The sequence below is a fragment of the Nannospalax galili genome, unplaced genomic scaffold (genome assembly GCF_000622305.1).
Source record: "Nannospalax galili isolate Female #2095 unplaced genomic scaffold, S.galili_v1.0 scaffold18, whole genome shotgun sequence".
Classification (NCBI taxonomy): domain Eukaryota; kingdom Metazoa; phylum Chordata; class Mammalia; order Rodentia; family Spalacidae; genus Nannospalax; species Nannospalax galili.
Genome location: NW_008346548.1, coordinates 2114164 through 2186252, shown reverse-complemented (window position 1 = coordinate 2186252; position 72089 = coordinate 2114164).

Sequence of the window (72089 nt, the reverse complement as noted above, 5' to 3'; positions counted from 1 at the left end):
TGTGTGTGTTTGTATGTAGGTGGGAGTGTATGTGCATGTGAAAGTCTAAGATTGGTGTTGGGAATCATTATCAAACTTCTTCCTTATCAATTGAGACGGACTCTCAAACAAACCTCGAGCTTGCCAATATGGCTAATCTTGCCAGCTATCTTGCTCTACAGTTGCCTGGTTTCTGCCATCCAAGACTGGAGTTACAGGCAGGCTGTTATGCCCTCCCAGCATTTACACGGGCTCTGGGGATCTAAACTCCTGTACTTGTGCTTGTGGGGCAAGCACTTTAGCCACTTAGCCATCCCCCAGCCCTAGTCACAATTGTTTTGCTTATTATCATCTCACTGAAATGTAAATTCTATGAAAGATAGAATTGTTCCCTCCTTGCACATTCTTATATACACAGGGTTAGAGTAGAGGTACCTGATAAGAATTTATTGAATGAGTAACTGAAGTACAATATTTGTGTTTGTCTATGAATAACGTCGTGATGGCTAATTTTGATTGTTAACCTGACATGATTGGCAGTCGTCAAGGAGACATACCTCTGGTTCTCTCTATGAGAGCATGTCCCAGGAGTTTTAACTGAGGTGAGATAAAGCACCTTCAAGTGGGCAATGCCTTCTAATAGGTAGCCCAGGTATGAGAAGATCTGAGGAAAAAGCAGTGCTGCCTGCCTGCCTTTTCTTCTGAGTGAGTGCATCCACCACAGTGGCCACCATCCTCCACTGACATCACACTCCAGTATCTTCATCCTTCAAAATACACTGAATACTAGTGATTCTAAGGTGCATCCTGACCTTAAATACCAGACTGAAGCTGCTGCAACATCAAGGTTTCTGGACTAAGTAATTACTGGGTTCTCTGCATCTCCAGCGTGCAGATAGTCATTGTTGTCTCACCGGTCCTATTGTGTAAAACAACTTAATAAATCCCATTTTATAATATATATACGGTCTATCAGTTCTGTTTCCCTAGAGAAACCTGCCTATTGTAGACATGAAGTATAAAGGACATCTCAACCTTAGGTGCATTTTCAAGAAGATTCTGAGGTCATGAATATAAGTCAACACTAAATAATCATAATTAAAAGAGGACAGGTCATCTGGTAGTCCAGATATTTTTAATTCCCACAGTAATCCACACAAGTGATCTTCCATTTTTGAAAAATCCATTTATCTAGAATGGATTTAGAATGGAATTAATTGACCAAGCATAGACTGAGAAACCACTAGAACAAATTTTTCATTTAAAAATAGGATGCAGAATGAGTGGCTACTGGGTTCTGACATGAAAAATTCACTCTAGTGGCTGGAACGATGGCTCGGTGGTTAAGAACACTGGTTGTTCTTGAAGAAGACTTTGGTTCAAATCCAAGCACCCACATGGCAGCTTACAACTGTCTGTAACTCCAGTTCCAGGAGATCCAACAGCCTCTTCTGTGGGCATTGCATGACACGGGTGCACTAACCTACATGCAGGCAATACACGCATACAGGTAAAATAAAAATAATAAATAAAATATCAAAAAATTCACTCTAAGTAAATGCAATCAATTGTAATCAATAAATCCAATATCTGACAATTCTCTATCAACATATCAGACTTTATACCGGTGGTCATTAATAACAAATATATTTTTTCCTTATAGACAAGAAACACCCATGGGTTTAAGTCTAGATTTACTCTGCATAAATTGAAGAAAAAATTATCCACATTATAGTCTTTTGAAAATAATACACTAATAACTTGTGAAGAGAGAATACTTTGGAATTTAGTAGGTTTTTTTTCCCTTCCTTCCTTGAGTATTTTCAAATTTTGAAATGATTTTGATGCTATTAAAGGAGAAAATCTGTGTTTCTTGTTAAGAGTTTAAACTAATAGCAGTCAGGTAGGAAAAACTTTTAGTAAGTGTATTAAGTGGGAGCTGTCTACTTACTATATTTTCATGTTAGTCTTACAGACTCAGGTGGTTGGCCTTGAAGAAGTTTAGTTAGTTGACTTGTTTAAGGTAATGAAAAGTTTGTCTTCCTGTTTTAAACTTCATAGGTTGGAAGAAGGAGAATTTGGTTCATAAGGAAGTATGTGGAATGTATTATGGCAAATGAGGGAAAGATGTTGGAGACTTGGAGCACAATTGTCTGGAAGGCTTTGTTTAGATATTCATCCTATTTATTCTGCAAATACAATGAGTCCATAGGTATTTCTAGTCCAGAAAAACTGAGCGTACTTTTATTTTCAGTGACAGCTTTGTCTTTTACCTGGTATAAAGAGGTGGTTGATTCCAATTCAATGACCTAGAAAGTGAATTTTCAGGTTGATGGTCCTGCTTCTCTGTCTCTCCTTTCCTGTAGCCACCTACTTCTTCAACCACTGGATCAAAATACTCAGAAGCACAGTGAGCAAACCCTGCCCTCCATTGCTCTGGTCTTAGTTCTGCCTTTGTCTGGGTCTCCTAATCCCTAGTTTCTGTAACTCAGACTTTTACTGCACTCTTTCCTAGACTCTCTGAATCTCTTAGAATTCAGTTAAATAGGCACAGATGACAGGAGTGAAGGTAGCCTTTAGTATAAGATGAGAGATAAAGAAGTGATGGAAGACCAGGCTAGACATAAAGAAAAGAACAGGAATTCTGTTGCAAAACTAGGCCAAATCAAAGACATTCCTGGCTTCTTTCTGCTCTCTCTATATCAGACTGCTTCTTAGCGAGGCATGAAAATCTCTGTATTAGCACAGGCCAATTGATTTTTATAAATATTAAACTTCAAGAATCATTGTACTAAGATAATAGCTCCTTGGGGGCAAGATTGTATCTTAAGTTTCTCTTATCTCTATCAAGTAATACACAGAGCATGTTCAACATACTTTTAAAATAGTGCTTTCAAACTACTATATATTATTTCTCTAACATACCATTATTCATTCAACACATAATTAACTGATTAGTACTGTGTTATTAGCAAGTTGATAATACTTTGGTGTTTCATGCATGCTGTGTGGAGGTTTTGAAAATTTGACATCGAGTTTCAAGGGGAAAATTAGACTTTCATTCCTTCATACAATCTTTTAAAAAGAGAAAAAAATTACAAATTTCAATCTCTAGTCAGAAATAGTATTTTCAGTGTTTTCCATGATAACCAAGATGAGTACAAACAACAGAGATAGAAATAGCTAAAAACACAGGCTCAGAAAATTTAATGTACGTTAAACTTCCAGTGGATACAGAATCCGGTATGGCCAGCTCTCAGGACTGCCCCTACATGCACATGAAATTCAGTAATCTCTTTTTGTTGATGTTCACATATACATATTCATGCTACTTTTCTCTAGGACCATTTTCTTTATTCATCTTTTCTTACTGAAAAGATTCATAAAATTTAAAGGTAAAGTTCTCATTTTCTTTCCTATGATGGAACTCTCAAGTGCAGGTATAATAAGACAAATAGTCATGAATACCAGATTGTAAAATGAAGTTTCTTTTACAGCAGAGAGATTATGACACCCATAAGCCTCATCATCTGAAGAAGTCAAGGAAGAAACCTTAAGGAGAAAAAACTGGAGTAAGGCACTAAAAGGTGAATCAGAGTTTGCCAGGTAGAAGAGTAAGAAGAGTCTAGATATTGTGCAAAGAAGATGGTGAAAAATGTGATTATGGCATTTTGAAAATGACATCAAAGACTAATTGTGAAAGGATCAACCTAATGTGTAGAAAATGGTGACAGATTAAGGCCAGAAAACAGGTTGAGGATTCCAACTTGAGTTTTTCTATATTTGAAACTATAGATAGATAATGGTAAATAATAGATTTGTAACCAGGAGACAGAAATGATCAAATTAAGTTTTTGAGCCAAAGTTCTCTATGGTAAAAAGTCTAGAGAGGAAAGAATCTGGTATCTAGGAGAAAAACACAGAACTTAAAGGATAACCCATTAAGTGCATCAGATTAGGGGCAGTGTAGGTGAAAGAGACATCCAGTGTAGAATGTCCAGGGTGTTGGGGTGAAAAGGAGAGTCTCAGGAGAAGACAGTGTCCAGATAGCACCAACATTTCTAGTCTAGGTAGACAGGTGTCATCATCAATTAGATCTAGAATGATGGTATTTAAAGTGAGGTAAATTGAGAGGAATGATTAATTCTACTTGTATATGCTAAATGTGAATTATAAGAGGAAATGTTAGTATAGAGGAAATAACTGACTACTTGGATCGGAATTTCTTAGTTTTACCTTCCAACCCTGAAATGATACCACCATCCACCCTTTGCTTAAGCCAGAAAAGTTTTAATCATTCCTGATTCCCCCATTTTCCCTTCTCATTACATGCCATCTCACAAAAAATCCTATTGCTTATATTCAAGCATACAGAATGGGCCTTTGCTTTCCATGGTTTTGCATTTCTAGCATCAAATCAACTGGATTGAAAACATTCAAGGAAAAAATATAAATGCTCTGAAAAAGCACAGACTATTGCCATTCTGTTTTAATGGTGTGCTATTTCTATTAGTTCTTTGAGAATTTCATACAATGCATTTTAATCATGGTCATACTTACCCTTACTTCTCCCCCTAGCCCCTCTCAGATACACCACCACCTCTCCACCCGCTCTGGACTTTGTGTCCTCTTTTTATTTTTATTTTTTTAAACACATTAAGTCCAATTTGTGCTGACCATAAACTCATGGATGTGGAACCATTCACTGGAACATGGTTAACCAACCAGGAACCACACCCATCAAGAAAACTGACAGTCCCTACCCTAGAAGCCATCAATTGTCAATAGCTCCTCAGTTATGGGTAAAGGCTCTCTCTTTCATGCTAGAATGTTGACTGGACTGATCTTGTGCAGATTTAGTGCAGGCAACCACAACTGCTGTGAGTTCAGGAGTTTAGCAGTCCTGTCGTGTCCAGAAGACACTGCTTCACTAAGGTCCAGCCAACCTCCGGCTCCTACAATCTTTCTACCTCCTCTTCCTTGGAGATCCCTAAATCTTGAGAGGTGATATAGATGCCCCATTTGTGGCTGAGCACTCCACTGACACTTATTTTCTGCACACTGATAAGGTGTGAATTTCTGTGTTAACCACCATCCAATGCACAAAAAATCTTTTCTGATGAGGTCTGAAAGCTGTACTAGTCTCTGGGTATAGAGATAAAAATTTAGAGGACAGTATGATACTATATCCATTTAGAAAAAGAATAGTAGATTCACCCCTGGGTCTTGGCCTGATTTATAGTACTAGGCATGCATCTTCCCCTGTGAAGCAGGCTTCAGATTCAGTTAGAAGGCAATTGGTTACCCCCATAACATTTGCACCTCTATCGCATCCATGGGCATATCTTGTCACCCTGGTCATTATTATAGTTCACAGCATTAACACCTGGGTAAGACTGTTTTCCCCCAGTAGCCAACATAGCAACTCTGGTACTTTAAAAAGCTAGCCAACAGGAAGGAAGCTTCCTGGTTGGTAGGAACTTGATTTCTCCTTATCTTGTAACAAAGTGTATAGTGTTTTCAGTAGTAGGGTCTTACTATCTAGTTCTAGTGAGCAGCCAAGAGAAATGGCAATGGTCTGTATTGTTGGGGGGTCTCCATAATACTCTCAAGGGGAGATACCCCTCTTATCATTTTTTAAAATATTTTATTTATCATTATTTTTTATTTTTTATTTTTTATATGTGTATGAGTGTATTGCCTACATGTGTGTAAGTGCAACCATGGTGTGCAATTCCTGAGGAAATCACAAGACAGAGTCAGATCCCCTGGAACTGGAGTTATAGATGGTTGTTAGCCATCATATGGGTGCTGGGAAATGAAGCTGGGTCTTTTGCAAGAGCAGTCAGTGCTCTAAGCCACTGAGCCATCTCTCCAGCCCCGCCTTACTTTTTAAGCAACACAGCATACAATTATTCACATAGCATTTATACTGTATTATCAGTAATCTAGAGATGGTTTAAAGTGTATGGGGGGATGTGCATGGAGTTGATGCAAGTATTTAGTATGAGGGACTTGAGCATCCATAGACTGGGTATCTGCCAGAAGTCTTAACACCAGTTTCCCATGGATATTGACGGATGGCTACATATCACATCAACTCATTTCTATCCACATCCATTAGCTGCCTTAGCTGCCAGCATCTCCAAGATGGTCTCTTAGTTAAATTTACTTTCTTCTTAATAGCAAAAAGTAAATCAGATTACATCAACCTTTTGCTTTAAATAATTCAGTGTTTTGCAAGTCTACCTAGAATAAATCTAAGACTCCAGGATCCTATACTTACTACTGTGCTTCTAAACTTGTTTGACACCACTGTCTGCTGTGTTCACTGTCATCCAGTTGCAAATGCTGTTCCCCTCACCTAGAACAACCATCCTCTGAAGACCCTGACAATGCTGTTTTCTCTTCACCACTCTATTTCTGCTCCAATGGCTCTCTTCTGAGCATCTACCCAAACACCCTAACCAACAAGAGGTCTCTTGTATGCTTGGTTTCATCTCGTTTGCTTCATGCATGGAGATCATTACAGCTTACAGATATTTTAAATAATTTTCATGTTTACTATACTTTTTCTGATTGTTTTCTCTGAAAGAGTGTAATCCTCATGCCCTTATGTATTCTTGAATTCCCTTCCAGGCTTGGAAAGGACCAAATGCTCACTAGATGTTTATGAAGGCAATGGGTTGTTGTGACAAGATGCAGGGATAGCCATTAGTACATTGACAACAGGTGAAGCCTCAGAAGTCAGAGAGATCCCAGAAAAGCATGTGGGTCAATAAGATTGTGGATGAAACTGTAGAAGTAGAACTCTTATATTTATGGTACAGAATAAAAACAAGAGCCATCTAAAAAGGGAGAGGCCATCAACGGCTTGAGAAATAAGAGAAGATGTCAGGGAAGAGAAGTAAAGCATACCACAAGCTCTGTTGGCTCCTTCGTACCCAGCACAATCTCATTTCACAGACACTCCAAAAATATATGTTCATCTATGGGATGAAAATAAGTGAATAAGGAGAATAGCCTCAACTAAATCAAATGGTCTGAGGAAACTGAGAAAGGTCAGGTTTTTATAAGTAAGAAGCCATTGGCCACCTCAACAGGGACATCGACTTTCTAACATAATTTGTCTCATGTATTTGTCCCTATTCTTACTCCCCTGCTGTAGTATATACTTAATGAGGTCAGGAAATCTTTCCTTGTGCATTGGTAAACCCCAAATTCCCAGAAATATTCCTGAAAAGTCGTGAGGATAAATATAAGGATTTGAGTGGGAATTTTAAGCCTTGATTTGGGGCTACTGATGCAGCTCAATTATTAGAGTGCTTTCCTAGTATGCACAAAACCCACTGTGGAGGTAGAGGCAGGAGAATCAGAAGTTCCAGGCAGTAAGGGCATCATCGATGTATTATCAAATCAGCACATTGTTCTCTCAGGAATTGGTTGGACATTACATGTTCTAAGACTTCTAAATCATCCTCCCAGATTTGCTGTATGATCTGGAGATAGGTTTAAATGTCAGCAGCCATTATTTACTGTTTAATCTGTTCAATGGAAGCCATACCTTTAAATCTTTTGATGCAACAATAGTAGCAAGGACCAAAGGGCCTGGTTTTGTCTTTGTCATTATGGCAATACATGCTGCTCACTGAAGCTCTCAGAGAGAAAATTCATTCCATAGGAATTCATTCAAGGCCACAAGAGCCTGAAATTTTTGGCAGATCCAAGGTTTACTCCCTGAAAGAAAGCTATGACTACTTTCCCAAATCAACAGGGATAACCTGACAACTAGCAGATTATTGCAAAATAGCATGTAGTATTTGTGACTTAGACTCTGCTTCCAAAGGTTCTAACTTCCTTCATTTTTTCCTCAAGCTTTCCTGGGAAACATAATTGTTTGTACTGCTTAAATTTGATAGAGAAATATGAAGATGACATTTTCATGTTTCTGATGCTTGAGCTCCATTTTTTTTGAATGAAGCATATTTTTCAACTGGTCTTTTTTATTAGCTCTAAAGTTGGGCAGAGGTTTGCATGAACTCTTATTTATATATTTCTTGGTGTTATAGAAATTACTACATGACAGCTAGACTAAGGTGGTTGGGATAGTGAGGAGGAGAGAGGGAATAGGAGCTAGATGGCAGGAGGATTAGAGAGCAAAAGAATTGGTCTTAGAAGGCATATGAAGAATTTAAGGCATATTTTCGGGAGGAGAAACGGCAGTGTACCTGCACATGAAGATTAGAAATTCCAAGAGTAAGGACTCACGTGTCTGATTTTCTTAACAGACATGTGTCATCTGACTGACTTTTGAGAAACTATCACTACAAGTGACATCAGAGCCCAAAGGACTGTGATATCCGGACATCAATTCATCATGTCTGCAGAGGAGAGAAGGCATATGTTCTGATTGCTCTGCACTGATTGGTCAACTGCTGTTTCCATAGCAATCCATGTACAGCTCAGACATTTTTTTCTCTCCCTCCCATTCTGTGGTACCTCTCCTGCATAGCAAAGAACATGAGGTTTATAAACAGACATACTCAATAAATGTAAAGTGCTGCTGCAGCCATTATTGCTGGGGCTGATGATTCTGATTGTATAATAGATACAGTCTGTATCACACTCCTAAACACTGGCAAGATAGCAAAAGCCTTATATTTCGTCCTACCACTGGGGAAAAACGCCATTTATCTAAATAAATTTTTAATACATACATAAATTTAGGAAAACAATCTGTGCTTTTTTCTGGAAAGCACGGATCCACTAAGATTTCTGTTTTTTAAATGTATATTTACGTTCCTCATGTAAAACAAGCTCATTTATTTAAGGTGTGGCTCTCCTTTGAATAATTCTTTTCTTTAATTGTGGGCACTGTGACTGGAAAACATAATAATCATTGTTCCTTAATAACTTGAATGAGGAAACTACTTTTATATTTTTGAAAACTTGTTTTCACTGTTTCCTTTGCTCAATGAACCAACACTTTTCTAGTCTTCGTCACAGTGAACTCTGCTACAGAGCAACTGGCTCCAGCTCTCCATCCACTCTGCTATTGAGAAGATACTTGGTTTATCTCTGGGGTGCCTATTCCTTTCCTACTCAGAGACTTTGTACTTGGCATGGTTAGCTCCAGCCCCAGCTCTAGGGGTGGGTATCAGGGCCTCATGTTCTCCTGGTGATTAAATCAATGTTAAGAGGCCCTGACCAACCTAGGACTCAGCACCAAAAGGAATTAATTCTAGACTGTTTGCATGAGCAACCACAAATGAGGCAAAATTTGTCCTTTAGTTCTGGACCTGCAATAATAAATTTGAAACATCTGGAGGAAACAAAAACACCTTCTTGCAAATCAGTTTGTGGAGAGGAAAAGAACAGAAAGAATAGTGGAATGGGAATCTAAACAGTAGTATCCTTATAGAGTGCTGTGACGGAAAGGAGTTGACCATGCAAAGTGCTGAAGCCATGTACTATATTTTCTATTATTAATGGCTTGATCATACTTAAATTAGGTTTTATCTTTGGTCCTTTAAGTTATATGGCCAAAACTCTTCTCCCACCTCTTCTCCAGTGTTAATTGGTTTTCTGTTACCTGTTCCTATAACTGAAAAACTCATCTATTTATCTGTTTATCTTTTCTTCTTTCTTGTTTCTCTCTTCCTCCTTCCTTCCTTCCTATCATCTATGTATTCTATCTATCTATCTATCTATCTATCTATCATCTATCTATCTGCCTATCTACCTGAGACATGCATATGCATAATTTACATAAATATAAAATAACTCAAAAATATTTATGTTCCAACTTTGTACTTTGTACTAAGTTCTTCTAGTTATGCAAACACATCTGAAATGTGGACGAAGTTAATATACAAATACAGTCATTGTTTTATTATATATGCTGTCAAAACTTAAAATATCTAATTTGTTCAAAACAAGCAGAAAATGAGGTTGAGTACTTTAAGTCAATAATCTTACTGTTTAATACCGGCTTGCTTATTTATTTATTTATTTATTTATTTATTTATTTATTTATTTACTTTTGGTCTTTTTGAGACAGGGTCTCCCTGTAGCCCAGCTGTCCTGGAACTCACTATGTAGACCAGGCTGGCCTTGAACTCACAGAGATCCACCTGCCTCTGCCTCCCGAGTGCTGGGATTAAAGGTGTGAGCCAGTACGCCTGGATATTTTTAATGTATTGGCTTATGATATGCATTTGTACCATATGCACATATGACAGGATCTCATATACATTAAATAATTATACAAAGAGAAAACTGGAAGGAGAAAGACAAATCTAGTAAGATCCACTTTCAGTTTGCCTTAGGACCATTAGTGACTTGATATTTTCATTTCTTACCTTTTGTATTGTATTTTATTTTTTAATATTTTATTTATTATTTTTATTTTTTGTGTGTAAGTGTATTGCCTATATACATGTAGGTGTACCCATGCTGTGCAATACCCACAGAGGTCAGAAGAGGGTGTCAGATTCTGTTCTAGTTTGTTTCTTCATTGCTGTGACAAAATACTCTGACCAATACCAACTTGGGGAGGAAAGGGTTTATTTGTCTTACATCCCCCAGGTCACAGTTCATCAGGGAGCCCAAGGTAGGAACTCAGGAGGATCACTGCTTACTGACTTGCTCCCCTGACCCCTGCTCAGCCTGCTTTCTTATGCAAGACAGGCCCACCTGCCCAGGAGTGGCACCACCCTGGTGGTGCTAGGCCCTCCCACATCACTCAACAATGAAGAAGATGCCCCAGAGACATGGCCACAATCCAGTCCAATGAAGGCAATTCCCCAATTGAGGCTCTCTCAACCCAGGTGTGTCAAGTTGACACTAAAGCTATCCAGCACAGATTCCCCTGGAACTGGAGTTATGGACAGTTGTTAACCGCAATATGGTTGCTGGGAATCGAACCTGGGTCCTCTAAAAGAGCAGCCAGTGCTCTTAATTGCTGAGCCATTCGCTAGACCCTTTTTTGTATTTTACAAAGTATATATAATAATAATCATTTATTAGTCATTTCTTTCATTACCCATACATTTGTAGAACCCTGTATGCTTCAAAGACTGATTTGGTGTTTTCAGAGACATATACTGAGAAAGGGGATCTAGAAGTATGAGGAAACACAAACACCCTCAGCAATGCTCTCTACCACCATCATCCTTGTAATTTCCGTGGAGCTGAAGCTGAGAAGTTGAAACTTATTCAACAGCCCACAGTACTGGCAGAGATTTTAAGTCTCAGGAGACAAGTATGTGAATCTTATCTCAATCCTTTCATTTTGGTTACAACACATTTTTCCCTATATGCTGCACAGAGTGGACACACAGATCTAAATTTGCATCTGGTTTCCATAGAAACTGCTTTTCGGGTTTTAACATTAGGCACCACCTGTTATTTTGTGGACAAACCTCCAAACATTACCACAGATTACAGAGGAGACAAAAGGCTGCGTACACCTGTCTCAAATAGCAATACCTTACAGTACTATTTTTCATGGATGGTTAGCCATGCACTCACACACCTAAACCATCCAGTACACCATCATAAACCTCTTTTCTCTATCTGCAAATATAGCAGCTGTATTTTTTTCCTTTAAAAATATTAAGTCGGTACTTTCACATATTCTGTCAGCAAGAAGCTCACAACCAGTCACAACTGCATATTATGAGATGCAGAATTCTACGACTATGCCATCTACTTCATCTGATATTTGATGATTGTGGAAATCACAACACAGTTAAAATCATCTCACACAGGCTTCCTGGTTTTCTACATTTACACAAGAACACACACATACAAAGTCTCACTTCTAAATATATCGAGTTATTTTAGAAATTGTGCAAACCCTTTTCTCTCATTCAATTTTAGCTTTTCCTACTTATAAGCAAACCAGCTGTTGGGGAAGACTTGGGGGTATTCCTTAATTAAAATAATGTCTCATTACTCTCACGTAAAGACTCTAAATTATAATAGGAAAAGTGTCCCTTTCCCCCAGAAAGACTTCATCTGCAAAAGGCAAAGAAATTTTCAGAAACTAGCTTACTTAAGTGTTTGATAGATGTGGTTAAACTCTTAAGGTAAAGGGCTCAATTTCATTTTGAAAAATAAATATAATTAGTTGTTCAAAATGGTGTATGGCATATGTTATAAAAGAATATGGCTCACAGTCTGACAGTCCACAGAAACAGAAATACTTGACCAAGTAAATTGAGCATTTGTCTCCTTACTGTTTAAACACTTAATTTTTTTCATTGGGTCTCTAACGCAGTCTCCTGTCAACTGAGCATCTGAATCAGGAAACCTGAACAGCAGATTGTGATCTGTCCCTCAGCTTTAGATGCCAACGCCCATGCTGCTTCTGTAAAGCCCTGGCTCCCCACCCCACCACGCCTTTTTCTTCTTTATTCTCTCCCCCCATTGTGAAGCAGTAGGTATAGAGCTAGCTTTGAAGACAAGAAGGCCTAGTTGTATGTCAGCTGTTGTGCACACATTAGCAGCTCGGTCAGTCTGAGCCTTATGTCTCTTTGCAAAGAGAGGTACTCATCCCTGTTTTACAAGGGAAAGTGAGGGGACACACAGGCAAGAATATATTTCTGAGTATGATACCTGGTCCACATGCATCAGTTTTAATTCTTTGATCTTTCTCCACTCAGAAGGTTTTCCAGCATCCTCCACTACAGGTTAAAGAAGTTTCCTCCTCAAACCTGTTAGAAACCAGTAATCTTCCCACACATTTGCTGGCTGGCCTTCATTCCTAGCTCTGTTTTCTTATTAACCAGAGCAGTGGCAGTAGGAGTGACGTCAAGGCTTCTGGGCAATCGAATGCATTTCCTCTCACAAAGTTACAGTCTGCTGGATTCACATCATGGCAAAACAGAATGAGGCTTCCAGATCCCTGAAAAGAAGCAATTGAAACTGGATTATAGGAAGCGGAATTTGCAAAGTCTTAGCTCAATGCTCAGCATACATCAAATGGTCAGTGAATATTATCTATTCTCAAAAATTATTTTTGGAATGAATATATAGCTAAATGGGTCAGTAAAACTACCACTGGATACTGAGTATTAAATGAACTGCTAATGATGATGACCATGAACATGAAACCAATTTCTGATTAAATAGGAATGTGCAGAGATAAATTTCAGATGAAACATGAAGGCTAGAACATTCCTTTCCTCAAGACAGAGTTGGAGGTTAAATTAAGCAGCGAAATAAGCCACAATGCAGACATTTCACTCTCAGCTGACATCAGCATATAATGACTCCCCCAAATCTTTCACCTTGGGTTTTAGAAATATTATTCTGGAACATAATAATCTCTCATGTGAAAGAGATGAAGTCGTTATGAACTTTTCATGCTAGCTGCAAGACTCTGTCAACTTTACCATTAAGACAGGGGAAAAAATAGAACAAAAGATCTTATATTGCTGATCTGAAAGCTACAAAACAGAAGGTTGCTCATGCCAAATCCTCCCACTGCAGTCTGAGGGAATTCTGGCAATGGGTGCGATGCTTTGATTAAAATAAGAATATTTTAGAAGTCAGAAGCATCATAAAGGTCATGTAACTCAAGAACTCCTGTTTTTGAGACAGGGTCCCATCTGGCTTAGGCTGGCCTTGAACTTACTGGATAGCAAAGACTAGCCTTGAATTCCTGATTCTGCTTCTACCTCCTGAGTGCTGGGATTACAGGCATGTGCCATCTTGAACAGGCTTTAGTTCAGGAAGCTTTAAGCTCGGGTATGTGGGATAAATTTGAGGTAAGTGTCTGAGTCTGCTGAAATTACATAGCAAAGTATATATGTCTGTATTTGTAGGAGGAGAAAGAACATTGGGACACTAGGAAAATGAAGTGGGATCCAGTGGGATCAAGGAAAATGAAGTGGGATCATTACATAAGGAATGACATCTAATGCAAGAACAAACTACCAACTCTTTGTTATACTTTCCTTGAGTGTTAGCTCACACACTGTTAGTGTATGTTCATTAATAGTGATAGGGTGAATATGATCAAAATACATTTTATGAAATTCTCAATTGAAAATATTGCTTTAAGATAGTGATGGAAATAAAGGGAAGTAACAACAAGAATCCAACCCTCGGCCTATGGAAATGGCTTGGTGGGTAAAGTACTTGGCACACAAGTGTGAGGAGCTGAGTTTATACCCCCAGAACCTGTGTAAAAGCCCCATGAGGTAGCATTGTCTGTAATCTCAGTGTGTCTATGGTAAGACCAGATGTAGAGACAAAAGAATCCCTGGAAGATCATGGGGCAGCCAGTCTGATCTACTCAGAGGTAAACAACAAGAGACCCTGTATCTCAAATACGGTGGAAGGGAGACGAGGACAGACACCTGAAGTTGTCTTCTGACCTCTATACAGTGCTATGGCATACACATCTCTCTCTTTCTCTCTCTCTCTCTCTCTCTCTCTCAATTTTCCCTTTTATATTAAGAGCCCACCATTAGATATCTGAGCCTAAGAAATGGATTGCTTCTGCTTTTGTTCTATCTGGATATTCCATTTCTCAGATATTTTGATTTTGGACAAATATAATGTAGCTTGGCAGAGGATGTCTGCAAACATGTGGACACTTCTTTCTAGTTAGAGGGTCTGCAGCTTTTATCAGGCTCTCACAGGAAGCTCAAGCCAATGGGAATTAAGAACTATCCAGATAGATGACTAACATACTGCGTGGACATGAGAAGTGGAGTGTTGAGGCATTAGGAGTTTTAATCTGGAATAACTGGCAGAATCAGGACTAGAAAATAGTTCTATCCATTCCCAATTCACTATTTTTTGCCATAAACCTTGGTAGAATCCAAGGACTCAGGGGCCTGAGTCAGTGTTGCTCAACTTACAGTCAGGAGGCAGAAGTCATTCCACGATGTGTGTCTCTGCTTCTCTTAACTTCAATTTCAGAAAGAATATGTTAAAAGCAGGGAAGTGCAGTAACCATACAATAGAGTCAAGACAGCAATGACCCACTGAATCCTAGATGGGTAAGTATGCAGATACAGAGATCTTATTCTATTAATCATAAAATGTTCTATAGACATAAAAACGAATGCATTTCATGACCAACAAGATGCTTACGCAGGAGCTATCACACTACACATCACAGAGTATGCAGTCGCTGCCTGTGCATCTTAGCTGTACCATGAATTGGCCTTGGCAACAAAACTTTTCTGGCAGATTTGTGTCTCCATCTCCACTGGCTTTCCCATTTTCATCACTAATGATATTGACCTGTGAGACTGCGTCTGAGAATGTTCCAGAGGAAGCCACTTATCACGGTGACAGAACCTTTTCACTAAAGTAGCATGGGTGGTTTCTGATCTGTGCTTTTAATTTCCTCTTCTCTGTCTGTTCCCTCTGTATCTCATCTACTCCTTTTGCCAGCATCACCTTTTTTGCTTGAATTCATCTTCCTTCACAGGTTAAGGGAGTATCTAAATGGGATGACTAAATCATAAAATTTGGCAAAGAACTTCATAAACTTCTCACCAGCATGTCCAAAAAGAAAAAAGACTCTCTGGGATTTAAGAATATGAGACATGCCATCCTCAAGTCAAACAAATGGACCATTTTGTGCAGTGTTGGCTGCTATCTATGTAATCAAATTTGATGGGCAAAGTATTCTGAGCATCATCAATTTCCTCCCAACAACCCATTTCATCAGTACTAACATATGTTTATTGAGTACCTACTATATGCCTGACACTATGTAACATTCTTTACTTGCATTTTCACATTTAATTAACATAATGAAATATCACAAGTATCATTAGTATCTAACCTATTCAAAGAGTTCAAATAGGTAGGAAAAGATTAAGCTAAATTCTGACTCTGTTCAATTTGTCTCATAGCATTGGTCACTACGCATATCACACATATACATTTAAAACACATATATTAACCACATCTTGGTGTGATGAAACTCCATATTATAACAATAGCATACACTGCTTCTATGCATCAAAAAAGGTAATTTTAAATTTAATAATTTAATTGATTTGTTAACAATTTGGTGAATGAGTCCTGTATTAGGCTTTTTGTTGTTTAGACAAAATATCTGACGTAAATAACTTAGGGAAGGAAATATTTATTTTGTCTAAAGGTTTCAGAAGTTTTATACCATCACAGGAGGGAAGGCGTGGTGGAACAAAGTCATGGTGGAACAAAATGAGTGTTCCCATTGTGGTGGGCAAGAAGCATCAAGAGAATGACTATGCTTGGAGCTTTGTCCTCCTCCCTTTCATTGTATCTGTTTCCAGCCTATGGGGTGGTACACCCATATTCAGGGAAGGTTTCCTCCCTTAGTGCTGTCTTGAAATGTGCTCACAGACACATCTATTGCTGTGCTTTTCTTATCCCCTAAGTGATTCTCAGTCTAATCAAGTTGATTAACTATCACAAGTCCAAATCATTTTATTACACCACATCTGAAATCTAATAAATTAGGGACCCGGTAAAAGAAAAATGAAGGTGATGTCTTCTCAAAGGACCAATATAAGATCACTTTCTGTAAAAAATTTCACAAGATCAGTGAAGCTGAGCATAGAAATTGAAAAAAGATACTCTCATCATGGAAATTCCAAACAATAGGGGTAAAAGCTAGATCATCAAAGTTTCTAGAGAAGAAAACATCACATAGAAAAAAGAATTCTCAACAGCCACAGAGAAGAATCTAGAAGATAATTGAAATCTGCCTTTCAAGCTTTTAGTGAAACTCGTTGGATGCATAAGCTAATTCTTTACCAAGCTCTCTCCACATCAAGTGTGGGAAAAACATGAAAGCTTTCATCATGATCTACTAAATCCGCTCTCTAGAGAAACCGAAGCTGAAACCAAGAGCGAGAGAGACAAGGAATTCAGAGGCTCCGGGTGCCGGAGTGCAGAGCAGCTGCGAAGGAAAAGCTGGAGGAGGTAGAGGAAAAAGCGTGATTGGTTAGAAAGACAGGAGACTCTCAAGAGGACTGAGAACTGCTGGGCTATCTGACAGGTCTAAGCATGGGACTATTTTATTCTGTTTTGGTAGAGCTGAGGATTTAACCCAAGGTCCAATGTATGCAAATCAGATGTTCCTCCGTTATGATATGCCACAGCACGGACCCTGTGGATGACTGAGGTGTTTAACAGCTGCAAAAGGTGGGAAGACTTAGTTAGTGGACTTTTTAGCATAAACAAGCTATGTGAGGCAATCGATACCTTCAGAAAGACAAAAAACAAACAACAAAAAACCCCCAGTGGTTTATGGATCAAATTGTTATAATAGGTCACTAGTCAACTAAAAACAAACTGTACTCGTATTTCTAGTATAATAGTAGAACATGAAGTATGTATTAACATAGGAAAAATGTAAGATTTGAATGATAAAGCATCCATGAACTAAAAGAAGGCTTGAGTAAAGGACAGCTGGAATGTTCCTGAGATTAGATTTTATAAAGTGACAAATTCCCCATTCTTCTAAAGTTTCCAAAATCAAATATGTGACAACTGCATTTAGTGTGCCTTTTTGCAGATATAAAAGTTTATCATAGAGTTTCAGTGATTCTGGCATCAGCCCCAACATATCCATGATTATAGATCTAATTAAATGTCTCATAATTAAGCAATTTAAAAGCAGTTGGGGCATAATAAATTAGCAAAAACCAATGAATAGCTAATGCGAATACAGAGAAACAGACACTCTCATATGCTGCCGGTTGGACTGGAAAGTGTCACAACTTGGTGAGGTCTATCAAAATCCCATCATATCACCGGTAGGCTTTGTAATCCCATTCAGTGACACTATTGCCCCAAACACCATGTACAGGAATATTTGTAACATGATGCTTTATTATAGCAAAAGACAGAAAGTGACATAAATCTGATGGGAAATGATTTCCAAGAAGCATTCCTCCAGCACCAATATAAAGCATATAGAAATATATGTATATCTACTATTATTTATGGGAAAAGTAAACAATTATGAGTTCATGTATTTCCAAATCTATATACATGCTGTGCTAGTTAGTTTTTATCAACTAATGCAAACTGAGGACACCTGGGAAGGGGGAGTCTCAACTGAGGAATTGATTCCATTGGATTGGCATTGGCCATGTCTGTGAGGCATTTTGCTAATTGCTAATTGATGTAGGAGGGCCCAGCCCATGTGGGGAGGGCCATCCCTAGGTAGATGGGTCTGGGGTGTATAAGAAATGTAGATAAGGAATTGGAGAGCTGGCTCAGTGATTAAGAACACTGACTACTCTTGCAGAGCACCCGGGTTTGGTTCCCAGCATCCACATGGTAGCTAACAATCAGCTGTAACTCCAGTTCCATGGGAATCCAACACCCTCTTCTGACCTCTATGGGCTTTGCATGACATGGGTGCACTTACATATATGCAGAAAATACAGTCATACACATAAAATAGAAATAATAAAATATATTTTTTTAAAAATGAAAGAAAGGTAGCTGAGCAAGCCAGGGGAAGCAAGCCAGTAAGCAGCATTCCTCCATGGTCTCTGCTTCAGCTCCTTCCTTGGCTCTCTTGATGATGGACTACAGCCTGTAGGTCAAGTAAACCCTTTCCTCCCCCAAGTTGCTTTAGGTCATTGTTTCATCACAACAACAGAAGTGTAATGAGAACACATGCTACACATACACATACTATTAGTATATGTTGGCATTTATAACATTATTATGTAATATAATACTAATAATGTGAATTAAAATGTGATGACAACTCATTAGTTGTATATGTATAGTTATATAGCTTTATGTCTATAGATAGTTTTATATATGTATATATACATATACATACATATATATATAAAACTATGGGTGCTGATAACATTGGATTCTCCATCAAAAGGAATAGATAAATTGCTAAATTATTGGGTGTCAAGCTTAGGATAATGACTTTTCATGTATACCATTTTGTGGCTTTTGAATTTTGAACCACGCAGCTATGAATAACTCAAAAAAATTTTTTGAGACAGGGTCTCACTATGCAGCCATTACTGGCCTGGTACTCCCTATGTAGGTCAGGCTGGCTACTACACCTGGATTAACTCAGAAATTTTAATCTTAAAATGAAATGAGTCAGAGTATAATGTACTTTTCATAAGTGGTTTTAAGACTGAGTTGGCAATTCTTTAATATCCCTGTTAAATATTGCCAGTAGGAAGCATGACCTGGCACAGATACTAGGCAGTGTTAATGTCTCACCTTCTATGGCAGCTTGAATGTAATTTTGTTATAGAATTTGTCACATTGTGTTATCGTTATCCATCTATACTTTGGTCTTCTTTACTCTACTAACAGAGCGTCTATGGGGCGAGAGCAAATAGACATTCATAGATTCATTTATGCATTCATTCACTAAGTGCTAAACAAAGTGTTTATTCAACCATGTATTGTTGGTTCCTGGCCTGGCAACTGACATACAGAATTTTAATGTACCACTTTTGAACAAATGCATGAATGAATGAATAAGGTAAATTTAGCAATTTATCATAGGACTCAAAATGACAGCTTCTTAAAATCAGTAGTCAATATTCCCGAGGACTTCCAGAAATACTAACTTTTCTTTCCTCAATAGGGAAGCTGTAGTTATGTTGAATATACATCCCAGTAAGAAAACTATTAATCTGCTTGGAGAAAGATTAAACATGTTCATTCAGATGCAAAGGAAATGTTAACATTCTTTCAAATACTATTTTATTATTTTCTTCCTGGTAAGTTTGCATATTTGCAAATGCTCGAATTACACCTAATAGAATGGACAGACCTAAGCAATTAATATTTAATCTGCAAAATGTTTTGTAATTATAGGCATCTTATATCCCTTGGGAATAACCTATCTCTCAATATCCTTAGGAGAGTAAAGGGCTAGAGATAAGAAAATAAAATCAGTGTGAACAAATGAATGCCATACTGTTTGTCAGTAGTATAACTGTATTCTGAGACCACTGATTCATCCATTTCCTCCCTCAAATTAAAAACTGCATCTATGCTGTAGGTGGAGAAGTCATAGGTAATGTAGATAATCTCTGACCCAAAGAACTCTAAGAGGGGAGGGGAGACATGGTATTAGATGTATGGAGTGAGAGCTAGCTGACAGATACGCTGTGTGGCAATGGTTATTTTGCTTAAAAATCATAACCCTGAGTATCTTCTCAAAGACTACCTGGGAACCATGAGAGAAGCTTGTTAAGATCCAGAATTTCTGAGTTAGTCAATTCTGAAAGCTTTTTTTCCACACCTCCTCATTAGCCTCGGCAACATCTTTTTGCATTTCAATTACTTTACACCTGTCTGCTCACTTCATTCCCTTCTGAGTGCTTCCCAAAAGGACCTGTATTATCTTCTGATCCCCAGGTCTTAGCTTAATGCTAAGTACTTCGTAATAATACTCCATAAATACACACACCAAACAACACAGTTATTGTTCTCAGTGTGATATTATAGGGAGGGGTTCTAGCTTAGTTTCACCCCTGAGCAGCAGATCCAACCAGCCTATACAATAAGAAGTCAGGGGTCCGGGCACTCTTCTCAGAGATGGGCGGCCATAGCATTTTTGTTTCAAAAGTTCCATGACTTTATATAAGTGTCAGCACTGGCAGGAAAGAGGCTGGGTGGTAACAGCTCAAACAGTAATAAAATATAACACAAAACCACTACTGTGGATTAAACTACTGCTGTGCACCTGGAACTACACTAAGAAATATCTGAAGGAGTTCTGGAATGCCACCTCAAAAAATGCTATTTCACTAGCCAGGTGTGGTGTCACACACCTATAAATCCTCACATTCTGTAGATGAAAGCAGGATCACAAGTTCAAGGTCACCCTGAGCTACGAATAAGATCCTGTCTCAAGGAAATAAAATAAACAATATGACAAAAAAGCCATTTCAGAAGGCAGATGGTGGACACTTAGGAACAGCAAATGCATGGGGGGAGGAACTTTCTTTGATTTTCCCTTCCTTACCTTCCTAAAGACAGATCCTCCAGAAGGAGCTCAACTGCCATGAAGCCCTCCTCTAGGAAGGCTTCAGAGAAGAGAGTAAAGGTCAGTATCAGCATACTGTAGCAGGATGTCCCTCGTCTTCAGATACATTTGTATCAAAAGGGACAGCTCCAGAAAGATGGGCATAATTTCACCTGAATCCTAATGCTTTTAGTAGCAAGAGCTATTTATACAAGTCTACTCAATAAATTTTAAATCTCGATAAAATTTGAAAAAAAAAAGCCATCTGAATTTGATATCTGTAAACTATTGTGAATAAGCTCTTAAGGAAGCTGCTCAAAATTTTCAGTGATTCACCATATCAGTTCTTCTCCCTTGCCCATATCCCCCTTTCCTCACCCTACGAAGAAGGAAAGATGCTTCTAGATCTCACTAGGTTTAGGGATAGTCACTTATCTTCCATGTAATGTTCCCATTCACAGAAAAAATTGTATTCCTTATCTTCTACTAATCTTTCTGTTTATAGACTCAATTATCAAATCCCCAGGGTAGAGGGAAAATGTTCCTTTCCCTACAGTATATTTCTATCTCATTTAGACTTCATACTATTCCTACAATGTGGAATCTCCTGTTCGTGTGTGGTGCAATGAGGTGAGTAAATTGAACAAGTTTAGAGAGCTTGTCTGACTAAGGAGTTTGGGATTTTTAATCATAATGTGATTTAACCTCTATATAATCACAGTCTTGAAAGGACAGCTATGTTTAATATCAACCTGAAAACTGAGATTTAGTCTGCAGATATATGTACTAAAGATAGATTAATAATATGAGTGATTTTTCAATCAGGAAATCTAATTTGTATAAGTATATAATATCTTCCCTTTCCCTTTCCAGGACTTTGAAAGGGCCTAAATATTTAACCATCAGTTCTTTGTGCCAAATTCACAGCATACTGAGATATAGTCGGCCTTGGTGGGCAAAGCTAGCTCTAGATCTGCAATCAAATGTATGAGTTCAATACTATTCTTTCCATTAAATGCATACAACTTTCATTTAAAATTACTATGTTTCATACAATACAGCTTTTCCTAAATAAACACTGATGCTGCTTTTGGGTCATCACAACATTTATGGATTATTCCTCTGTTCCCTCAGTCAAGTGTTATCAGGCCTGCCTAGCTTAGATGACATAAGACACCAAGGAAGTCATGATCCATGCCTTTCATAAGTTTATATTGTACAGTGGCTTGCATGAGCTTATAGTCAATATATGCACATTGAATGATCAGGGAGATTATTTTATAAAATGATAAGTACTCTTGGACCACAAATGTGGATCTCTCTGTAACTAAAACTTAAATGTCAATATATGCTATCATATATATGTGTATATATATATAGCTATATATCTATATAGATATATAGATATATACATATATATCATATAGGCATAGTCATTGGGGGGGAGGCTACAGCAGGTTGCTGACATCCATTGACTTAACTGCTAACTAAGCTCCCCTGCTGGGACTGTCTTCCATATATTGTAGTATATTCCATTTTCAGAACTTCAGTGTGGAAACATATTTTATTGCTATAACCTGCATTTTCTTAAAGTCCAATCATCACTCTGTTTTATAGAGGTCTTTTGGGTCATGACTTGTCATACAAATATTTTATATCCCTTATAATCTTATATCAATTTTAATTATGATGAATTGGTTTCTGTGTAGTTACTATTAATATTTAATTATAATAATTACTATAAAACAAATTAGAAAAAGATTTCTATTAAGAGATAAATCATGAAAGATACTAAAATGCATAATGATCAAAAAGAGGTTGGGAGAGAACAAAGGGGAAGAAAGAGAGAAAGTAGAGAAGAGGGGAAGAGAGAGAGAAAGAGACAGACAGACTAAACAATTGCTAAAATACAAAAGAACAGAATTCTATTTAATATCAAACATGATTGCCCCCAGAAAGACATAATTTCACCTGAATCCTAATGCTTTCAATTTTCAGTGATTCCTTTACCCCCTGAAGAGATAATGCTGCAGCGAACAATATTCTCTACATCTGCACCTCAAATCCTTTTCACTCTTACCCTGCATGGAGAAATCTAGTGTATACACACTACATTAAGCTGTTGGCCTATTCCAGGATGCCCTGAGCACTGCTTGCTTCTAATCCTGAAGCACACTCTCCCTGCTGCCTGAACATTCTCTCTCCCTTCACTGATAAAGCACTGGATCATGTTAGTTAAGGTAACATTTCTTTTTCAGAATGACTATGTTTCCTCTCCTTCCATTTATTATTGCCTATGTGGCAACATATGCATCAACATATAACATCTCATTATAGTGATTTCTTTATTGCTCTTCATAAACTCCAGGCTGGAGGCTAACAGGAGGGGTTGGCATATAATAAATGTTCAGTTGACATATGAGGAAAGACTATAGAATGTCTAATCTGGAAGTGGATATTACATTATTTAGAACTATTTGTTTTCTGGTATGAGAAACCAACTCAACTTTAGTTTAAGTCAAAAACACAGGAAGGGTATGGCTCCATAGAGGCAGAGGTCTAGCTCTCAGAGGATCTAAGAAAGGAGGAGAACTACACCCTTGAAGATAAGGAACTAAAAAGACACGAGGATGCATCCATTCTCTTTCCTTTCTGTCTCCCCCTTCCCCCAACTCATTTGTTTTTCTCGTCTTTCTCTGAAAACTCTGGCATTCATAGATGCATGTCATGGCTGTCTTCTGATCTTTGTATTTCAGTTCCCAAAGGGAATATCTGAAAAGGAATGTGACTGACTCAGGTAGAGTCCAGAACCACCCATTATCCAATCCCTTAAAGTCAGGAAGGGATCTATGTCTATTCCTGTGTGCTAACATAGGTGAATGGATCTTCAGAAAAGAGGGAGTGGGTCCAGAGTGGAACAGACACTCTAAATGTGGTCTACTACAGAATCACAACCTTGCCAAAGAATGCAGGGAACTGCCACAGACCAGGGAGCTTTGCTTGACAACCGGATTCTAAAGAACTCTTTTGACTATCAGAAAACAACAACAACAATAACAACAACAACAAAAGATGCATTTTCTTTTTCTTTTATCGTGAGGGTCTAGATCAGGCCTATCCTCAGCATCTATGTTCTGATTCAGATTACTATGAGGAAGGGTGCATCTTGGAGCAAAACTTTATAATTAATCTTTGGAAAATCTGCATTGTATGTCAAGTGATGCATTCTTCATTTTTTATGATCAATATTAAAAGAAGCCTAACTGATTTTTATAGTGTATTCAAAAATCAGCAAGCAATTGATTTTCTGGAGCACAGACTATGAGACAAAATTTTTAGAATAGGAAAATTCCAAAGATAGCTCCAAAAGCTGTTAAGAACTCTTAGTGTGTTTGGAAGAAAAAACTGAGACATGTTGAAAATTGTTGATTGGGAAAATGATCTAATTGGAACTACATTTAAGATAGCTATGACAGCGTACAAAGAATGAATTGTATTTGAAGATTTAGTTAGGAGGCTATTATAGTTGGAAAACAATTTTTAAGCCCACAACTAGCAGAAGGAATAGAAATAAGAATGATTGAGACTTACAAACTTTGTAAATAAAGTCTCATTTAAGAATTTGTGGAAATTGCTAGCAAATGGTGGCACTGAAGAGGTACAAGGACAAGAGTCAAGAGTTTGAGGACAACCAGGGCTACATGAGGACCTATTTCATAAAACCAAGCAAACAAGAATTTTGGAAAATTACAATCATTCCCTCAATAGACTATTGTTATTTTGTCTTTTTTTTTTTTCTGGAGCTGAGGACCGAACCCAGAACCTTGCGCTTGCTAGCCAAGTGCTCTACCACAGAGCTAAACCCCCAACCCTCAATAGACAGCTCACATTGTATTGTATAACCCTTATAGCTTATTCATAACTCTAGCATAAAAAATATCATAGAAAGACACTGAAGGAAATAAATAGAACTTTGAAACAAATTAGATGTGGAGGTGCAGGAGTCTGAGTTAAAGATAACGTGTAAGTTTCAAGGCTGAAGACTAAAAAGTGTCACCACAAGCAAAGGAGAAAGAAATTAGAAGTCAGAAAAGCAAGTGTTACAGTATCCAGAGATGGGGAGCAGATGAGGTTCCTAGTTTAAAAACCTTATCTCTGATATTGTTGTAGGATAGACAGTTATGTGGATATAGAGAGACATCTGTGTTTTTTGAGAGTCTACTACATCTAGGCAATTGATCTATTTTAACCCATTGCACAATCACTCAAACCCACCAGAAATCATTTTATCCATTTTATAGATGAAGCCCCTGAAATTTAGATGAAGCAAACTTCTCCAGGTCAAGCAGTTCACTAGCCAACACAGATTTGAATCTAGGCCTGCTGGCCTGCAATCTGCCTTCTATGACTGCCCCAGGGTACCTCCCTGCAGGCAGCCAGAGGCCCAGGCTAGGGCTTACACTGTCATTTTCAGCCCCAAACAGTAGAGAGTTGGATTGTTCTGTAAATTTTTCTGTGTTTATCTTGTCTCCACATGGAGGTTATAAATTCTTTAAAGGTGGAGACAGCATTATAAATTTTTCTTACTGCCTTCTGCAGTACCTCATGCAGCTCTGGACACCGAAGAGCTCTCACCAAATGCTTAGATTGATCAATGATCCCAGTCCCTGGTGACAGTTGCATAGCATTTTCATGTTGAGATTGTAATCCTCATGAATCATTTATTTGGAAGCCTCTCTTTGTTTGGGTAGAATGGCAGTTACAAAATAGGAGAAGATGGAGCGTGTAGAAATAGGAGCAAATCAGTCAGTTTCATTTGCCAAACTTAGCATCTTCCAGTCTCCGATCTTTTGTTCTTTTCTGTGTTGTGTGGAGTCATTAAAGGAACTCCTTAGGAACAGTGCCTGCCATGCTCCACAAAGGCCAGGGGCATCCCCATGCTATGCTGGCTTTGCTTTTACCATGGTTGTTCATTCTCATGAAATTCACAAAGTAACCCAGTCATGGTGGAGCTAGCTGCATTGTGACACTTGCCCAAGTCAGTCGACTGATCTCATCTGTCTGTTCAGAAGCAACGGATGACCTACTGCCTAAGCTGAAAATTTAGAGATGTGATCTGAAGACATCAGCAGAGACATGTAAGAATTATTGATGCCCGATGTTTTCCCAAGGACAAAAACAGTTGAAAATTGTCAGCTTGACCAATCCCTCATAATGCTACCATTAATAATAGCTACCATTTAATGATCCTACCTACTATTTCTGAAAATTGCTAAGGTCTTTAAACATATTGAGTTGTTTAAAACTGAAGAAAATTTGCTCAAGAAAATGGTTATCTGTATTACTCTGAATTCTATGCAAGGAAGCCTAAAGGGATTTGAAAGAGGAGGATAGAGGCACCTTGTGCAGCTTAGAGATGGAGCTGCTGAAAAGTCCCCAGATGGTTCACACATCTCTGAGGCACTTTTTATTTTATTTGGACCCATGGCCTTTCTGTGGATACAGTCTCAGTCTTACATAATAACTAAGACTGCAATCTGAATTGTTTGCTTTTATGTCCCCCATACCTGAAATAGACTAGATGCTCAAAGTTTATGTAGAATGGATAAATGAGTCAGTAAGTAAACAATTATATTCAAGGTCTTCCTCATATACAGAACATGGGAGTTATATCCAAGTTGTTTATTAATCTGAGGAATAAAGAAAAACTACTTTTGTGCAAGCATAGCATGCTATTCATCTTTCACATCAGCTATATCCAATCACTAGGATTGTTTTTAAATATCAAAAAGTCTCTCTTACTAACAAAAGCATAGTAGGCTCTGAAGAATCATAAGGACTTTGAGAATCTACCTAACAATTTCCTTCCATTCACATGGCTTGTGGAGACAAGACTAGCAACAGAGTTCTTTCCAAGGCCTGCAAAGCCATGATGAGAAGAGTCAAGGGCAGATGTTCTTCCTAGACCTAAAGGTCATTCACTGAAGTGAGTCCTAAGCTGTTCTTGGAGAATCTAAAAACACATAGCTGTGAGATGGCCCTCAGGGGGTAGAGCTGAATTGTCAGTGAAAGTTATTCCTCTGCGGAGGTGTCTTGGGGAAAACAGGATTTGGTCCAAAAGAAGCTTCTGATCAGACTGTTTGTTGGAATAGCAGAGAACAACCAAGAGGAGGTCACCTAAGAGAGATGGCTAAGGTCATCGGATATTGGAATTACCAATCTTCTTTTTAACTAGCAAACTAAAAAAAATCAGAGGTAAATGATCAGCTGCAATTTCTTTCTTAAAAAAATAAATAAAATAAAAGAAGGCAATTAGCTGTTGAATAAGTGAATAAGGTAGTGAGACCAGGGAAAGAAAGATGATATTTAGAGTAGTTTCTTTGTAAGCATGATCATGTTCCAATATTTGTCAATGAATGGAAAGGATCAGGCTAAGTCTGCCAATATCAGAAGAAGATATTATTAATTCTAAACAAGCCTTTTATTTGTTTTCTTGGCATTGGCTCATAGACAGCCTAAATTTCTTAGCCTCTCCATATTTATTGTTTTGCTTTTTTTCATTCTGTTTGTTTTTGGACAGGATCTCCCTGGAGTTCTAGCTCAGCTGACCTAGAACTCACTTTGTATATCAGATTAGCCTCAATCTCACAGAGATCTGCCTGTCTTTGCCTCCCAAGTACTGGAATTAAAGGCCACCATGCCTGGCTCTTAACCTTTCTAGCATTAGTCCTCACAAATAGAAAATTATGGAAGGACTGTGTATCATTTCAAGGACAGGTAATTTTATATTACTATTGTCATCATCATCATTATTATTATAAGATAGGATCTCATGTAGCTATGTTGGTCTCAAACCTTCTGCTTCTACCTCCTGAGTACTGGGATCAAAGGTATACAGCATTCTATCTGGTTCAGGACAAGAGCTTTGAAAAAAATCATATGTTCTTCCTCCATGCTCTCTCCTATCTATATCTGAAACACCACAGAGGATGACAGAGCCACAACACACACAAAAAAATGGGTTCTTCATCATCACATGGAGAAAGCCATGCACTAGTAAGTGTAGAGAGCTTGGATTATTGGCTTAACAGTGAATAAACTTTTCTTGTGTAGAAACACAGGGCAATTTGATGTATAGCACAGGATAGAGTAGACTAGCTCACATTATTAATATGTGTCCCAAATAAATCCCACAGACTTATGACTCTAGATAACAGAGCAAAGTTCAATAAGAAGACAAGATTTCTCAGTGAGAAAGACCCAGCCCCTATGACTGTATCTAAGATTACACAAACTGAAATTGAATAACCATCAACAAGAGACATACATTTTCTAACATCATATCTCTTTCCAAGAGTGATTTGGAGACTTGCTGGCTGCCAGGAGAGTGCAGCGAGGGGAATACTCAAGGTAACACAGTGAGGGGTGAGCACACAGCATCATCACTAAAGAGTAAACTAGGAAAATGAGTTTCAGAGTCTACAAACCTGAGATCCAGGGCCAAGAGATTGAATGGAAAGAAAAATACTGAGAACTTGGGCAGAATTAAATGTTCCTGCTTCCCTTCTTGCCTCTATCTCCTGGTAGTGATCATGGAGAAGAGGTTAAATCATAGCATTTCACTGTCAGCTGTTTGCCAACTTCTAGACCCATTAATACAAATTAGGCAGAGGTATCAAGTTCTTCTAAATATCCAAAATGATCAAATTCTGCTTGTAAAGTCAAAAAGGAATTTCTCTTAGGGTTTGGAGCATGGAGTAAAAGACTCCAGGAACTGATAAAGTGATAACAAAATTATTATATCATCTAAGGGTTGTTCCCAACAGAGATGGAAACGAACGAGTTATTTTCAGAATCTCAAATAGCTCTAATAGAACCCATGATTTGTATGAGATCATGTAGTAATGATTATTTAAGTGGCTTGTGCTCTTTGATTTGATTGCAAATATATATTGTCTCACATGATTATTAGTGCAGGCTACTTTGTATTGACCAGAAAATGTGATAGATCAGTTTCAGATATATTAAAATATACTATGAAAGCATTACTTAGTAAATGTTAGATCAAATCTTGTTTTTAGATCAAATCTTCTAAAATGTGAAACTATTATTAAAACAATAATAGTAAAGGGCATTTTTTTTTTTTAAGAAATAAGGTTGAGATCTGGAGAGATGGCTTAGTGGGTAAGAGTACATACTGCTTTTTCAGATTACCAGAGTTCTGCACCCACACCCTGAGGCCTACAACTGCCTGTAACTCCAGCTCCAGGATATCTGATGCTGTCTTCTGGATTCTACAGGCACCTACACACATGTGGGATACACACATAAATAAATAAATAAATAAATAAATGAATAAATAAATAAATAATTTAAAATTTTTTGAAGCTTATCAGAGTCAAAATTCAGGTAGGCAGAATTGAGTCATTCAGGTACCATGTTAGATCCAAAGGAAATATAAATAAATGAACTCACCTTAGGTTACACTGACCTCATTCAATTTGTCTCTGAAATTGAAGTTATAACTCCTTTGCTTCATTAGGGACTTTCTAAGAAGATTGGTAAGAAAGCCAAGAAAACCTCTATAAAGTGTAGACTGTGGACTGTGGGAGGGAAGGAAAAGGAGTAGGAGGGAGAATGAAAGAGAGCCACTGTGTGTGTGTGTGTGTGTGTGTGTGTGTGTGTGTGTGTATACGTGCGTGCAAGTGTGTGCATGCATGTACTCATACAGTAACAGGAAACAAGCATAATTGCAATGGGTGTGCTCTCTTTCCACAGTGGAATTAAATGAAGGCTCTGGTGAGAATAAGCAGGCAATTTATTCACAGTATGTCAAGACGCAAGAGATCCAGCTACTATCACTTTTGTTTAGCAGACTCCAAGGCAGACCAAGCAAGATAAAGTTATAGTAAAAGGAGGGGAAGATTTCAGTTAAGTTCTGATTGTAGAATGTGCCCAAAGGAAGCTAAATGTATGTTAACCAGATGTTCTGGATAGCTTTAGTTGTCAACTTGACACACCTGGGAAGAAGAAGCCTCAACTGGGGAATTTCCTCTATTGAATTGGTCTGTGGAGTATCTTGATTGTTGAGGGATGTGGGAGGGACCAGCACACTGTGGGTGTGGTTACCCCTGGGCAGGTAGTCCTGGATTATTTAAGAAGATGAATGGGGCAAGCCAGTAAACAGCACTCCTCCATGGTCAGTGCTTCACTTGCTACCCTGGCTTCCCTTGGTGAAGGACTGTACTGTAAGCTGAAATAAACCATTTCCTCTCCAAGTTAGTTTTGGTCACACTGTTTATCATGGCAATAGAAAGTAACCAGGACTCCAGAGGCAAGGCATCATTTATGATTGCTTAGGAGAGTCTATATAGTTTTCTTTCATTGATCCTCAGTTTGAAGTAATGAGGGTGGGAGTAAGGAGGCCAATGTAAAGAGGAGGAAAATCAGTAACCACAACTTGACTGTTCTGGGATGATTGCTGCAGAGGTGGTGGCAACATCTTGAGATAGTGGCTGCAGAAGTATAGATCAGAGTTCTATTGTCATGTGTGATCTGGCCACAGTCCATTTGTATATGATGTCTCATCCTTCTTCACCATCTACAAAATCAGTACCCAGTTATAGGCCAGCAGGTTCACTTTTCTCTTCACCTTTCACTGCTTCCTCTTTCTGTGTAACCCTGCATCTTTCCATCAGCCTTTTAAATACAATTCCTTCACACAAGCTTGTCCTGTGTCTTCACCTGACCATGAAAATACAGCTCTACATCAGGAGTAGCTTACACCCTATTGCTGTTGTTATGTTTGCTTGGAGAAGACCTGCTTCAAATACCTTTATCTATGAACCCTTGCTTCATTTAGAATTTGTGTCACATCATTGACACTTGATTATAAAATATCTTAACTGATTTTCATTAATTTGTGCATGTTAATCATATTTCCCCCACCAGATATGAAGTTGAAGACTGGTGTCACAGCTCATGCCTGCTCAATGATTCCTAATAGCTTGCAGTGTTGGCTGAGTCCACGTAGTAGATGCTTAGTGCATGGATGTTAATTGAATGTTTTCTATATACATTATTTACTAGATGGGATGATATGAAGCCCACCCATCATGTTATTCATTCCCCTGTTCTAGGTGTTGACCTCAGCCCTAATCACTCCACATTTCTTGGGCTAGAACATTTTGTACATTAAAGTTCCAAGATCCAAAAGATTTTCTCTCACACCAAGTGAGCATGTTAAAAGAAGAAAGGACTCTAGTGATTTGCTTTCAACTTGCAAGCCCTGTACAGCAGGGGACCTTCTGAATAATCCATGAGATATATATTGGGTTTGTAACAGGAAAGTTGGGGGGTCCTATGGGTCAGAGGAAAATAAGAGTCCAATGGCTCCCTGAACATCCCTTAGAACAATCACAGTTCTGGTGGACAAATGTAGAGATTCAGGTGAAAAATTGCAGGAGTATGGATATTTCTGTAATGAGAATTCTCCACATATTTCTAAAAAGACTTCAAATAAACTAAGAATGGTACTTGGAGTAAAATTTTAAAAAGAAGTATGGATATCTTTTCAGACAAAACCAAACATAGGTATATCACACACATGCATACACACACACACACACACACACACACACACACATACACACGCACACTGCATATTGTCGTATGTGGAAAATGTGTCAACATATAAGATACTTGCTCACTTTCTGTGTAGGAAGAACTCATGTGGCTTATACCAGCCCAACAAAGCCAAATGTTCAATTTTCAGGAATTTCCTTAGCTAGTTGTTCAACCATTGGTAGCCTGAAGTCAGTCATATTGAGAATACTTACCAAGTACATAAAAATTATATACAACTGCATACAAATCAGGACTTTCCTTTTCTGAGCATTCTAGTGGCAGAAGAGAGAAGTCATTCATCCTTTATAGAACATCATCAAGGAAAAGGCAGCAGCCTAACAAATAGGAGTCTTCCAAATGCTATTAAAGTCTGCTCAGACACTTAGAGAAAACCAAAGTCCAGAAGCAGTGACTTGCCCAAGACCACATATGTGCCCTGATCACAAAGAAAGGCTGAAGAAACACCCAGGTTCTTACCCTCACCCACTGCTTTCTGGAAATGGAGTCTGATTGTTCACAATGGCATCATCTCCTCTTTCCTCCTCTCACATCAAGGAAAACTCCTGATGATAAGGCCAGATCGCACTTTTGTGTCAGAGCCCAACTCGTAAAATGCTATTAAGTGAATTACTGATGACCTAATTCCCAGCTGCAGGACACATTCCATTAGAGGCAGGCCAGCTGCCAAGACATGTCAGCCATGACTGGATGGCAGAGTGATTGAAACCGTCCTGGCTTGGGTAGGTGGGCCTCTGAAAGTGAGTTCCTGGTAGGGAGGAGCTCCTCCTCTCCCCAACAACGACCCAGTTTTTTTTGTTGTTGTTGTTCTGGGAACTGAATCCAACAGCTTCAAAGAGAACTTTTTGAGTACCAAGGATCACCATTACAGAAGTAACTTGAAGTATTTTCTCTGCCATAACAAATGCAGCCATCATTTATTGCCCTGATATGCGATTCTTTTTCCTCTCCATGCCATTGCTTCTTTTCCGCTTGTCTTTATTGTCAGATTATCCATTTTCCTTATAGGTTTTATTATTTTTATTATTATTATTTTTTTTTTTTTGGTCTTTTTGAGACAGGATCTCTCTGTAGCCCCAGCTGGTCCGGAACTCACTTTGTAGACCAGGCTGGCCTTAAACTCACAGAGATCCGCCTGCCTCTTTGGTTTTATTTTTTAAAGGTTTTTGTTATGTTTTTTTTTTTTTTATTTTGTGGGTATCGTGTTTGTGTGCATGTTTGTGGGCACATCGGTGTATATGTAGAAGTCAGAGGACAGGTTTCAGTTGATTCTTTCTTTCTACCAGGTGGATCTAGGGGATCATGCAAATGCAGGTTATCACATTTGGGGACGAGCACCTTTACCCACTGAGCCATCTCACTGGCCCAAGGTTTTATTTTCTTACAACACAAGGAGTTTTTAGTTGGTGGTGCAGTAGAGAAGAGTAGAAACACATAGTTTTTTATTTTCATTCATCACAGTACTTACAAATAAAAATTGATAAATATTTGTAGAAAACACGTATCATAAATCAAAATTAGCTAAGTCCTCTGTGGACCATTTAATAGCTGATATTTACTCTTCTCTGAATTGGTACAAGGGCTAAGTCAAATAAAGCACTTTGTAAGCTAAAAAGGAAAGAAGACAAACATAAAAACACTGCTGGGTGCTAAATGAAAAGTGGAAATGTATTTAAATGTCAAAGAAACTTTGGATTCAGTCAGCTTTTCTGGTGGAAGAAATGACACAGCAAAGTTCCCACAGGAGCAGCAGTCTGAAGCCTAGTCCCTGCTCAGCTTTGCTCTCCTGGGCCCTGCTTCTCATCTGTGGTATGAGGAGGTGGGCTGGGTGGTCTCAAACCTCTTCGATCTCTGAAATTGCCATCTTTGATCCCGAATAAGTCACCTGGCAGGTCATCACCTGGAAATCAGGTGCTTATGACCCCCTTTCCTAGCTCTCCCCTTCACCTGTTTCTCCCCTTCTTTTTCTTTTTCTTTCTTCGCCATCTCTGTGTTAACTGGGACTCATTTCCCCTTATGTTTTTGCCTTGCCTTCTTTACCTCTTCAATATACTACTGTGTCAGTTAAGAAAGATCAGACATTGGGATGAATGAGTGGGGGTGTTCATTTGAAATTGGGGTTTATTCCATGATCTACAGTCTTGGCAGAATGGCCTTATAAAGAAGTAAATTAGTTGTCTAAAGAATCTGCAGCCAACCATGTGACTAATAATGAAAAATAAAGGCAATTAAAATGAGCTGACTCTTGGTGTTCTGTGCTTTTATGAGCTTTTCATCTAAAATTGTTAGTATTCAGCTACATTGCCAAAACTCCAGGGAGTTGTTTTTTTATTATAGAATGTTCCTTAGCAAACAGAGCTGAAAACCAAACCTTAGTAGCTATCACTTCAGTGACACAGAAGCTATGACTAGTTTGAGCACATGTGTCCTTTCTTCTACTTTCTAAACATGACTGCCCTCTTTAATTCTTTTCCTTCAGATATTTTCTACCCAAAGCTATAGCCAAGAGTTAGATTTTGGCTCCCATGTCCTTTAATTTATTCCTGGATTTTTCCTAACTGAGGAATGAAAACTTGAAGACAATGAGTAAAGGACATGCATTCAACTCAGTCCGTATATGATAGGTATTTCAAGTTTCTCTCGTTATAATGCTCTCCTCTGCATTCTTTGTCTGAAGACAAGCTCTGACCAGCACAAATATCCCTTGTTTCAGTGTAGTCTCAATTCAAAAAGATTTACAATGCCTTTCAAACCCATATGATTATCTCTCATCCTAAACACACACTTTTTAATTTTTTAAGACTTAATTTCTTTTTTGGGGCGGGGGGGAGTCTTTTTGAGACAGGGTCTCCCTGTAGCCCCAGCTGTCCTGGAACTCATCATGTAGACCAGGATGGCCTTGAACTCACAGAGATCCACCTGCCTCTGCCTCCCGAGTGCTGGGATTAAAGGCATGTACCACACACTGGGCTTAATTTTGTTGCTTTTAATTATGGGTATTTGTGCCTATATGTTGGATATGTACACAAGTGCAGTGCCTATAGAAGGCAGAGGCCTTGAATCCCCTGGAGCTAGAGTTATAGGCAGTTGCCAGTAGTTTGCTATCAGTGCTAGGAACTGAACTTGGGTCCTCTACAAGAGCAGCAAGTGTTCACCATTCATCATCTCTCCAACCCCTGAACTCTCATTTTTAAAATTATTCTTCCACATATCTCTAGCTTCTGGGTTTGTTTTTAAAGGAGACAATTAAGGTTTAAATGTCTAAAGCCAAAATGTGACAGGTTATACAATTGGTAAAAATGGGATAAAGGTCAAGCCAAAATCCTTTCTAAATGCAGTAATAGCAACCAGACCATGAGGGAGAAATGTATAGGAAAATCAGTTCAAAGTGTCATGTGATGGAGAATTTTGCAGTATAAAATTGGCGTTTTATATCAAACAAGCAATGTGTTAACATTCTTAATCTATTCTACACCTGTAGACTTTCCCCCTTGTTTCTTTCTTCTGTGTCAGTTAAGAAAGATTAGACTTCCCTGTCACCTAATATAAATTGCTTTCTTTTCTTTTTGTTCATTTCACCTTTCTTGGAGTTCCCGTGGCATTAACGACAGCCGTCCAGCACCACTGGGCATTTATCAGCTGTCTGTCTGCCCTATCAGAGTGTAAGCACCTTGAAGGAACCATCTCTCTCATCAGGCACATTGGGCCTCACAAACCTCAAAAGCATTTATTATATTCCCTTGGTTTCATTCTGTAAGACCGGCACACACTCTAGTATCTTGTAATCTCCCTCTTTTGGTGCAAATGCCACGTGATCCGCAGTTATCTAGGGCAGAAAAGTGATGCTGGAGTGATTATAGCAGAAAGCTGACATTCCAAGGGCTCTCTGGGAGTTGCAGAGGAAGATCAGCAGAGCCAGGAACTTAATATTTTAATGAAGCAGCGCGGTCTTTTCATAACATTTTCTGCCATTGATTCTCTGAGGATCTAGTCACTCAGCCACGTTTAACATTCACTGTTTCAGACCTTTATCCAAGCTGACGTCATCTGAATCCTCGTGCAATTCAATTTTAGCACGTCTTCCGCCCCAGTACGTCCTCCATTCCTGTCCCTTTTCTCTTACTAGAGACTCAGCTAATAAACAGCAGTTAATCCCCCAATGCTTTGGAGCTGGTCTCCCTTCCCCTGGCTAGAATTTAGTTACCTTGTAGGGGGGAGGGGCGGAGAATGAAAGAGGAGCGGCCCCTTCCATGGCAGCAAGGAACCTTTGAGAACTGACTTAGGGAGAAGAGAAAATTCTCTAGATGCTTGAAAATGCACCTAAGAGCACCGTTAGCCTGAAGCCACCCACAGGGACAAGGACTCCCAGCTCCCTATATCCTGATATTAGAAATCAGTCTTTGCAGGATGCTTCTCACTTGTGAGGTAAACGCCCCTGCTTCAGAAAGCATGGGGTGATTGAACAACCCAGCTGAACTTTTCTGTTTCCCTTTGCTTCCTCGGACACTAGCCCGGTCAAGCCCAGCCATCCTCCTTACTCCCGTTTCTTAACACCCCACTTTTAAATCTTCTCCCACTTTCCGTTCTGTAAATGTAATGGAAATCTAAACGTCAGGTCTTCCTGCAGCCCTGAGACGCGGTTAGCATCAAATAGGGTCTCCATAGAAACCTGGAGCCAGGTTTTCTCTTACAGGTGAGGCAGTGCCTTGGGAGCTATGAAGAAGCTCTCTTGATTACTGTGAACTTGATGTGGAAGGGAGAGAATTTAGGCAGAGAGGTATAGATGAGATAGAAAACACAGGTTAAGGGGCCAGATTGTCTCTCAATTTTTATTTCAGCCTAGAAACAGCTTAGAGGAGAAACTTTCCAAGAAGTCCCAAGGTCCTCTGACCCTCAACCTGTCAGTATTCAATACAACTCAGTTTAATGTGGCCACTATTTAGGGGTGCCTTTAGTTACAATGAAGCCCCTACCACACTTGACTTAAAAACAAAGCATTCTTCCTGAAAGCATTTAAAATGGTTAAGAGAAACAACACTTTGCTACAGGTTGCCACATCTTATCTTCTTGCAAGTGCCATTTTGACCCCTTCCCTGCCATTTCCCAGACAGGGTAAACATGAAAGGTTAGTGCAGATAGCCTCTCCATAGATTCACACCTGACATGAAGGCTTAGAGAAAATTTTTTGCACCTCCAAAGCTCCATTATCCCTTCTCCTGAAAGATATCTTCATTCACATCTGTTGGGTGCAGAACACATGACCCCAAAGAACAGTATCTTGGAGATCACTCTCTGAAGCATAATTCTTACTTGACTCATCTCTTCCAAAAGTAGGTCCTAAAGCCCTGCTCTGGGTGGTTCTTTCCTAGATCTGGAGGTCTGGTAAGCATCTCCACAAACAGGCTTTGATGAGGTCCTCCCAGTTTATTACCAGTAAGTTGTGCCCTTTTGTCCTTCAATCACACTTCTGTGTCCCTTAAAATGGTTTGCTCGGGATCTTTGGTCTTTACTTCTGAAGGCATTCCTGTCACATAAAACTTTGAATAAAATTGCTATGCTTTTCTCCTGTTCAACTTTTTTGGGGGACAGGGATATAAAACATGAATCTTGTAGCAGATAAGACAAAGATGTCATTTTATCTTCCCTGCAGTTCTTTCCTTGGCATAGTAAAAGATCATTGTGTTTTCTCTTGCGGTTGTAACAAATTACCACAGATTTATTGACTGAAAGCAGCACAAATTTATTACTTACAGTACTGGAAGGATGTCAGAAATTTTACTGGATCACACCCAAGGTATCTTTGGTGCTGTCTTCTTTCAAGATGCTCTAAGACAAGAATCCCCTCTTTGCCTTTTGCAGCTCTTAGAGCATGTCCACATTCCTTGACTCTCAGCCTTCTTTGCTCTGTCAAACAGCAATGCATCACTCCAACTCTGTTGTCCCATCTCCTTTGACCCGACCCTCCTACCTCCTTCTTTGTAAAGACCTTTGATTATACGGGGCACACATGGATAAGACAGAGAAATGTCTCCATCTCAAGTCTTTTAAATTAATACACCAGCTAAGTCCCTTCGGGAATTATTTCTGCCTACCACAAACGTCATGTCTTTTCTATCTTAAGAATGGTGACACTTTTTCAATCTTTTGTATATCTTATCACTGACTTTGTCTTTTTCCCAAGATAGCCAAGTTTGATTTGGTTTGGTTTGGTTTGGTTTACAAAAGTAGTCCAAACTATCCCTGTCTCCTCACCTGCCATTTACTTAGCTCCCTACTACAATTTGTTTCTGTCCTCTTCATGTTTCAAAAGCCTCTTGAAGTATATACAAATACATGTAAGTGATAAAAAGAGATTAAAAAGAGTTGGTTTATAATAGAGGAACATTGCCCCTACTAGACACCATAGGCTAACAAAGTAAAAGCCTAGTGATAATAACAGATTCTTTCTTTTGAAGCTGTTGACCAGAAGTCCCATAAATCCTCAAACAATACTAACCATTGCCCTGATCTTAGTTACCCATAAGAACTTCATGGTAAGACCCTATTACTAAAGATACTACATATATGACCTGTAGGATAAATAAAGACAGGCCAAGCTGGTCATAGGGGAGAGCCTAATACTATTATCTTAAAATGACTCCTAATTACTTATTGTTATACTTACAGATTAACTCACCTCAATTCTCAGCAGAGAAGCTTCATTATGCAGTAAACAATGATTAAAACAGAAACCTACAATTGTCCAACATGCAGAGAATGAGAGGCCACAGAGTGCTTATCCCTAAATAGAGCACCTATATCAGGGATCATTGTGAAAGAAGTGGCACAAAGATTGTAAGAGCAAGAAGTGGTAGAAAGGAAACAGAATTTTCCAGACAGCTGGTCAGTTACTCATAGGAACTCACAGAAATGGTGACAAGCATTCACACATCCCAAATAACCTTAATCCAGATAAAATCCTAGCATAAGTATAGGGAAGTGAATAAGAAACCCCAGCCCTACCTGAGGAGCTATAAATGCTGGGAGTAGGAGATTCAGTCTCACTTAAGCGTATGATTCTTTGTAGGTTAACGAGGCTTCAGTGGATGGACTCATTCTGAAGTGCATTGGGAACACAAATTTGACTCTATAGTCTCTCTCTCTCTCTCTCTCTCTCTCTCTCTCTCTCCCCTCATAATATATATATTATTATATATATAACATATAATATTATATTATGTATATGACTGAGTGCATAAAGTTGGGCAGAGGTAGTAAATGGGGTACAGGTAGGGGAAGGATCAAAATATAATAAAAATGTAGTCCTTGAAATTCACTAAAATCCAATTTTAAAAACTCTGTCCTGTCCTGTCCTGTCAAAGCCCAATATTATCCTCAAAGTGCTGATCTCAGTTGACATTCGCCAATCAGTTCTTACCCTACAATGGAGGCCATTGACTTTCTTGAACATTTTATTTTTAATGAAACTTTCCTCTTTGATTCCAACTGGGAGACTAGAGAAATAGAATACTTTCTTAGGATGGACAAGGTCTTGTATTTAATTCCCAGTACCACAGTGAAAAAGGAGAAGGAAGAAGAAGGGGGAGAGAGGGAGGAGGGGAAAGAGGAGGAGGAGGAGGAGGAAGAGGAGGAAGAGGAAGAAGAGGAGCAGGAAGCTTTGGAGATAGCTTAGTCAGTAAAGTACTTGCCATGCAAGCATGCAGACTTGTGTTCTATCTCCAATACTATCCTAAAAAGTTGTACATGATGGTGTGCTCAAAATTTCAGTTCTGGGAAGACAGGATCTCTAGAGATCCCTGGCCAGCCAGCCTTAGCCCATTCAGGGAGCCCAGGTCCCTGTGAGATATCCAGTCTCAAAACAATGTGAAAAGCTTCTAAAGAAAAATACCTGAGGTTGACTTTTGGTCTTCACATGCATGTGTACACATGTGCACATGTACACAAATGCACAACTGCACACACATATATTTTTCCACTGATATCCTCCTTCTCATACATGTATCCTAAATTACATGCATCATTTGTAGCATTCTTTTATACTTTCAGCTTGCATTATTTCTACTCATGACAACACTATAATTGTTATGCTTACATGTCTTTATTTGACTTTTTGATAATTTCATACATAAGCACACTGTATTTACATCATGTCCAGCCTTCCCTTTCCATTCTTGTCACATTCCCAAACCACTTCTGCAATTACCTTTTTCTCTATAGTTATTATTGTTTTACACACATGGACACACACACACACACACACACACACACACACACAGAGTCCAAGTAGTGATGCCTTATGTAGATGTGTTTAGGGTTGACCACTTACAATTGAGGAACTTATCAGAGGGTGGATTCCTGAAGAAAATTGAGTATCCCTTTCTCAGCAGCCATTGCTAGCCTGTAGTTTTTCATCGAGGGTCATTGCTTGAATGTGGTTCAGAGTGATTGAAACTCATTTCTTTTTTATTTATTTATTTTTACATCCACTTCCCAGATAGCACCCTCCCATAACCTCCCTCCCCCCACTAGAGCCCTTATACTCTGATATCCCTGCTACTGTCTGCTGTGTTGTCGGCACCCCCAGCCATTCCCCACTACTTGCCCTTCTGGTGAATCTAGTCAGCCTATCTAGTGGTCTTTATCACAGAAAAATAAAGTCCTGAAGGGTAACTTACTATAATTGTTTTCTAGGCTAAAATGTGGGGGCCAAACAAAGTTTGGAATAGGTGGTAAGGACCAGTTTGCTGACACTACAGGTGGGTAAATACGAGAGGTTCATCTCTCAAAACAGTCTTAATATGGAGTTTTTTTAATATAAGAATTTTTAAAAATATGAGATTTTGAACTTAAGAACTCTCAGCAATATGGTTGCTGGAGCAAGACTGCACTTGTCCACATCCCAACATGGATGGTAGAAAACTCCAATTTTTCACAACTAACAAATTCTCACTAGATCCTTCAAAGCTGAGCTGACACATCATGCCTTTTCCCTTGACTTCAGTCTCCTCTCACTACTACAGATATGGATAGTCCCTCCTCTGTGCACAAACATACTTCAGTGAATACTAGAGTCAACACTTACCATCATTTTTTGAATTGTAACTACATGTTCCCCTTCTCTGACAGAAGCTCGCCAATGTGGTGGCTTTTTTTTTATTACTTATCCCCACATTTCTACCATTTTGCATAGATATTAGCACATAACAGGCACTCAATACATACTTATGAATTAATTAGCTAAAGCAGCTATTCACTTGATCATAGCTGTCCTTGGGTCTCAGGTGACAGCGGAATAAAGGCAGAAATTCCTGGAAGCACTCAGTGCACACAGCACTCCACTAGCAACTTACAAGGGAAGGGATCATATAGTCATTGCTTGGAAGGCCAGCAGAAATATTACTGTGCAATGAAGACTTCTCTGGTTTTATGATCATCTCTTTAAAGTGACTTAAATGTATATCTGATTGTTATAATAGAACTATTATTCAGTTATTCTAGTTTACAAGTAAAAATGTTTGAAATATTAATGTGCTTGATTTGTAGCTACTTATTTTTAGAAAGTGGTGGTTTTCTTCTGTTGGAGCATCATAGTCATGAGAACCTAGTCACACTCAGCAAGAATGCATGGCTTCCTGAATAAATAAACTCTATAGCTGTGATCTTGTAACAGGGGTACAAATTTAAACTAAAAATCATCTGCTGAGACTCACTGAGAAAGGTGTTTTTCGTCCCTTCACTAGGCAAGGCAGGCCTTAGTTTCTGTGAGGGTTTGAGGTTGCCATAGCAACTCCAAGTCCCTTCCTACTATCATCTGTGTGTGCTGTCCACTAGAAGAGATAAGAAGCTATAATGTTTACACTCTTCTCTTTTCCCCTTCCCTTTCTTTTCTTCTTGATCTAGAAGATAGAGGCTGTGCTTCATCCTACCTATGATCAGCCATGCCTGGTGGGTCTATCACCAATAGAAAAACAAAACACCTGGATTCTAACTCTGACACTAAAATGTTAACTTCGGAGAAGAATACAGTCCTAGTTAAACCTCCTCTATTCACTGTAAGTTAGGAGAAAAATAATCTAGGCTAATATATTGAGAAACTAATAGGACAAGCACAGGTGCTAAGATGTATTGATCAATTTGCATGACACATTTCAATTTAGAAACTGTGGAGTGGTAGAAAACCTTCTCAACAATGTCTCAATTGAAGCTATTTAGAAACAGAGATGAGCTACCCTAGACTCCACTAGAGCCAAAGGGGAGGTAACCCTGTATAGTCAGCACTAGGAAAACCAACAGAAAATAAGATGCCCAGAATGAAATTCTATGAGGGATAAAAACCCAAACAAGAGCTTTTCTGGCAGTAAAAGGTTAGCAGGGAAAACTAAAGTAAGATGTCAGAACAAAGAAAAAATGGATTGTTCTATTACTACAGTAAAATCAAGGACTACGAAGTCATAAAGAATCAGGATAAAAGTGGATGAGGTTTCTAAAGTTGAGTCAGAAATTAATACTGATGCACACGCCCACTCCTCAGTCCTCTTTGTGATTTAGTTTTTTTATAGAACTATATAACTTACTACTTTTCAATTATAATTTTCTTATTTATATATTTAAATTCTAAAGATTAATTCTTCCTTAAAAAGAGCACTTTGTGGACTGGGCATGGTGGCGTGGCACATACTTTTAATCCCAGCACTCAGGGGGCAGAGGCTGGTTGATCTCTGTGAGATCAATCCCAGCCTGGTCTACATAGCAAGCTCCAGGCCAGCTGCATTTATAAGGAGACCCTGTCTTAAAAAACATCGTGTGCATTTGTGCTCTTTCAGAAGACTGGAGTTTGGTTCCCAGCACCCATGTCAGGTGGCTCACAATTGCTTGTAAATCCAGCTCCTAGGGACCCAAAGCACTCTTCTGATTTCTGTGGGCATCCCCACATACACACACACACACACACACACACACACACACACACACATACACACACACACACACACACACACCAAGATATCAAGGAGTCATTGTTTATGGAGCTGTACATGAGACCCTGGCCAGAACTAGAGATCACAAACATTTGCTGAGCATGATAAAACCTTCACACTCATCCTTGGCAGACAGGAATGAGAAACCTTTATAAATTCTTGAAAAGTCAGCACATCGACATCACTGACTAGATTTGGATTGCTGGCTTGGAGACCTAAGCTCAAAGTTGACTTTTCTGCAGTCTCTTGAGGATGTCAACAGCAACTAGAAGGATGGAAGTATTGAAATTTTGTAGCAAATAATATATAACACTTCTTACAATGCTCAACTCAATCATTCAACATCCTTTGACTGAACAATGAATTTGTAATGATAGTATTTGTTGTGGATATATTGTAGTTTAATAACCATTTTTAAAAAAGAAAAGATGATAAATATAAACATACTTACACATTTATTTATGATTAATTTGCAATGTACAGGAGATATTACATGACAAATATTGTTAAAATTGCAAGATTTTGTTTTATGGATGCTGGCAGATGATCTGAGACTCTTATCAGAGAGAGAGAAGGAATTTATTACTCACAGAACACTGGGTAGCATAAGATTCATGCCCAGGCCAGTTCCCTGTGTCTAAGATCTCTGGGATGGCACAGATAGGCATAGATAATTGATGTGGGGTGAACACATTTGATTTTTCTAATAGCAGAAGAACCCTGAGTTTAAGAAACCTCAGCCTTTTGCAGTAGGTTAAAAGAAAAAAAATCCCAATCTTTGCTCTAGAGGAAGAAATTATTATAATGGACAACAAGGAAACTTGCCCTTTGCTACAGAGTGAGACACTACCTGTTTTCTAGAACTGTTTGCTACACAAACATCCTTGGTAGAGTCTAGAGCCAAAAGCTCTCAGGTCTTATGCTCTCAGGATGTGCCAAAACACATGAAAGGATCTCTGAAGAACTGCCTTCCAGTAGTGAAATGGTATAGGTTACTGGTAACTTGGGGGTGTATGAAAAGGGATAAAGATTAAAAAGAAGAGTAAGTTAAGAAAATCAGATGTTCCCAAACATAAAGCTAAGAGCTAGGATCAGAAATCCTGGGTCTAAGGAGCAAGAGCAGTAGCTAGCTAAAGGCAGCTGGAAAGGTTGAATTGTGCTGAGTCACAGAGAGAAAACAATACAAAAGTTTGGGGTGAGAACTAAAGAATCTAAGAAGCTTACCAGAGAAAGCAGAGGTCATCTGGTAGAGCATCTTCAGATCGCAGGGCCGGCTTGGACCCTGCTCCTTATAAAATCAGGATTCTAAGTAGCAGGACCTAGCCAAGGTGAGGGGACAATTAGGATAAAGGAAGAGCAAAGAGAAGCCAACTTTGCCTGTTACAAAGTTACACTAAAAATATTCTACTTGTGTAGTGTTGTGTTACTGAAAATAGGAGTGGTGGATATTCTTTGGAACAGCTCTTTGCAAGGGTCTCAAGCCAGTTCCTTTTGATCCTACCCATGATGCCTAACCTTTTCCCTCTATAGCATCACAGTCTTGTTTCAGAGACTCATGACTGTCCTAGGTTCTTGAAAGACAGGAAAGATTACTATATCAGGTTAACTTGACCCAATAAAGTTTAGCTCTCATTCATAAAATCTATTCCTCGTGTTCTTGATTGGGTGGTATTTTAATAAGCTTTGTTGCTTCCACAAACAAATCCCAAATCTTAGTGGCAACAGACTCCATTATAGAGTGATGGCTGCAGATGCTTTGTCTCTGCTTGACTCCATTTGGCTCTGTTCCACATGTCTTTTTAATTCCTGGGTCTAGAATAATAACAAAATCTCTGTGGGGATTGTACCATTTTCATAGCAGGAAGGAAAAACAAAAATAACTGACAAAACCTTCTAAATGCTTCCGAATGCTTTGGGAAGGCAGTAACATCTATCATGTGCTTACATGTCCCTGCTCAAGTACATCACACACTCAAGTTCAAGATCAACATAAATAAATAAACAAGTAAATAAATAAAAGGGGATTTACAAGGAAGAGAATATACTTGTGAGAAATAATGTCATTTAAGATGAGCAGTAGTTTTCTTGTGAATTTTTACCTGAGGCTCTCGGTAAGGGATCTTTCCTTCATCCTGTGGTAAAACCATTATCTAGCATCTCTCTGAGATAGAAAGAAAAATAGCTAATGGGAAATCTTCCAGAAAACAGTAGACCAGAGAGTATGTATGAAGAAAGAAAGTGCCCTCATAAAAAAGCAAGTTTAGATAAAAGAAGTCAAAGGCATGACTTAGCACCTGCCTGAGACGGCCAACTACTCCTGTTGTAAAGACTGGATCACTCAAAACAGTCAGGGGACTCTCCCTGAAAATAGACAGAAAGAGGCACCTGAACTATGTTTTTCATCTCTTCTGGTTATCTCAGGTGAAGCTGAGCAGGCAGAATTCCTTTGTACCTGAGTCAGCCAGTGGCCATCTCATAGCTGACTGTGTGGCCCAGCCTGCTGGATTCAGCTGTCTGTACAACTATACCTATTTCCTTCATTCGATGTTCCTGCGAAGTTCTGCCCTTAAATTGATTTTTACTACATAACCAGAGCTGTCACTGGGCAGTAGGAGTATAATAAAAATACAGCAAGCCAGGTACTTTGTTGAAGAAAGACCTTTTTTTAATCCCTGGGTAGAGACAGTAGAAAAGTTTGACTGACAACAAGGGATGGGCAGAATGCACCTGGGGGACCATTAATCTTTTACAGGTGGTTCTTGCCCTAGCCTGAAGTACTGTGTTCTAATTTATCACCTAGTAATAAGAGGATTGTTTAGCTAAAGATGTAAACACGCAGCTAGGCTTTATGACACAGGCATGTGATCCTGATTACTTGGGAGACTAAGGCAGGGGAATCACAAGTTCAAGGCCTGCCTGGGCTCCAGAATATGAGTTGAAGTCCACCCTGGGAAAATTAGTGAGGCCTTACCTCAAAATAAACAGAGAAAGGGGCTGGATATGTGGCTCAGTAGTGGAGTGCTTGCCTAGCATGTATAAAGCTGTCGGTTCATTCCTCAGTCCCCCCAAAACGAAAGTCAAATATGCAACAGAATTTGAGGAAACTCACCCTCAGACCCCAATTTTATTTCTTCTTTTGTCCTTCTCCAACTTTCAGCTTCCAGGTATGCAGAGGTTGATTACTTGTCTCTGTATTTTAATCCTTATTTCAACATCCCAGCTTTAGAGAGTCCAGACCTGCTTAAATTGTCCCATTATTCTAAATAAATCCAAGAGTTTTCAAGAACAAGAAGGAAGGCTGTGTGCACTTGGACCTGGCAAATTAATTAAAATTACAGATGCATATCATTTTAAGAAGACTGTCACAATGACTAAACACACTGCTCATCAAGTTCTTCAATTCTTTTACCTTTCCATAAAAAAATCACACTGTTGATGCCTCAGCTATTTAAATGTCATTATTATTCTAGCCACAAGTGAGTTTTTGACATTCTGAATGAATAGATTGCTTGCATGCCCTGAATGGGAGGGGGAATGTCAGGAAGACACGCCAGAGAGTGACAGAGAGCATGGAGGAACATGGTAAATGAGATCATCTGAAGCGCATTTGTGAAAGGGCTGGAAACAGCAACTGGATCTCTGCTTTAACAGATAAACTCCAAAATTTCAGTGGCTTCATAGAAAATCCAAATAACTGTGAGGGGTTGTAGTAGGCTACCTTATGAAAAGTTCTCATGAGGATCCGCTGTCTTGGGGCACCTTCCAGACGTCGAAGCTTAGATCCCTCTCTACACATTCTGTGCATGAGAAAGGAAATACTACTGAATCCTGAAAAATGGTATCAGTCCCTTCAGCCCACATCACATTGGTTACAACTTCTCACATGGCTCCACGCAGGCAACGATGAGAAATATAATTTAGCTGAACATTGAATAAAAACAAGACGGAAATTTAATGAACAGCCAGACATTTTTTTTATAACTGGCTAGTCCTCAAATTAGAAATGTAATTTAAGGAAGTGGAGAGATAGCTAGGAAAGTAAAAATACTTGTTATGAAAACATGAAGACCTGAGTTCCAATCCCTATCACTGACCATAAAAAGCTGGGCATGACTGCAAGTGTCTGTAATACCAACACTGGGTGTGGGTAGAGACCAGCAGATCCTTGGAGTTCACTGACTGGCCTGCCTACCCCTATCTATGAGCTTCCAATTCAGTGAGGGACCCTGTCTGAAAGCAATAAAGTAGAGAAAGATAGGGTTTGAGAGATGGCTCTGTGGTTAGGCGCACTGGCTGTTCATGTAGAGGACTCAGGTGTGGTTCCCAGCACCCACATGGCATCTAAGAAATGTCAGTAATTCCATTTCCAAGGGATCTGATGTCCTCTTTGGTCTTCTGTGGGCATCATTTCACACATGTAGTACCCATACATTTGTGCAAAACACTCATACACATAAAATAAAAACAAATATTAAAAAAGCAGAGAGATACAGAAACACATCTAGAAGTTTTCATCTGTATCCACACAGTCACATGCATGACACACACACACACACACACACACACACACACACACACACACATATGCAATTCAAGGCTCCCTGCTTTGGATTTTTAGTGCTAAAAATTATTGCTCAGAACCTTCTTTTCCTCCACCTTCCTGTTGTCCAAACAGAGTCTACAGCACTGAAATTCTGAGCTCAGGCCTCCCTCCCAGCCTCCCACATCCTGCCCTGCCTGAAAAAGTAAAGGTTCTTGTCCATGACATTAAAGAGTTGCTTGAATTGGTGGAAGATGGGTAAGTTACCATAAACCTGGGATGCAGAACTTAGTTTTACCGTCGTCTGTCTTTTCAGTTTCCTCCCGAGTTGCAGTATTCAGAGCTAATGTCTTCCTGTTTTCTTAGTCTACAACCTAAGATTATTTTAAACACCAGTGACCACCCTCAGGGTTTCCTGACACTCATTCTATGGACAAGACTGCTTACTAACTTGAGGATATAAAACAGGCTTAAAAATAGTATTTCTTCTGCCCCGCCCATAAATTAAAAGGAATGGGCATGGAGATATTCTTGTGTGAGATAAAATCGGTGCCTATCCCCTGCCCTCAGAATCCCCTTTGGTTTTAATTACTTCCTTCCTCACAGTGTTTTCCAGACCATCAGAATTCTATCAGTCCCAAGCATATGGGGAAATGGGCACCACCGGATGGCTTTTGTCAGTCAGGAAATAGCTACCATTCAAACAGTTTGCTAAAGCTCATATTTGATGTGATAAAATGGATGTGAATATTAAGTTTGAGCCATCTCAGCATCATCACAGATTTAAAAAAGCAGGCATAAGAACTGACAGCTTTGCATAAACCTCTTTCTTTCTATTTTCTATGATTCTGACATATTCACATTCCACTAAATAAGGGTGAACACCACCATCCTCCCACTCACCAGGCGTTCACTTTATATATAGCTATAGATATGCGATGCAAAACAAAGAGAAAATGATTCATCTGAGGTAGAATTTGTGGTGGGGTGTTGAGGAGAGAGGGGGCTAAACGTTCCATATTTGTCAGTAGTGGACTTGGCTCTATGAAATGCTCTTGAGGAAGGCATTGTATTTGTTGTATTTCAGGCTTTTATTTGTTCATTCATTCACTCATGTATTCAACATTTCTTGAGTACTTCATGACCAGCTCAGACTGTGCTGGGCTATAGATGCAGAGGAGAATGACATGATTCTTGCATAAGTAACTCAACATGTCTGGAGATGCTGTTATAGAAATATGGTTAGTACCTGCTCTGTCTGGGGATGGAAAAGAGGTTTTAGTACAGTTCTTCAAAGATGAAGTGTTGTATAGTTCTTCAAAGATGAAGTGTTTTTCAGATAGAAGATGTTGTCTTGCAAACCTTTGTGTTTTGTGCTCTCTGTGATCTGTACCATTTGGAAAACTACAAATGCATCAGGAGCTGGGGTCACAGAGATTCTGAGGACTTCAGTTTTGGAGGTCTTACATCCTGTGCATAGTTGACTCTTCCTATCTGAAGACGAGAACCAGCACTTTGTTTCTCAGAACTGCTTGCCTGCTCACCACCGTGGTGAGGAACACAAAGGAACTGCACTGATTAAGAGGGTACGCAGCTCTTTGGAAACTGTTATTTATTCCCTCTCAGGTCCTTCATACAGTGAGATATTTTCAGATCTCTTTTTCAAATGGCCGCAGTCATTCACATTTCTTTGTGTTCTCAATTTGAGTCTCTTCTACATTCCGTAATTCTAAGAGAAAGTACTACTTGTGCTTTAAAGTTCCATTCGCCATTGCTTTTCAGTTTACTTTCATTTTCTTTTTAAAAATAAATTATTTACTTATTTTGATTTTCAAATCACATTTTTAAAATTTATTTTATGGGAGGGAACATGGATGTGCCATGTGTGGATGTCAGAAGACAACTTGTGGGAGTTGGTTCTCTCTTTCCATCCTATGGGTTCTGGGGATGTAAGTTGGGTCTTTAGATTGATGGCAAGTGCCTTTGCTGTTAAGCCATCTCACCAGCTGGCACTTTGTTTTCTTGGGGGCTTCCCCATCACCAGGGTACAGACTCTGGAAAAGAAATGGGACATTAGTATGTCTTGATCCTCTGTAGGCATCAAAGAACTGACCATGAAGAAGAAAAACACAGAAGGCCTCCAGTTTGCATCCGTTCTGGAGGGAGGGCCCAGCACAGTGAACAGGCTGCACTTGTTTCAGTTCACAGTGTGATTTTGCGCTTGCTTTCAATTTTTGCTGACACTAACTCAAGGACTCCAACAACTGCTCGCTAACTATTCTCATTTCAAGCAACTCTGGGCCCCAAAAGACTTGATAGATATTCTGTAATCTGAGCTACTTGGAAGACTGAAGCAAAAGGATCTCAAGTTCAAAGCCAGCGTAGGCTATAGAGTTAAAGAACAGTCTAGGCAAATCAGTGAGCCCCTTTGTCAAAATGAAAGAGGACTGGAAGTATAGTTCACTAGGACATGTGAGGCCCTGGGTTCAATCTCTAAACACACACACACACACACACACACACACACACACACACAAAATAGATTGATGTTAGATAGACAGATGACAGATAGATGATAGATAGATAGATAGATAGATAGATGATAGAAAGATAGATAGATAGATAGATGATAGAGATAGATGATTGATAGATGATAGATAGATGATAGAGAGAGATAGATGATTGATAGATGATAGATAGATGACAGATGACAGATAGATGATAGATAGATAGAGAGAGAGAGAGAGAGTTCTGGCCCAAGACTCACCTGATTCTGGTTACCTCCAGGACACACATGTTTTCCACAAACAATTTTAAAATAATGGTATCTGGCCATCCAATAATAATATCCACTTCCTTCTCCCAGTCCTGTCACTCCACTGAGAGGCCCCAATTGTTCTGGAGAAACTTAAACTTGAAAAGCAGCTTAGCATAGAACTCCTCTAAGTTTGTCCTGGAAAACCCATGATAAGTCCCTGCGCTGAACACTGGGCCTAGAGGACCTTTCTTACCACAGTGCCACTGCAAATAATCTCCACCATGCTACCAGGAATAGGCAAGCTAAGCAAGTCCTGTCTTGTGGAATATTGGGATCCACTGGCTTCAGCAATCTAAAAACCTGTAGTCAAGTACACCGCTGTTGACTTCTGGAAACCGTAAATCTGTATTTGAAGTTTTCTGTTATTGTAGTAATTTTCTTCTACTCCAGCTCCTGTGGTTGTTTTTCAGGACACAGCAACACTTTCTTCTTTTCTCTACCCTGGCTGATGTTTATTGGATTCAAAGGGAGTGTTCAGCTTTTAGTAGAGCGAGTTTAAGATGGAAAATTTACTGAGAACCCCCAGCCCACATAGATCCCAAGCAGGTATCAGTAACAATTCTGTTTAAAGCTCCCTTGGTTAGTGTTCTCTGAATTAGTTCTCCACCATCAGGACATATGCTGATCCCTTCTCATTAACTTCATAGATGCTGAAGAGGGTGACCTACCCACATCTCCAGTTACCTTCTTATCCAAAGACTTGAGCAACACTGTTTAGGCGTGAATAACATCTGAAATGCTAGTCAGTGTGGGGTTCCTGATAACCTCCACCTCTGCTCTGGAGTATAAGAGGTCTAAGACCATTCATTTGGCTTAAGCACTTCCTGAGCTCATGAGCCTGGCATTTTGTTGGGTCATAATGACATTCTCTAGTAAAGGTTTACCTATTTCTTCACCAGCACTAGAAAAATACCTCCCATCCAAACCTCAACTTTCTACCCTCAGAAACAGAAGGAAACTCAATTAGGAGCAGTACTAAGAGGCTGTTCTTAGTTGCAAATAGAACCCACCTCCTTAGCTGTATTAACTATATCAGCCAAAGTCTAGACCTTTTCCTTTACAAATAAGATCATTATTACTTACTTTTTATTTGTTTATTTATTTATTTATCTATCTATCCATTGTGTATCTATGCATGCATGCACACATGTGCCACAGCATGTTTGTGGAAATCAGACAGCAACTTGGTAGGAGTTGGTTCTCTCCTTTTACCATGTGGTCTTGCAGACTGAACTCTAGTCATCAGGCTTAGCAGCAAGTGCCTTTACCCACTGAGCCATCTCACTAGCACTGCAATCTTCTGGTCTCAATCAGATTGTAAACTTACCCTGCCGTTCCAAACACTCAGAGAAAGCGACTTCCTTTTTACTAAACCTCACTGTTAGCCATAGAGTGCCATGTAGAATTAAGAGGGCTACGGAAGAAAGTTCTAGATACTAGTTTGTATGTGACATTATGTGTGGGATGTAGCATAAATTAAAGTTAGGCTCACACATTTACATTACTACCAATGCTGCCAATTTTTAATTATAATATCCATCATGCTACAGTAACTCAACAGTACTTGAAGGAAGACAATATCAGGGTGAAGAAAATCCATTCAATTTTAGAAACTGCTCAGAATTTACGTATGGAAAAGTTCTGTTCAACAGGTACTTCTAAAGAAATAAGTGGTTTGTGGCTAGTTTGAGACTGTAGACACAACTTCTACACAGTTTCCCGAATATAATGTTCTAGAGGAGTTAGCCAGAGTTAGAAAACTAAGGCCATAAATTGTGAAACACCGATATAAATAAGGATGCAGATAAATAAGCCCACATGTAAGACTGGAAAGAATGGTTCAAGAAGAAAAGGCAGAGGAGAACAAAATTTCAGAAGACAAACACAATTTGACAGGAAAATACACATCATATCTATTGTTTACACAAGCTTAGTAAGATAAGAATTGCAAAAGAATCGTTAAATTTAGAAGTTATGCCATCATAAAAGTTTATTGAATCATGACTGAGTCATTTAATGTCAGTGAAATGAAGAGAGAGGAACTGAGGCAGGGAAGGGGGAACTGTATACTAGTCATTTGAGTAGCTCAGCTGGGACGTGAAGAACACAGAGATTGTAGCTTTTAGAGAGAAGGATTTCTCCATGAGAAACTTAAACATGCTTATAAATAAGACAAAATAGCCAGGTGTGGTGGCACACACCTTTGATCCCAGCACGTGGGAGGCAGCTGCTGTTAAATCTCAATGAGATAAGGCTAGCCTGGTCTATGTAGTGCATTCCAGGGCAGCTGAGGCTACAGGGAGACCCTGCCTCAGGAGAGAGAGAGAGAGAGAGAGAGAGAGAGAGAGAGAGAGAGAGAGAGAGAGATTTTCTTTCTGAGAAGAGGGTATGCCTGCCTGTTCCTAGGGACTAAAAGGAAAACATGTAAGGCTATATGTACAGATTGAGCTGTTGGTAGAAAGATGGCATCTACAGTTGAGTCTTCAGCTTTTCATGAAATAGGAGACACAGATGGAAAGTAGACCCAATAAGTAGTTTGTAGAAAAATAAGAGGTTTGAAGAAACCTGAAGGGACTGGACGAATCCACCAAGGGCATGTAAAAAAAAAAAAAAAAAAAACAGGGTCATGCTGAGAACTTGAACAGCATTGGGCATCAGCCCGTATATTGGTAACTGCATCATTTTTCTTCAACATTCAATATTCTAGGTGAGAAGTGGAGAAGTAAAGAAGAGTCAGCGGACAGCTGTATTTTCAGAATAACACCAGGGTTAGGAAATCGAGGATGCTGGAAGAGTATGAACTACAGAGTCTAAGGGACAAATAGAAATGAAGAAAGTTATGGATAGACTGATGGACCCAAAGGAAGGATTCAAAATGGCCAGTAAAAGGCTAAGACTTAAGAGATAAGAAAAATGGTCAGTAGCTGATAGGTTTATTTTACAATTATTTAACATTATGCTCTAAGTATTATTTAATATCAATTTATTAAATCTATATAATGATCTCATGAATCAGTACTATTATAGTTAAAGCCAGATTTACAATTTCCCCCAAATTGTAGGAAAACTGGAGTTTTAAATCTGACACACACAGACATGCAGTTGTCAGTAGTCACAAAGACAGTAAGTGAAAGAGCTGGGACATAAACTCAAAGTTGTTGGCTACAGACACTGCAATCGATGCTGTCCTCTGCTTCCTGTTGATGCTTTAGATTTCAGAGCTGCTCTAAGCTGATAGCTTTTCAATTTTTCCTGCAATTTAGATTTAGCCAAGCTATTCCAGAAATAAAAATCTCTAGGAGTGCGATCCAGGGGTCAGTGTTTTTTAAAGCTCCCGGGATGACTGCAATGTGCAGACAAAGCTTGACAACCACTGATCTAGCCCTAACTGAAGGAGCAGCACAGGTCAATATGATCATATCCATGGGTAAATCAAGGCGGAGGATACCAAAGTCAAACCATTACAAGAAAATGCTTCACCCTCATGGGATGCAATAGAATTAAAAATATCTAAGGACAATTAATTGTTATAAACTTAAGAATGGGAAACATTGCTTTTTCTCAATGATGTGACAAAATATCTGAAGAAAGGAAGGGTTTGTTTGGCTCATGGCAAGAAAGACGTGGTGAGGAGAGTAGTAGCTCTGGCTGTGGCAGCAGTGTGAAGCATCTGGTCACTGCACCCACAGTCAGGAAACAGAGGAAGGAATGCTGGTGCTCAGCTCACTTTCTCCTTTTTATTCAGTCAGGTACCCCAGCTCATGAAATGGCACTATACTCATTCAGGCTTGGTCTCCCCTTCTCAATTAAACCTCTCTGCAAATTCCCTCTTAGATGCTCAGAGAGACTTTTCCCCTAGATGATTCTAAATCCTATCTAGTTGATAGACTTTATGATCACAGGGAGTAAGGCCAAAGTCCAGATGACAAGCCTTCTAGAAAATAGCAATAAAAAATTGATGTCTGACTTGTTAGCCTCTGTCCTGGAATAGTAGAAGCTTTATCCTCAGACTAAAAACTACACTTACAACTGAGTGTATTTGATATGAGGGTAAGGAAGGAGGGAGAAAGGAAGGAAACGAGAAAGTCAGAGAGAGAAGAGACACATGTACTCTGTGCTTTCTCTACTTGTGCAACCTAAAAGGAAGCCTACTAACCAAAACCACTACCTACAGCTCAAAAGTCCAAGTGAGGGAGTCTAAATACCTGCATAAGAAACCCAGGGCAGCTTATGAAACATTTATGACATGTAACATCCAACTACATGTTGCCAATTAATTTTTTTGATTACAACCAAGGTGATATCAATTATAAAATGTTATTTTATATGCCATTCGAGAAAAAAAATGCACTGTTAATTGTGTGAGATGCTATTAATTCCAAGGTGCACTGTGCTGGTTAGCTTTGGTCAACTTGACAAAAACTAGAGCCACCTAGGAAGAGGGAGCCTGAAGTTAAGGAATAAACTCTGTCAGATTTGCCTGTGGGCATGTCTGTGCAACATGTTCTTCATTGCTGATTGATGTAGGAGGGTCCAGCCCTCTGTGGGTCTGGTCAGTATGGGAAGGCTAGCTAAGCAAGCCATGGGGAGAAAACCATCCAGGAGCCTTCCTCCATGGTCTCTGTTTAGCTCCTGCCTATGGGCTCCTGCTTCGAGATTCTGCCTTGGCTCCCTTTAATGATGAACTGTTAACCTATAAACCAAATAAACCCTTTGCTCCCAAGTTGCTTTTGGTTATGGTGTGTATCGCAGCACCTAGAACATTCATCTTACTTTAATATTTATTAAAATCTGAGTCAGGGGAAAACAGACACCTTAGAATTAATGAGATTTAGAGGAAAACCAGCTATTAAAAAAAAATAAAACTGGTGATATTGAACACGAAATAATCATATTTTGAAAATATTTTATTTAGCATGTTCAGGGAGATCCACAGAATTGACAGTTATAAAAAATCAAAATAGATCGCTAGGTCAAAATAAATATGAGTGCAAAGAAAGAGTTTTTGGAAATTTTAAGTGTAATTTCCAATTTTTATTTAAATGAACGGATATGTTTTGTTTAAGTGAAGGCTTTGATGTGTTTTGTCCTTAAAGGTTCGTGTGCTAGATTCTTGGGCTCCAGCAAAATGGAATCTTTAAGAGATGGCGATAGGGTTGGAGGTACCACTGTCCTGGATGGAGTCACGTCTTTAACAAGAGACTAGGTCAGGTCTTACAGAAGTGAATTAGGTCTTGCAAGACTGAATTAGTTACTACAGAGTGGGTTTTATAAAATCTCCCTTTCATGTCTCTTTACATGTACTCACAACATGGGATACACTTGGAGATGGCAGCACCATGTTCTTAGACGTACAGAACTATAAGCCAATAAACATGATTCATGTATAAATCACCTGGCCTCTGGCATTTTTTACTGTGACACAAAACAGACTAATACATGGACTATATTAGAGTCAAAAACATTTCTTAGAATTTTAAACCAGCATATAAAATGGTAGAAGATATCATAGGTAACTACAAAGTTAGGAAGTCATTTAATGAATAGTTTACAAAGAAGGAATAGGGAAGAGAAGAGTGAAATTTAAATGAATAGAATCTGTCATTATCATTTAGAGCAGAGGTGCATCTAAACCTTCAGATTCAGGACTGGCCCAAGTGTAGTAAAGTGGCTAAAAAAAAATTTAAATTTCAAAACTGGAAGAAAAAATAGTTTCTTTAATTTTTGAAAACAAAATGAGGGAGAGTACTATTAACAAATGAATAATAAACAGACTGTTATCTAACTCCTAATCAATAGCACTGGCCCCCAAAAGGCAATACAGCAAGTGTTATAAAACTTGTACACATAGGTGTGTATGTATGCATGAAAATATATAGTCAATATAAACATGTGATTTGACCCAACCTAAGTATCAGCACAGTGGAAGGCAAAAGTCATGATATGTGTTTAGGCATTAAAGTTCTCCTAAGCTTTTATCCAATATTTCTGAAAACATTATGATTTCTGGAGAATAATATAAGCTAAAAAAGAATCCAAGAAAGGCTGATGTATGGGTTTCTAGAGCTATGGCTACAAAAGTGGGAAACCTTGCATGGTTACAGAGAAATAAGTCCAGGAAGCAGTTTAGCCACATCAGAGCAGGTAGCCAGGAGGCACTCAGAAACGTTTTCAGTAAGAAAAGGATTCCTTGTAACAGAATACAAGTAAGGGTTCTGTAATAAAGAGAAACTGTGTGATTCTTTTAAAAACATAAAACCTGTGAAGAGCTGAAATTAAGAAAACACACAAACGTGTGTGTATATTGAAAGGTGATTGGGCCAGAGAGGTACCACTGTATGTATGAAGCAAATTAAAACAGACATGATTTTGAATATTTGGTTTTCACTGAGGATGTCCTTCAGAGGGCTCTGTTTTTAAAGAAATCATTATCTTCATCACATCTCAGCCTCACTGCTTTATAATAAATAATATTTATACAATTCATGGAATTTTCTAGTTTAGGATAAACGCCATAGATAAAGCATAGATAGATAATAAATCTTTATTATCTTACATAATAGTCAAAAACAATCTACAATAGATAGAGATATGTAAGTTGATTATCAATAACTATTCCATATATATTTATAGGTATATATTTAATATGTATTTATAGATGTACATTATCTATAATTTATAAATATTATGGTATCTATGTTTTAAATATACTGTTTAAAATTGTAAAAGTAGCCAATAAAAGAGCTAAAACATTAAAACATGCATGCAGAGAGAAAAATACAGGAAGGTTGAAGTGGGCTAAATTCTTTGATTTTTAGTTGCAACAGAACATTATTTGAAGTGATACAGATTATTAATTAGAAATTTAAAAATAAAAACATCCCAAGCCTGGTTACAACCTGGAAATGGGATTCTGGGAAAGGGGAAAAAATGTTCTTATTTAGTACCTTCATATGATGCTTGGATTTTTATTTCCACTTCGTTTATGATTAAAGAAAAAGGGAAAGTCAAGATGACATAAAAATTTTTATAAAAACGAACTTCTTCCTTCATAGACAATTTCCATCTTCCTACAGCTGAAAGGTGAGCTTTGACAACAGAGGTACAGCTAATCCATAAACCTCATTACAGCCAGGAACTTCATCCTTTCCATCATCAAAATAGCTTATTTTACTATCCACTACCACCAAAATAGAATTGATTTTTGCTCATTTTTTCATGGCCACCTGCTGGGCTCTAGTGAGAAGCAAAATGACCAAAAGGCAGGCACGCTAACATATGAAGAAAGAACAATCTAAGGACACCACTGGTTCCTGACTTGAAAATAAGTACCTGGATAATAGGAGCCATTTCAGGAAGCATGGCCGCTAAAATTCAGGGATTCTTCGTATAAAGGCAAGGAAGGAGTTCTTTACAAATTTGTTAGGAATTTACCATAGTCTATAGCACAATGAAGCCAATTTTCACATCAGTGTTAGGGGAGATCTATTGTAAATTTCACAATTTCTAGTAAGGATCCAATAGCGGGATCTGAGATGAAACAAGAGATGAGCTTGTGGAGGCATTCTGTCCCAAGTGAGTCTCAAGTCTTTTCATGGTTGAGGTTTAAGCGAGATTAGTAAATGAATTCGCAAATGATGTTTTCAGCTGAGTCTTGGGTAATCTCTGATGCAGATCTTTGTATTGAACAAATACCAAATGCCTCTCGCATTGTTTCTGTCTGTTTAGTGATCAACTGCGTGGAGTTTATGGGAAGGAACAAGAAATCCTACTGGCTAATGTGAGAGTCAGACAAGGACAGTTTACCTTCCCATCTGCCACTTCTTACACTAATTAATCACACTGGCATTTAGAAAGCAGCAGGTAGGTGCCAACGCTGGTGGAAAATGGAAGTTGTAAGAAAGAAAAGGAAGGAAGGCTTGTGGGCAGAGGGGGCGTTCCCCCGGTGTGTTATGAAAAAGGTGCCTGAACTGTGCCAGGTTCGGTGACTACTGCAAGATAATATCTATTTTTGTATGCCAAGTTCCTGCTTCCATCCAAGGAGCAGAGGAACAAGAAGTGGAAATTTTCTTTCTTTTTTTTTTCCCAAATAATGAGGCTACAGATTTATAAACATGGAAATTTTAGAAAAGCATTTTTATTTCTACTCTTAGCCATTAGTTGTTCAGAAATTTGGGGGTCTAAACTCAAAGCAACCCACTATGATATCAAATAAACCTATTTTATCAATTGAAGTATGACTAATTACATCCAATTTTCCATTTTCTTTTACTTGATAAAAGCCCCAAATATAAGACTGTCTGAGCTGATGCTACATTCCTGAAACTCTTGCTCCAGTCTAATGTTGGAGGGTAGGGATCCCTCTAGTAATTACTGGAATGTATACAAGTAAATAGTATATGGCAAGGAAAATGCTAGTATATCAGTGACCACAGGAGCAGTATGGGCACTGAGTTGCAGCCAGGTCAATGCCTACTCTCAGTTCTGGCTGACACTTTGTTCAATCTCTATGCCCAAGTTTTCTCATTTCCTATTTACAGAGATGGATAAGATAACTTCTGCTACTGTTATACTTCACATCTGAAAGACTACACAGTAGCATGTGTATTTTGAGAGACAATCTTTTCTTTTGGTGTGTATATGTGTGTGTAGTATGCATATGTGTATGTGTGTCCACATGTGTGTAGGCATACAAGTATAAGAGGCCAGAGGTTGATGTCATGTGACTTCTATTGCTCTGTATGGTGTCTATTAAAATAAGATCTCTACCTGAAACCAAAGCTAACAGATTTAGCAAGTCTAGCCATCCATCTTTCCCTGGGGCATTTCATCTCCACCTCCCGAGCAGTGGGACCACAGGCATGTGGCTATACCTGCCCAGCTTTTAAGTGGGTGCTGGGTATCTGAACTCAGTTCCTCAATCTTACACAGCAGGCATTTTATCCACTGAGCTATCTGCCTAGCTCAAAATATAATTTGTTAAATCTCTTAATATACAATGTGGAATTGTTGGAAATACAGGGTTAAAATGAATTATGAAACAGTTACTTAATGAGGAAATACAAAGGACAGGGCTGTGACTCAAGCTTTGGTTCAAGGAGATTCTTCGTAGACTAATGTGTTAACTCTAACTTATTTTATCCGATTATCACTTTAACCTCCAGATTCCTTTGCAGTAAAGTAAAATAGCCCCTCTCATTAAAATCTCATTCATACTGCATGAAGCAACACAAGATGCTCAAAACATAAGTAGGAAAGAAGAGGTGGTAGAACTTACCTCAAAACCATAGCTCAGTTGACAGAGGTTTGCCTAACATACACGAACAAGCCCAAATGAACCAGGAGTGATGACACATGCTAGTAATCACAGTACTCAGGAGGTAGAGGCAGGAGGAGCTTAAGTTCAAGGTTATCCTCAACTACAAATCCAGTTTAAGGCTAGCCTGGGATACATGAGAGCATATCTCCTGCCTTCTTTTGTCAAGATGGATGATGGAAAGGGGGAAGGCAAGAAGAGAAGATTCTGTCTCATCCTAACTCATTAATTAGAAAAAGAGAGCAAAGAGGGGGAGAATATTCTGAGCTAAAAACCCTTGATACGAAGAACCAGCCTCATCCTCATCCACCACAGTAACATCACCACATCGCCACTGTTCCACAGCCTTGTTGCCAGTTCTTTACAACAGCCCTTCAAAACCTTAGACACAATCTGTTAGCCTGAATTTCAAAAAAAATTCAGAAAGTTTTACTTGGCCTCTCTCTCTCTCTCTCTCTCTCTCTCTCTTTCTTTCTCTCTCTCTGTCTCTCTCTGTCTCTCTCTCTCTCTGAAGCTTTTTCTTCTTCTGTACTAATTATATTTTCCTAGCTCTGTTTGCCCCATCATCCCAAAAGGTCCTGTATTTCAGAGTCTAATATTGTTCTTAGCAACCTATAAATTTTAATTTAATATATTCAAATATGTATTCATCACTGAGATCACCCTATACTGATATGCCATCAAAATATCTAAATTAAAATAGAGCAAAGATTAATTACCAAAAAGATGCACTACAAGTTCTCAATAGCATATATAGAACTCACCTCCCCCACAACAATCTATGCAAAGAGAGAGCAGCTTCCTCTGAGAAGGATATTTAGATTGTTTGATTTTTTTTTTTTTTGGCAGTTGTTAATATACCCTCCTCTTGGGCCATCATTTTTGTTGCCTTTCCAAAGATGATGTAAATCTTTCCTAGTAAGTCTCATATATTTACACATAGCTTTCCCCTTCTAACCTCGATGAAAGCAAATGCTGTTTATTCACATTGCACAAGGAGACCTGTATACAGCAGTAATCAGTTACTAGATGAGTGCTTGGAACCATGACTTTGAAATTCTCTAATATCTTATTACCCTGGTGATTCTTTAATATGTCTGAATATTAAACTCATGTAGCTGTTTAAGTGAATACATGAAACTCAATTCTAATGATTGTTTCCTATTTTTATGTCAACAGATAAGACATAACAAATACATGAAATGCTTTGTCTTCTCCAGCACTACTTACATTATCAAAATGTTTAGCAAAGATTTTATAGATATTAATAAAATCTAAGTCCATCAAATTAATGATTTACAAATTATCCATGCCAGATTTAACTATTTTTACTGAAATATAGGTAACTTGATCGGGTCTGGGCCCCTACTAGCCTTCAGAGAAGCCTGGCCCTGGGGAAGTGGTGGTCCCAATATAGAGGGATGAGCATATTGCCATTTGGGAAGCTCACCACCACGTGGAAGGCAGATTCAGGTACTCTCAGGTAGTCTGCAAAGGTTTCTTGATCCCAAATCCAAATAATGAAGTACAAATAGTAATTTTTACTTACCTTTAAATGTAGATTAATAATTTTCAAATTTTTTTAGAATAGTGGGAACTTTTCAAAATCATATTTATAGCAATACTTTAAAATAAAATTAGTAAGTTTATATTATTAATATAATAGTTTCATTACATAATTTATAATAACTTACATTAATATTTGGGTATGAAATATCCCCTTAAAAGATTGATATGTTGAAGGCTTGATCCCAGCTGAGGTTAATATTAAGATGTGACAGGGTCATGTGGATGCTAACCCGTTGAGCAGATCAATAAATACACTGATGAATTCATAGCTTGATGGGTGCTTAGGAGATAGAGCCTGATTAGAGGAGGCAGGTTACTAGTGACATGTCTTTGTAAGATATATCTCATTCCTATTCCTTCCTGGCTTCCATAAGGTGAGCAGCTTTGCTTTACCATGCCCTTCCACCACAGTGTTTCTGCCTTGACAAAACAGTCCTAAGAGCACAGGAGCAAGCCAACGATGGACTAAAACCTCTGAAACCAGAAATCCAAATAAGTCCTTCTTCCTTTAAGTGGTTTTTCTCAGGTATTGTGTTACAGGTATTTTTAAAAATCTACTCATTTTATTTTATGTGCATGAATCTTTGCTTGCATTTATGCACGTGTGCTATGTGCATGCTTGGTACTTGCAGAGGTCAGAAGAAGGTGTTGGATCACCTGGAACTGGAGTTAACAGACAATCGTGAGTTGCCACGTGGATGCTGGGAACTGAGCCCAGGTCCTCTGCAAGAGCGGCCATTGTTCTTAACCACTGAGCCATCTCTTCAGCCCATTGTCACAGGTATTTTGAAATATACCTGACTAATATAATTCAAAATCCATAATGAACACAAGACTTCTTATGAAAACAAGATACTTAAATTAGTAAATATAAACTCTTAGTCTCAACAATAATTTCCATATTTGATTTCTGGGTATACAGTAGTAGAAAAAAAATCTGAACTACAAGGTTAAGAAATAATGGTGCTTTCTCTCTTTCTCTTTCTCTCTCTGTCTCTCTCTCTCTCTCTGACTCTCTCTGTCTCTCTCTGTCTCTCTCTATCTGTCTCTCTCTCTCTCTCTCTCTCTCTCACACACACACACACACAAAATGACTGGTTCTTCTTCAGCCTCACCAAGAAACTAATAAGAGGAGCAGAATAGAAAATCTTTTATCCAGGAGGAAAACAACAAAGTGATCACAACAGCAGTAAGACTATTGTGGTCAACTTGACTGGATTTAGCATCACCATGAAAACACATCTCTGGTATGTCTGAGAGTGCTGCTAGAAAGGTTTGATGAGGAGGGAAGATTCATCCTGAATGTAGGTGTCACCTTCCCATTGGCTGGAATCCAGAAACAGAATGAAAAGGAGAAAAGAGCTGAGCACAAGCACCCATCACTCTCTACTTTCTGATTGTGGATGCAGTGTAACTAGCCACCTCACACTCTTGCTGTCATGCTTGTGTAGACTGTACTTTCGAACTGTGAGCCAAATTAAGCCCTTTCTTCCTTAAATTGCTTTTGTCAGGAATTTTTGTCACAGCAATGGAAAAGTAATCATACAGCCATCATAATGATTTGAATCATCATCCATTTTGATAATCCTACTATTATAACACTTAAGGAATTAGCTAAAATGTGTGGCAAAACTTTGAGATGTGAGTCTACAAATGACCCATCAGCAATAATTATGTTAGTCAAACATAATGTAATTGAGTGGTTGAAGTCAGTGAGAATCACTTATATTTCATGAAACAAAATACATTTTACCACGGTAAAGAGAATTAGTGGTCTTGTGCAACTAAGAGGTGGATATAGCCAGTAAAGCTAGAGCAAGAACAAGCCCACAGCATGCTACGGCTGACTGTTCTTGAATGGCTTTTTGTTTTCTTTTTGGTCTTTTTGAGACAGGGTCTCCCTGTAGCCTCAGCTGTCCTGGAACTCACTAGCTTACTATGTGAATCAGGCTGGCCTTGAATTCACAGAGATCCGCCCGCCTCTGCCTCCGGAGAACTGGGATTAAAGGTGTACGCCACCATGCCCAGCTTGAATGGCTTTTACATCATCCTCTCCTTTGGCATTTGCTAAGGATGTAAACACAGTGTTTACAGTGTTTTGCTGTATTCCTATACATAGACCAAGGAATTTTCAGAAAATAGAATTTCCATTAGAAATTTGCCTCATGCTGTTTTGATAACAATTAAAGAAATAAATAGGCATCACTATAATTCTGATATTTGGCAAGATGATTGATTAGCAGAAATGGACTATTAAATTATGTTATACTCCCATTATTAAATATTTAAGATAATGTATAAAGTTTTCTGTTTTAAAAAATGCCAGATATTTGTGATGGATGTAAAAAGACAATAGTTGCTTAATTGATTTTCTATCCGTTATTCTGATTTTCTTATATTACGTTACACTTTTCTAAAACACATGTACTTTTAAAAATTACATTTATTTCCCACTACACTTTATGATTCACAATCTAAACAGTCATGATGCAGTCAGGCATGAAGGTACACTTGTAATCCCAGCACAAGAGGATCAGTATTGGCTTCATGGGACCCTGCCTAAAAATAAATAAATAAAATCATAATAAAATCAAATAAAAAAGCCAATTACCTGCAGCTTGCAGCTCCTCTGGGGCAGAAGCACATGGAGAGCTCATGCTTGTCTCTGTATGTCACTATATACAAAAGCATTACTTTACTGCCATAATCTGCCCTGGGTTTTGTCCAGCTGTGGCAGTGATGACTCCTCTCTTGTGGTGCATTGTCCACTGATCTGATATTCTCTCCTCTTAATTGCTGAGAATCTCCCATCTGAAATTGGCTTGACAGCAAAAATATATCCTTCCAAGTTGGTTTCTTTTCTTTTCATTAGACCTCCAGACAATCCTCACAACTACCATCTAAGACAACTATATTCAAGTTCTTGTAGAAAATATGCATCAGGCTCATGGGAAATATTCCTGAATGTTTGACCTATCAAACTTGGGACATGTAAACTGTTCCATTAGAGTTATCTGCTTGCTTTTCGTAGGTGTGAGCAGCTATGGCCATGGCCCCTTGCTCAATCCTCAAGCAGCCAATACACAGATGTTTACCATGTTCCCACTACATGAAAATGTTGTAAGCTCTCTGATTGATTCCAGTGAAGCCCCTCGTATATGTGCTGTGAGGATGAAGCACCATGCTCCTCCTTGGGCAGGCTGAGGATGGTGAATTCACACACTCTAAATATCTTTCTAGGAAAAACTTTTCTCAAATTCCCAACTTCCTTTCTAGTGGCCTCTGAGTCTCCCTTTATATAACCAGATAACAGTCAGAAAACTAGTTGTTTTTTTTTTTCAAGCTTCCTGGGGAAACTCTGAGACTTGTCATAATCTCACTTTGGACTATAAACTGGAAATTGCCAGTTTTACTCTGACCCTGACCTTGAAGGACTCAGTGCAAACAATGAGTTTCAAAGATTTATTTTGATATCTTGCTCTGCATTAATACCTACTAATGTCTTCCAGAACCACACATAGTAAATCTGGCTTCCATATTCACTTGCCTATGCACAAGTGATTTCTAAACCAAGAGTAGAGTATGCACCAAATGTGGTCCCACAGCCTCGTATCCTTTAAAGAAGCTCTGTAAACATGTGCTGCAAAGATACAGGGCTGAATTTTTTAAGAAACTAAAAAAAGTTATACTTTATGATCTATGATACATTACTCAAAGCTGAAATTTATGCAGAGCAATGGCAGGAAAAATATTTTTCTGAAGATTATATAACACCAGCTTCCCTGACAACATGGGATGCTCAATTTACAAATGTGTGTCCCATATTCAAGTATGTTTAGTTTCACTTACTATAAATATATATTTTAACATTAAAAATATATTTAAGGAACAAAAATATAATAAGGCATTTATGAAACAGGTATAGAAGTAAAAAGAATGGTTCCTGATTACTTTGATTTAACTGTTATTCTCAGTAACATTTTTTACATTTTTACCATTAGTATAAAGGCTACTAAACAAGGCACCGGCAGAATCCCCACCATCTCTAAGAGTGAGGTAGCCAATGTATGAGTAAATCATCAGCTGACAGAAAAGAGGACATGATCCATGTTTCTGCATCACTAAGCACCATGGAAGGCAGAATTTTACCAGGGTTCAAAATGGTAGTTAGACGAAGCAAAGTTGAATCATTCAAAGACGATTTATTAAAAGAGGAGAACTAGAAGTAGAGAGAAGTCAGACCTTATAAAAATCCTTTTCTAACATGTATACTACACTCAGACTACTAAACAGTGCTTCACTAAGATTAAAAATTCAAATAATCCCAGAAGGTGATGAACTTCATTTTTAATAATATAATGTGAATTAGTGTGAATGAATGCATTAGCGAAATGAATTGTCCCTGGGATCTGGGTTTCATTTATAATCAACTCTGGATAGGAGAGGGAGACTACCTGGTAGGATATCTACACAAGGGAGCTCCGAGAGAGATGAAAATTATGTGAGGGTTTGGAAGATTGGAGAGGAAACAGAAGAAAAGTGAAGTAGGAAAGAAGCACAACCATTTCTCATTTCAAAATAAAGACGCTTCTGTAAGTTCTGTGACTTGCAGGCTCTAGACACCCAATGCTTAAGTTTCACAAATGACCCCCAGATACCATGACCAGAGTAGAAGATGGGGATTTCTGTCTCTCCTCCCACTCCCTCAATAGCCTAGTTCCTGACCTTCTGATCCTCTCCGTATAGGAGCAGAGAGGCAAAGAAAGTGAGGCCAGGGGTCCATGTCCCTGCAGGAGTGAGAAGCCATCTACTCCTGAAACAGCAACTATTTTCTCATGTTATTTTAATTCATTGTTATAGCTCCCGATCTCAATACTCACTATATTTGTTAAAATAATTTATTGCATTTCAAGATGCTAAACTCCTACCCCACTGCATTAAAGTGAAAAGATACAACAACTTCAAAATAAGTGAACAGCAGGCACAGGCTGAACTATTTCTTCCTTGCTTAAGGCAGTTTATTAGTTTTCTTTTGGGTTTGGGAATTTGGTTTCACGTGTACTGCCTGTGAGGAAATGGATGGAATAAAAGACAATGCTTCACCAAGGACCGCAGCTATCAGGAGACTGGAAATGTGATGGGGCACTGGAGCTTGTGGGGACCTACAATGTACTGTGCACTGGCGTCTTTCAAGAATCACCCTAGAATTATTCCTGTTCCCATTCCACCTCCCTGCTCCCCTCCCCAAAAACAAACACATAAGTCACAACTTTTGCTCAAGCATCCATCTAGTCAGTCATATAAGTAGCCTTGGAAATGAATTAAAATGCTGATTATCTGCAGTAAAAAATATAGCAAGTATGTAATAGTCTTAGTTATGACTACAGATAGGTCCCAACTGTGTTTGGGTGTGTGTGTGTGTGTGTGTGTGTGTGTGTGTGTGTGTGTGTTAGTGACAATGAAAAGTGTCCCATGCATGTTTGTTGCTTTTTTATTTAACAGAGACATTAAGGGAATATAAAAGTAATGCACATTTTGCTCCTAGGAAAGAAAGCAGCTGAAAAATTGCAGTGAGGAAAATGTAAATAGACCAAACAGGTTTATTCTGGGTTTAATGATTTTTATAAAGCTATATAAAAGACTGATATGGCATGTTTTGAGTGTCATAAGCTCCCTTCCTAGCCCCTATACTAGCGCAGATAGTATAGGATAAACCTATCAAAAAAGCTCGATTCATACTTCCACCTCAAAAGAATGGAAATGGCAGGAGTGTCATTTCTATTTCATCTCAGGTTTATTATTTATTGCTGAAGAGCTTAAGCAAAAATAGAAAGATAGTTAGTTGTGGAGAAGGGAGGAAAGGACTTGATTTGTCTTGAATACCTTCAGTGTACCACGTCCTGCATTGGTATTTTGCATGCCTGATGTCCTTTGTCCTGGAATGACTAAGCTGATAAACAGCATGAATGATTTCACAAACTATGCACTAGCAATAACAATCTAGATGTGACACTAGCCATGAAAGCCTTTATGAGGCTAGCATTTAACATCCAGGGCAGTTCTTCTGTGGCTAATTAACAGCTGAAGTCATTCTGACACTGTGTGGGAAAACACCTTCTCACAGCTCATCAGGATTATCCTAGGTCATATATGCTCCCTCACACCACGCATTAAATCTTTACAAGAGCACATCATTTTCACCTTTGAAGACTTTACATTTATTTTAGGTCACCACAGTAATAATGCTTCTATCAAAGGTAGCCAATCTTAAATCGCTTCAGTGTTGTTCTACATTTTTTTTCTGTTTGGGAAGAGTTTCCACTGTCTACTTGTTATTTGATATTACATATCATGTTGAGAATTTAATCACATAGAATATAAAAGCTGCCTAGAACAGAGTTTCTGTTAAGACACTGAGCAGAGCAGAAAATTCCCAAAGGGAAGATACAATGGCTGACCTGCAAGGAGGGATTCAGGAATATAATCACATGGTCTACATCAAGAAAAAGCCTTTAACCTCACAGATCAGGATGGTTCCCCCTATATAAAAGCAGAGTGCAATGTAAAATTCCAGTGGAGTTATAGAGATATATGAGAAAATCGCATTCCACCTTGATGAAGTGGTAGATAAGAAAAGGAGTTTGAGAAATTATGAGAATGACTTAAGAGTCTCTTTAGTCTCTTTTAATGCTAATATGGTCCTTTCTTGTTTCCTGTCACTAATGTCTAATATTTCAAAATGCAAAGTGAATGGAGTACTGGGTGGAGGGGTCACTTGGGGGCCATGCCAAGGAGACTTTATTTTTTATTTTGTCATTATTCCTTTTGCTTAGATTTTGGAAATGAAAAAAAAAAATGTGGAAAGGATGTGGGCACTGCTGGGTCTTTCTGAATGATGGGCTCATAGAGCTGGAAGTGACCTGGAGGACCAAGGCCTCTGCCATGACCCTGCAGTGCCCACATCCTTTCTCCAGCAGCACTGACAAATGACCAGCTCCTACCTGGACACTTCCAGGGACTGTCACATAGTCACAGTTATTAGAAGGAGCCTCCACAAACTGTTAAAGGTTTTCTTCCTCTTACTTCCCAATATTAATCTTCATTCTGCCCAGTGGAGCTACAAAGAATAATCACATCCTTCTTTTTGAGAGCAACAACCAAACAACCTTGGACAGGAAAGTCAGGTGTAACAGCAAAGTGATGGGCCTGTCAGTTATAAGATGGGATTGTGAAGTAATTTCTCATGTAGCTATGGCTTTGAAAGGGAAAGTTGGGAGGGATGCTTGATAGAAAGAGAGGAAGTTAAAGGTGAAATCCATTTCCAAATGTGAAGAGAATTGTGGAAAATGCATGAAAGAAAACTGATCTTCTTAAAGCATAAGTTTGGAAAATGGAAGGTGTTGGTAATAAGAAAGATGTAGAAAAGGTACATATTGTTTAAAAATATATGTGAAAATGCATTGAACTTTTAAAGAACTAGTTAGCTGCAAGTTAACATATTTCTTAGGATTTGCCTTTAGTTATTCAGGTCCTCACTTCCTGATTTTCATTTCCATCTCTTGCTTTCTCCAGTGTTTCTTTGTGTCATTTTCCTGCATTTTAAGCCTGGTTCTGTTTTATGTTGTTATATAACTATGATCCCTATGTTCAGTATGGCAAGCAATAGTTGCATACTCCAAAAAATAATGGAATGCCATTTTCACAAAATCTCTCTCTCTCTCTCTCTCTCTCTCTCTCTCTCTCTCTCTCTCTCTCTCCTTGCTTTCCTTATAGCCCACTGAGTCCAATTAATGCTGCCTGCATAAGTCACACTCCTGAAGAAAATTATTCTCTTCCTCCAGCAGTCACCAGTTGACAGTATCTCCTTAACTGGGGTGGAGTCTTCTGAGCCCCTCACCTCAGTGCTGGAATGCTGACTGCCTTGAGATTGCATAAGTCTCTGTGTAACCTTAGCTGTTGTGAGTTCAGGAACCTGATGGCCATGTCATGTCCACAAGTCAGCATTTCAGAGCACACCTTCCCATCCCATCCTTTAACTCATATATAATTTCTGTCCCCTCTTCCGTGATGGTCCCTGAACCTCTGGAGGCTAAGAGATGAGCAATGAATAGTCTCTTGTTCTCAGCACTTTGACCAGTTATGACTCTCTACATTCACTGCTGTCTTCTGACCAAGGTTGAGAGCAGCATTATCCTATGGGCATAAATGTAGACATTTAAAAGGCAGTTTAGTGTGTTGTTTATTTCTTATAAAGTTTTAAAACTCAGTTGTTGGGAAAGTTTTTACTTTTTACCAAGCCTCAAAAGACTAGAAAATAACTGAGAAGTAAAAATGAAATATTTTCTTCCCCCATGGAGATGAGAAACAAAGTACTTATCATCTCTAACTTTAATGTAAACTTCAGGGCAGAGAAGAATGAGTTAAAGATAAACTGAATTCTATTTTCTTCTTATCTTATCTACATATCCATGGAAACCTCAAAAGAACTGGGTAACAACAACAGCAAAAGGCCCAAACCAAAACTCTTCATTCAGACAATATTTCATATAGTCCAAATAGAAAATTTAAAAATCGGCAATCTTTGCTCATATATTTACCTAACCTACAGAAATTATTATTAATAAAACAGTCATCACTAACTCTCTGGTGAAACCATCATTAATTGTGCTCATACTATAGTTAGGTGTTTGCTTAAACAATGATTCAGTGTCTCCACATCTTTGCCAATATTATTTTGTGCTTTTTAAAAAGTAATAACCATCCTAATATATATGAGGTGAGATCTCACTGTGGTGTCAATTATGTTTTCCTAATGATTAGTGACGTCAAACATCTTTTCAGGTGCTTATTGGTCATTTGTCTATTTTCTTTGGAGAAATTTCTACTTCATTCTTTGATGAAAAAACTATGCTGCTTGCTTTGTTGTTGACGTTGAGAAGTCATCTATTACTGATTTCTTCTTTTAAGGAGTAGTATTCCACTAAATGGACAGACTACTGTGCTGGATAGCTTTAGTGTCAACTTGACACACCTGGGTTGAGGGAGCCTCAACTGGGGAATTGTCTTCATTGGACTGGCCTGTGGCCATGTCCATGGGGCACCTTCTTGTTTGTTGAGTGATGTGGGAAGGCCTAGCCCATTGTGGGTGGTGCCACCCCTGGGCAGGTGGGCCTGTGTTGCATAAGAAAGCAGGCTGAGCAGGGGCCAGGGGAGCATGCCAATAAGCAGCATTCTTCCATGGGCTGTGCTCCAGCTCCTGTCTCCAGGTTCCTTCCCTGAGTTCCTACCTTGGGCTCCCAGATGAACTATGACCCGGGATATGTAAGCTAAATAAACCCTTTCCTCCCCAAGTTGGTATTGGTCAGAGTATTTTTGTCACAACAACGGAGAAACAAACTAGGACAACTACATTGTGTTTTCCATGACTAGTCTTTTTAGATCAGAAAGTTTTTTTTTCAAAATTAGCATCACCACAAAGAAATGGCCAGCAAATATCCTCATGTGATCACTACTGTAAGAAGGCCACTGAGTCACTCATTGAACACCCATCAAACAGCTATACCACATCAAGTACAGTGGTAGGCATACAATTTTCATAAAGGCAAGTTCTTGAAGTCGCACTATACACAAACTTTCTGAGCATTTCATGCTTGCATAAATAACATATACTTCAGAACTTTTATTCTTAATACCTGCAGGCATACAGTTTAAATAAATCTTCAAATTGATGCAAATATTATGCCAAACTATTGAAGTAAAATCGTTCTAACATCTGAGCAAGGGAAATGATAGGATCTATACAAGCATAATTGATGAGTTTTTCTATCATACAGTTCCTGCAAATGGATAAACAGACAGAGGGCAGGTACCATTATTAACTTCTGATACCTGACCAGTTAGGTTTTACCAAAGAAAGTGAAACAAAAAGAATGAAGATTACAATCATAAAACATATAAACGTAGACTTATGTAAAAATAGAGTTGCGAACTATCTGAGTAGTTTTCTAAGTTGACAATAAAATGCAAGTAACTAACATGAACAAAGCATTCACACTATTCAAACAGAATGTGCCAACCCTTTTTAATGATATAATGTAATTAAACAGCTTAAGAAGATCCAAATATAATAAAACCCCAGATCAATATGCTTATAAAGTCATGCTGTCTTCCATTAGACAAGAAAGTAAATTAATAGAACAGGAGAACTCTCTCCCTAATAAAATTCAAAGCCACTTATTAAAACCAAGAAGAAAAACAGAGTAACAACAGTGAAAAGGGCTGCATAAAGAGCAACTCCATCTACACACACACACACACACACACACACACATCTTTCTGTCACTTCACAATGGCCCGTGTAGAGAAGTCATACACACACACACACACACACACACACACACACACACACACACACATACAACTAGCTCTTTAGGAGTTCATTCAGATACTCAAAACATTTGATACTTTCTACTTCTGGTCATTTACATCATAATTCCATTTCTAATCTGAACATTACATATTTCTTCTCTTCATGTCTTCTTTTCATACTAGTGTAAGATTTCAACAGTGCTCACTTGAAACAGCAACAACTTCTTAATGATCTATTGGATTCCAGTATTGCTACTTACTCATATTGTATTTCAGCAGTAGCAAGAGTTGTCTTCTGAAGATGTAAATCAGATCACACAGACCCTCTCCTTGAAATCTCATGGCCTCGTACTTCAGAAAAATCTATATCATCCAAACATACTATGGCCTCATCTTTGTTCTCTTGACTTTGGTTGCAAGGCTCCAATGGTGCTGGGCCTCTTTCAGGACCTCAGCACTTCCAAGGACTTCAACAGTGGTTTGCCTTCATCCAGGAAGCTGGTTCCTGCCTTCCTTTTCTATGACTAGATCTTAAGATCCCATTTTCTCAGAAAGGCCTACCAAAACAAAGATACCCAAAGTGGCAGCCCAGCACTACTTTACATACTGCTCTTCTTCTTCACATTCATTCCAGTTTCCAACTGGTTTTAATCATTTGTAAATTTTTCACATTAATATTCAATTAGACCACATGTTCCATAAGACCACGTCTTCCACACTTACTTTTGCATTCTAAGAGCTTATATAAAAAATACTAATAATTACTCAATTAATATTTTATGGTAAATATGTTTTCTCAGTTTACCTGCAGAATGCTCTCAATATTATAAACAATTTTAACACCTAAATCAAATAGTGTATAATTTTCAGACACTTTTATTGAC